Below are 65,734 nucleotides of genomic sequence, written 5' to 3' on the forward strand. Positions count from 1 at the left end.
AAATTAGTTAGCTAGTCAATAGTTTAAGTATAGTTAAATTAGTTAAATTTTTCATTTTGAATTGAAATTTTGATTTTTTTTTAACACTCTAATTGTAATTAGGAACGATTAGCTCCTTGAATTGGCCAATATTACACCAATAACCGGTCTAATGTGGCTAATATTACACCTATTTGATTTTATATCATATATTTCTAATTGTAATTAGGAAAATTTTGATTTTATTATAGTTAAATTAGTTAGCTAGTCAATAGTTTTAGTATTGTTAAATTAGTTAAATTTTTCATTTTGAATTGAAATTTTGATTTTTTAACACTCTAATTGTAATTAGGAACGATTAGTTCCTTGAATTGGCCAATATTACACTAATAACCGGTCTAGTGTGGCTAATATTACACCTATTTGATTTTATATCATATATTTCTAATTGTAATTAGGAACGATTAGTTCTTTGAATTGGCCAATATTACACCAATAACCAGTCTAATGTGGCTCCATGCAATCACCAACAAATGAAGAATAGTTATTGGCACCACCGTAACCAAAGGGCCCTCAGATTGGTGTAAATTACTGCAACAACCCACTAAGACACCCTAACCAAAGGCCCCTCAAATTGATGAAAATTACTGCAATAACCGGACCACAATTGCTACAGTAACTTGAGCTTGGTACTTTTATATCTTGTAAGATATATATATATATATATCCCAACAATATATTTATATCCCCAAATGGATGCTTTTCTTCTGCCCCAATTCTTTAATCTTGGTAGTCCTTGATGTATAACTGGCTGCTAATATAGCAAGTATTTGAATGACATCATATGGTAAGGACATAAATGCATCCACTTAATACAGTCCATATTTGCATGCATGTTACATGACAACGTAGACATTCAAGAGACCAAAAGTGAACTAAGAATATGTCTAGTTGCATATCATTGTGTTGAAACCTTGAAAGCCCTTTTAACTGATAGTTGTACCTGTACCCCAAAGTTCCTGATCGATCGCCAGCCCTGAGTTCGTTATGTGGAGAATTGTCTGTCAACATCTATAACTACAAGAAGCGAAGGTTGGTTTTTCATGATAGTTTCTCACTTGCAATCCAATATCCTGATCATATTTTTCCAAGCTTTGGAAAAAGACGTGAATTTCACGGGGGATTTAGATGGAAAGCAAAAGGAGTATGGTAGTAATGATCTCAAAAAGAAGACAAGGATCTTCCTTGTCCCATCGACCTTGGCTGAGAGTTTAGTTGATTTCGTCCATATATATGCAGGCCATGTAGGCTATGTATGTTACATGTTATAGGCCTCAAATAATCTTTTCCAGGCCTTGGTTTGGAGAAGCACATAAATCGCACGAGGAATATTACAGGAGGAGAATGGTAGTGACAATTAAAAAAGACCAAGGAAACCCTCTCAAACACTTGCTTTCGATTAACATTTGCTCAGCATCTGAGATTAGTTGATGACGGAAACACTCATCAACTGTTTGCCATCCATAACCTTTGCGTGCATGTACGAGTATGCTAGATGGCTGAAGCTTCAAACATACAGCTGAATTTGAGTTTTTTTTTTTTTTTTTTGAGGTTTTAGACGGTGGATTTTGGGATTAATTTCTCAATCAAGTGCAAGAATGTTGACCAAAATATGGATTTACAACTTTATGCTACTTGTCAACTTTGGCTGATAATTAAAAAAAATGTTGCGTTTGCAACTACCTGCCAACTCTTTGCTCTCATTTTCTACGTTTATGCTTGAGATTCTGAAATTTTAAGGGGTTTGAATCAATAGTTTTATGGTTAAATTCACTGAAGTGTGACAAATGGACTCAAATTGAAAAAAAAAAAAAACAAAAGTAATTTAAGCAAGGTATCATAAGAGGGAGAATGAAGAAGAAAAGAGGGGAGAAATCAATCCAGAGAATGAACAGTACCACGACAGAAACTGTTATAAAGGATAAAAGAGTTGCAACAATGATGAGGGATGTGAGAGTGGTCTTAAGATACATAGGTCTTACCATTTCCGAATCTAATCTGTGTAATCAATATATTTTTAATGCTTTCTTTTTCTTTCAACAATTTTTTTCTTGTAATAAATTTAAATTATTCATTTATTTTTCTAGAGTAACTTTACTTAATCAGGCTTTAATTTATTAATTTTTTCTTAGAAACTAAGTATTTGTTTCATGAGAAAATGGATTACTGCATCTTTTATATTTAATTGAAAAGGTTACGTAGCCTTAGGTGTATAATTATTGTAAAAAATTTAATTGCTATCTCAAAAACCTTTTTTTTTTTTTGGTTTATGCATCCTATTATGACATATTTATGTATAAAAGTTATTAAAAATTGGTATGGTTGTCGACTAATTAATATGTAATAATTTTCTGGAATAAACATCATAAAACATATAAGAATATCATTCATATTTCTTTTCTTTTTCGGTTATTTATTCCTTGGACATGTTCGTAAATAATTAACAAAAATACGTGCATTAGCACGGCTGAAATACTAATTATTATTACTTCAATGAAATCCACGATGGTTGTACGTACTCTTTTATTTGAAATTTATATTTGTCGACTTGAAAATGACCAAGAACAATGCAACACCATTTACGTGGCTTAAATTAATACGACATGATTACTACAACTAGGAATAATCTATTTCTCATGTAGATCGACTATGGAAAAAACTATTTGGACACAAAAACTGCATCGTCTTCTAATTCTTTAGTTGTCCAAATTGCTTCATGAACTTCAAAATTGTCCTTAAACTTTAGATTGGGATATCTTATTCCTAAAATGCAAAAGCTTCTGCCATTTTAATTAGCCCTTCTCATAAGATAATCATTGCATTAAAAACTTACTTAAACAAGCAAACTATGATTGAAAATAATAGAAATGCTATTCTCTTTATCGTGAAAGGACCTTATGCTACAAGTGAACTACAACGTGATAAAGTCATGACAATAGATAGGGAAGCTTGGATAAGTACCAAAATGTTGCCTAATCTTGTGATCTCTTGGCCTAAAATTTAATGTCGGTGTTACAATAACAAGTTAAATATTTAGTTAATGGTCATAGTAAAAGCAAATAATCTTCAATCAGTCAAATGAGTCCCATCGTGAATTAATAGACATACATCAACTTAATTATCTAATTTTTTTTTTTTTTTTTTGGAACGACACCATTTACACATCTAAAAAATAAGCAACCATATTCTTTAGGGTATGATCTCAACTGTATATGGATATAGAAGTCACAAGTTCACGCCTCACTTAATTATTTGAGGTCGATTTGGTTTTGCAAAGACATATATTTACTAGTCATAAATAATATATATATTAACTAGGTAATTTTTGGAGCCAAAATTATTCTCTTTCCCAGGTTGCAGTAAACAACTTAAAGAACCTAATTCCAGCTTACCTGCGGATTGATATATAAATTGGGATTTTGAATCTTGAATCTTCTTCAAATTATCTGTCGTGAATTAGATTGAAAGACATATTCATTTTCTTAAAAGAAAAAAGCAGTAAACTGAACTTATAACCCGTCATGGGTCTATCACATCACAGGGAAGGAATGTTGCAACACCAAACAGTGAAAATGTCTCCAATGAAACATCATAATAAAAAATTCCCAGCAACTCTACAAAAATTTTGACACAAACTTTCAAATATAGAAGTACTGCGACACTTTCTTGAAACCTTTCTGTGTTTTGCACAAACTCAATAGCCATGCCAAGAAACATCATGATTTGCACGCACCATGTTTCAAGTTTGAGATCCCTCCTATCCTGGAACCCAAACTCAGCAACTACTTGAATTCCTCTTAAGTAGCCATCTTGTCTTGTCAGGGGATCCCTTGTAGATCCATCATCTTTCAATGTCACCAAACCATCAAGCATGACCAGCGCAGAGGCATATAGAGTTGTGAACGGATGAACAGTCAAGTAATAACTATACGATTTGAGCTCCTCAAATCGAGAGTAACGTTGTCTTTGCGATCCCTTGACGTATATACAAGATGAAACCGAATCTTCTGAATCTAAATACATTGAATTTTGGTCTACAATGCTTGGGGAATGACCAAATTCTCCACACTTGAGATCAAAACGAGAATTGGACGAGAAGTTTAGGAGGAATTAAGTAACTAGAGAATAGTAAAGCTGGTCTGCAACATAAAACAGGGATTTTGCCACATCCTCTGATATTGCATCAGACTTGAACTTTGCATCTTTCGTTGTCTATATGGCCCCAATCAATTAAATGGATGCAAATCATGCAATGATGTGGAGGCCAGTGTATAGTGTATAATCCGTTATAATCTTACATGTATGCATAAACGGATGTATAGCATGAATCTTTCACACATAAACACCTGTTTATGCACACTGGTGTGATTAATTAGCCTTCTCAAGTGGGAAAACTAATTAACATAATACATAGGGCTCTGAAATCCTTGCCAACTTAGAGTAGGAGTACGCCTAGACTGCTAGTGATGCTTAAATGCAATTAGATGACGGGTTTTATTTAATCAGATTTTCAAACGATTGTAGTTATTCTTGGTGCTTTATGCATAAATGGAGAAACCTCATTCATTGCTTTTGGATATCTTATCACTCATAGAAAAGTATACATGATAGAGTAGAAAAACAAAATTCTCTGCTTAATTAGCGATGATTTGATTTATTAAACCAATTGAACATGTACACTGGGGTCAATTTCGAAAGATTTTGCACTTCACACTTGTAAACGATATTAGATTCTCAAATAATCACACAAATTAAGGCGTTTGATACTTGGCACGCTACTAGTCAGCTAGTTATAGGCTAGAATATGACGGTTTATCATATTTTCATTTTGCCACTTAAAATGATCAAAGCGATTGTGATGATGATGAGGGTTGAGGGAAGTGAAAGTGAAAGTGACATTAATTATCATTTTGATTGAAAGCTGTGTCCTTCCAAGCTTGAGATATATAACGATCTAAGGGGTAGGAAGCATTTTCTTTTCTGCGGAAAGAAGGGTGGAAGTGACTGAAACAGGAGCAATATAAAGATTTGGACATCCAGGGAATGCAGCACAGGAGAAGGGAATTAAAGGGAGTGGTGACTGAGAATCTTGTTGATCCTCCTGATATATGCATGCTCTTACCTCAGAATCCTCTAGCTCTGAAGAGGGTAATGATGATTCTGATGATAACTACGACAATAACTAGGAAGAACCAGGGAGCTCTATTATCACTTTTATGGGCCCATAAATATCAAACAACAAAAATAATTTATCAAGCAAGAAAGCACAAAACAAAAAATGGAGTCTATCAAAATGCAGCGGCTACAACTTACTAAAGAAATGGAGACAGTGCCTTTAGTCACTATTTCGACATTTTGATGAATGGCTGACCGTGTATTTCCTAATTGTAGAATTACGTAGGTAATTTGTGGAGCCAAGATATTGTTTTCACAATTTGCAGTGCATATAGAGGATTAATTTGCAGTACAACTCAAAAAATGGAATTCCACACATACACACGCACACACATATAGAGGATTAATTCTTCTTACATCGTCACACTGTATATGCTGATAGGATTGAATGAATGTCATATTATTTGAATTTGAATTTAAACATTAAATTTTGTATATGTGATATGCATTAATTTAAACCCGTTAGTGTATACGCTATTAATGCATAAAAGATTTACTCATTTATATATATATATATATATTTGGAAAAACACGTGACTTGCACGAGAATATTAAGACCAAGATGAATATGAAAAATTTCTATCCTATAAAGTTTTTTGGGTTTCGATTGCATGTACAAGGGTAGACTTGCCAACAAGCCAAACACCAAAGTGCAACAGAGAAGTGGCCCTAACTAACCTCCTTCGATTTCTCCATCCACGAAAAATTATAGCGCAAATGATTCTTGCGTCCCTATAGATTATGTTTTAGGAAGCACCAATCCTGGTTAAACAATTTGTGAAACAAGGCTTTAATATGAGTATAGATTATGAGTATATATAAATTAACAAAGGCAATTTCTAGAGGGTATACAACTTGTTTAATTCAGAGAATTAGAATATCGTACATGGTATGCTTGTCTTGTGGATGTTTTTTGAATTTATTATCTCTCTGTATATTCTTTTTTTTTTTTTACAAGTCTTGAAAATATATTGTTCTATGTCTTTTTCCAAAATAAATTGTATTTTTCTTTTCAATTTGTCATTTTATGGGGATAAAAAGTTCCAAATTCATAATGGTCTCTTTTTTCTTTTTTTCTTTTTTTATAAGCCCTAACGGTCTTGTTTTGATTTGGTTCAGAATTTGGGAACCTACTATCTTTTTATAGTTAAAAAAGAGTATAAAACTAAGTCACTTTATGAGCCTTGACAGTAGATATTAACATTTGTTGGAAAAAACATATGAGTCTTGATAGTATTATGCTTCTTTTAAATTAAAAAAAAAAAGGGAAAAACAATGGCACAAAGTTGGGCACACTTTTGTTCTTAGTTTTACACAAATGAATTATTAGATTTTTAAACTTATGTTGTAAAAAAAAAAAGGACAACTAAACAAAAAAAAAAAAAAAGAGGAAATGAAAAGAATAGAGATGAAGCTGAAACACAAATAGTCAAACTCTCATTCCACATTTGTTGATCTATTTGAAATGGTCTTTTTTATCATTTGCAAAATTCTTTTCTTACCAGAAGTTTTCCAAAACTAAAGACACCACCTTTTAAATACCAAAATTCATTAATTATAGTAACGTTATTCACATTAACGAGTGCCCATTGAACATCCGTGGACCAATTAACAAATATGTGAAATGAGGCTTTAATAGATTTAATGACAATAATAGTTTTCTCGACTGTACTTCTCGGATGAGTAGCTCACCCTCAAGTATTTTTATCTCTCTTTTTCGAGAAGAAAATATTAAAAAGATAGGTTTTCTTGAGCAAACATTAATCTTCTATCAATCACAGATAAACTTGTACGCACAAAAAAAAGAAAAAGAAAAATAGAAAATGATACAAGTAGTACAACTAGTCAACCCAAAGGAAAACTTAGAATCCATTTGGATTGCATTTTTTTTTTTTTTTTTTTGAGAGTTTTGTAGAAGAATTCATGTGACGATTTTTTTTTTAGGTGTGATGTATATAAGGTAAAAAGGTAATTGAAAAATGTGAAAATGAATAATTTGATGGAAACTCAAAAAAATTTTCCACTGAAAGTACAACCCAAACAAGGCCAAATTATTTACCTTCGGAATGCTAGAGGCTTTGAGAAGTTCTGTATAGTGCAAACAAAGCAGTATTGGTTTACTTTAGAGAATTGAAATTATCTTCCTCAATCAGTACATCGAAATGCAAAAGAAAACAAATCCATCCAGCCTAAACTTATTTTCAATTGAAGTATGAAATTATCCTGAATTAATGCCTTTACATAGATAGCTCTCATTACCCTTACTCCTTCTACTCATCATGTTCAACTTTTGGTCTGTAATCTGCTGAGGTGCACAGATGTTGCACCTTGCCTGAGCTATATTAATGGTATTTGCATTTAGTTGCCACTTAGACATGAGGTAATATGCATTTGTCTTCTTAACATCTATATATATATGTGTGTGTGTCTGTCACAGAAGGAGCACCTGTAGTACATTTTAAGTTGTACCCAATTTAAGCTTAAATGTGTAATTAAGTGACACACCTACTGCAATTGTAACTCATAAATAAATATGCTTAATTACCCAAAAAATAAAATAAAATAAAAAACTCACAATACATACCAAGAATCTTTATAAATGTATTTTTGAGCATTTTAATTAATCTTTATAAATCTTAATTTAAGAATATAGAGATGCTTTAATTACGTAGTTGTCAATTCTAATTCTTGAACAATTTTGTTAAGCCTGTTGTTACATCAGTTTCCCTCATTTTCTAAGACATTTCCATATCAGAAACTGAAAAAAAAAAAAAAACATGTTTTTTAGCTACCCAAATATATATATATATATACATGTTTTTTTTTTAATGAATTCTGCGTATTTGATGCCTACTGTTGAGTGTTATCCAATACTGCTACTAAATATTCATACATCAATATATGCATATCTCTAATTACAACTAGTACTTTGATATAATTAAGCATATAACTATGAAGAAAATTGATTATATATTTGTAAGGTCTGCTGCTTCTGTTGGCCGACTTAATTGGTGGCCACGAGAACTCTCATTTTCATCCAAGTCTGGCGACGTACCCCATTTTGCATGGGGGCAATCCGCCATCTCCATTGATGGAAGTTGTTGTTTTAGCCAGTAGATCGAGGACGGACCATATTGGGCTCCTCGCCAGGAGCTGAACCCAGCTGGACCAGAGCCATCGGTGTTCAATCAGGGCATAGACTGCACTACTTCTGCTGATCGTGTGGAGCTTAACATAGAGCAGCTGCCGCATCTTTTTCCCTCTATATTACCGGCGACTGCAATGCATTAATACTTCATCATGAAACTTCAGACAGCAGCGAACCAGAAAATTTTTCTTCATCTTAATTTCTCTACACTTTGAACCTAGCTAGTTCGTTTTAGTATGCAGAACTGTTGTTTAGTTGTAATATATTTGGTTTCAATTTCTCTCAACAAGAAATTCTAGCCGATTAAGGGCCGAGAGTAGATGAATTTAGTTCAAGATCTGAAGTGAATGCTCTCTTAGAATTCAAGCTCCATTATTGAAAACTGAATATTCAAGATTGTGCTGTCTAAACATCTCACTTTCATTCGAATTGCAATAACACATATTTGAAACAATTGGACCAACATACTTTAATAGCTCGTGTGAAACAATTTAGGGCACTTCTAAGCTCTAGATGATGAAATGTGCAACCTTCGTGAAAAATATAGATTTAATTTAATTATTCTAAAAGAAAAAGTATAAAAAAAAAAAAAAATCCATGGCCTAGTTATTTCCAAAACAGAAATTAAAAATTTTTACTTAAGACTATAGACTAGTGCATTCACAATACCACCCCAAAATGGATGTTTAACTAGCTAGCTAATATGGCATGTATTTCAATATATGATATGTTAAGAAAATAAATACACCATTAAAGTCCATATTTGCATGTACATTTTTATGTGACAATGTAAACATTACACACTCAAGAGTCCAAGTAGGACTAATGTCCAGCTGAATACATCCCATCCCAGAAGGTCCTTGTCTGAAACCTTGAGAGCTGATAGTAGTAGCATCAGTACCTAAAAATTCCAGCCACCCCAGAAGCTAGCAGAACCACCAGGTAATTAATTACATATACAAGAGCAAAAGGTACAAAACTAGTCCCAATTTCATACTTTGGAACATGAGTAGTGAAGTTAATAACTTTTTTTTTCTTGATTTTTTGGACTTGCTTGGTTTAGATTATGAAAGTCTAGACTGAACTGTTGTCCAATTGGGCTATAAATGCTGTGATCAATGTCTTTTTGGATTTCACTAAATTCCTTTTTTGCACTATCTATGACATCAAATTCAACTTCTACAAGAGAAGAACTTGCGAACAATGGTTTTTAGGTTTGTAATCCTGGGTGCACACATGTTGCACCATGCCTGCGCTATACTGGTATAGCATTGAGTTTTCACTTTGGCATAAGGTAATATGTGCATTAATCTTCTTACCATCTATATCCGTCGAAAAGATCATCTAACCTGGATTTTACTGCTTTTAGATGAACTCTTAATTATGAATATCGTGTTAAGAATCTAGGCCAAAGTTCAATGTCTGATTAAATTCTTTTTTGGCAACTGATATCATCTAAGAAAACATCATTATATTTATAGAGTGATTTTGCCATTAGACGAATATTTGGAAAAATAAAAAAATTAGGATGAGACTGCTCTATCAAGGGTTTTAATCTGTAGGTCTAACATTTTGTTCTACTAAAGGTTGATTGGTGTGAGTAATGTATCAACTCTAAACAAATTATTGGGAATCCATTACAAGTAATATCTGCTACTTCTAGGTAGATTGAAGATTGAAGTATAGTGGCAATTAAGCAAATTTTGTTGTGAAAATCTAGACTGGACTCTTGTCCACTTGGCCATAATTTTTGCAATCTTTAAGTGCCTAAGAAACTAGCTTAATAGAAGTGCATGAAGCGTTACAACTATTATGATCCCATGAAGCTAGTAACAAGGCTGCTAGGCCAATCTCTTCCTTTGTTCTATGAACCCTACAACCACCAGAGACTTTGTTCTGTGGTCGGGCAGAAATTGTACGCATGAATGGAGCCCCATCCACCCACAAATCCACCACCAAAAGAAAAAGGCGGAAGAGCAACAGATGATGTGATTTCCCAATACTATCACATAAGATCAGCTTTCCCTCCTCCTCTTGCCCGGGCTTGGGACCGGCTGTCTGTGGAGACAGGCGGAGTTACAAAGCCATCCTACCAAACAAAACAGCACAAGCATACAAGCCAGCCACATTCAAGAACAATAGAGAAGAAAGTTATCCCCACCAAAAGGCAAGCTACAAACGTCTCAGCAATCTCACAAATAGCGAAATAGACTTGCAACAATCCATACCAGAGTACAAGAGAACTCTACGAATAGCACAGCACACCTTTCCTTAATAATATACCTTTTTTTTTTTTTTTGGGGGGGGGGGGGGGGGGGGCCGCGGGGAGGAGGGTTTTTAAGTGTCCACACGGAGGGGGGGCCTTCAAACCCATTAGACAGCCTTGAATTTACCAATTAGATCACAAATTACCACACATTCCTTCAAGTGACTAAAAAAAATAAAAATAAAAATTTTAAAAATTGATGCTAAAAATTTTACATAATGCTAAAGGCTGATAAAAGATCAAAAATTACATAGTGCAATCATCCAACAACAAATAGACCCTACTTATGGGACTTAAAAAGTCAACACACATCACAGGGGCTTAAGCTACACAGGTAAATCATACAGAGAATGACAAGTTGCCCTGGAAAACGGGAACTCTTTCATTTCTTGAATCCACCGAAATCAACCTCAAAAGTTGTACGCACTTCAAATAAATTAATGATTTTCAAGACTTGTACACAAGGGCATTTGGATTCCTCTCAATCTGTCAATCATTTATGATTGGTTATATGAACACAATACACCTGTGCCAGGGCCTGTTAAGATGCAACCACCTTCCCAAAACCACAACGCATACAACTATTGCAGATCTTAGATTGGACCTCTTGATGCCACACCATAACTGTTAAAGGCCACAAGCAAATATTGTCCAATAAACCCAAGGATAACAAAATTCAGTTGCACTTTAAAGTTGCATACTAAACCTATGTACCAGAGGATCACAAAATTCAAGTATGAAATGAAATTCACAAACAGTACCAGTACCAGTGGTATGTAAGTTGATGACTACGAAGACAGATATTGCACGCATCTGTTCTTACATGACTTAACAATACCAGTACTGATACCAGTTGTATGCAAGTCGACGACTCTGAAAACAGATATTGCATGCATCTGTTCTAACAAGATTGAACCGGCATCTGCTTATGAAGTGAGAATAACCACCTGACACTGCTCTCTTCCACTCAATTGTAGATAATGAACGCCAGCAGCGAGTACTCAATGGTGATGGAGAAACAGTTGAAGTTATTGTGCATAGTAACGGACAAACCAGTTAAAACATACAAAAAACCCAAGAAAGGATAGGAGGCAAGAAATACACCCCCAACTTGACCATGACCATGAACTTGATAATCCATACTGAGTTGCATCTTAGGCCACACCCCATAGTATATCAGAAGTTTCCACATTCAAAGTCGTCAAATCAAATTCCATGCAGACTAGAAAGCACTTCATCTTTTCCATCCATATGACTTAAAAGGAGAAACAGAAATAGAAATCCCAATTTCTGGACATTGAACTCAAGAACTGGCTGAGGTAAAGATATCTTAAATTCACTGGAATAAGCATGCTTGCTACAGAATATACAATACTCTGCTAAATACCACCATAACTCCAGATAACGCTCATACTATCAAAGCAGATTCTGCAAACTTCCCAGTATATTAACACCACCATCATGAATAAACCTGGACAAACAAAATGACACTACGGCTAAGCTCAGACATATCCATTACAAATGATCAGGATAAGAAACCTCTACATCTGTTTTGATTTCATGTTGATCGGTAGTATGCAATTAGGATAACTGTGCAGAAGCTAGGTAGAATGGGTTAGTAATGCAGAAATTCAGGCTTGAAAACACAGATCTGACTTCAACTCCCAGCCCTTCCTGAAATTGAATGCCGTAATTTAATTTTAAAAACTACGTAGTACTGTACAAAGAGAACCAAACACAACCACAAGAGAGAAGAAACTCCTTTGGAATCATGCAGACCACAATACCCGGTGACAAAATGACCAGAGATTCTTGAATTCAAGCTCCCTCAAATGAAGACCAGATAAAGCCAAGTTAATAACAACTCAGCAAATGCAACAGACCAAGTAGGGATATCAGAGAGAGAGAGAAACTCCTCTGAAATCATACAGACCACAAAATCAGATGAGACAAGAAATTCTTGAATTCAAGCTCCCTAAATGGAAACCAAATAAGACTCAAGTTAATAATGAGCCCAACAATCATCACATTCAGCATATGACAGACCAGGTAGGGATGAGAGAGAAATCAATCCGGATCATGGTGAACCATAAATTTTCTCATCCCTCCAATAAAGTTCTTTGCATCTCCTAATAATTCACCCCATCTGTTATTCTATAACAAAAACGTCAAATAGTGACAGAGAGAGTTTTGACATATCAAGAAGCTAATTGAGGTCAAAATTTTCCAAAAACTTATAATAGACCCTGAAAAACATGACAAACCAAATATTCCTATTCCCCCTCTTTTTTCTTTCGATACTCGCTAATGAACTCAATAATAAAAACGCTGAAAACACAGCATATCTGGAGAACCATCATGACTAATTCAGAATTCATCCATCAAAAGCTAATGAATTGATGTAATATATGTGAAACATCCCACCGTACAACTCAATTCCATAAGGCCTAAACCATTACCTTGACCCTATTACTTGAAAAACCTAACCATGATCAAAACTCCTGAATCCAATCTGCAGAATTAAACAAATTATAAAGCCTGAATAATGCGCCAGTGATGTTCTCAACAAACACAATAACAGAATGACATGAAGAGAGATTCCATGATTCAAACCACAGTACCATGGATATCTGAAAAAGAATTATCATCCAAGAGACCTCTATTTCTTCACAGTCCTCTCGCTAGGACTAGAGTTCTGCAAGGGAGTACCAGGACATCAGAACCCAACTTAAACTCGACACCAAGATGAAAACCAATATCAGAGCTGTCCATTAGTTCCAACTACCCAGAAATTTAAATTATATTACATACCATCAGAACTGATTAAAATACGAAGCCTAACGATAATTCTCTTTAGATCATGATGAGTTATCAAAACACCAGGAACCGCCTATACATACAAGTTCAATGGCAGAATTAGATAAATTTACAATAAAACAATCCCCAAAGAAAGAAAAAGCCTGGGATTAAGCTAATTGTAAATTAATGAAGAAGAAAGTAAAATAGGTGCAAGTGAATTAAATGGGCAGGTCGCAGGTGACCAATAATTAACAGTTGGGATTAAGCAGTCATACACAATTGCTATTCTCTTCCTTGATGCATAAGGTATTTCCAAAAACAAGAAAATTTTTAATTAAATTTAAATTATATAATAGCCTACACACATCAGAAGGACCAAAGCCCAAAAAATCCTCAAGGAGGAAGGAATGGTAAGACTAGGTAAGAAGACAAACGCCCTCCAAAATAATGTACTAGCCTTTGATCTGAGGATAGAGACCTTAAAGTTTTCACCACACCTCCAAATCACTGGAATCCTAGACTTAACACAAAATAATATACCAAATTAAGAACAAGTAGAGAAAATCATTTTTCAAGAAAATGAACCCAAAAAAAAATTAAAAGAGAGTAGGGAAAGAGAGAGCAAATCAAAATCTTATCACAACCGAGTAGCAGGATGATACTCTCGCAGTTCAAGCTTCCCTAAAATCAAGACAACAGATAGAAGCCATCACCAAATATCCCCAGTGAATTTTTCAAGGAAAGAGAACAAAGAAAGACCATGTTGCCAAGAAAAGCCCCCGATTTAATTCACATCTATGCAAAAGAAAGCTCTTCTCGCCTCCACACACCAGAAGTCCACTATTCTTGAAAGACGGCATCAAAAGAACCAGAGAAGAAACACAGATCTTGAAACATCACCATGATCGAAACAAACAGCAATGCAACAGTGATACAGAAAGCAAAACTCCAGATAACGGATTACGTTCACAGCCATCCAATAAGTCTAAGAATCATCACATCCAAAAGCCCATATTCAGTCACCACCCTCAGGAGGATTCTGCAAGCGAGTGAAAACATAAACAGCCAACAGAGACTGAACTTGGCACAAAACTGAAATAAAAATTGTAGATCATCTACCATATTATCAAAACCAATATATGTAGCATTTATTCTTCTTCAGACCATGATGAATCAGCGACACCAAAATCCCTACCTATACAAACATGTTAGATAAAAGAATTTAATTACCGTTAGATACCAAGCACCGCAGAGCCATCACCCAAAGAGAGGTCCTGGACTAAGCTAATCCATCAAGAGCCAAGTAAAGAACAATTGGGTACGATAACTTTAGCTTAATTGACTGGGCAGATTGAAAGTGATTCATACAGTCCAGAAATAAACAAAGTTGAGAATAAGCAGAGAGATACGCTTGATTATACCCCCATCTATTTCTCATGAATCAGGAAAGTCAACTCTGCCGAAATTACTGCCAGACCAAATAACGGACACAATAAGAAAATAAGAAATATTACAAATAAGGTGTCAAAACCCCTAAATTCCTCATGCACAAACAATACAGACAGAGCAAATCTACCATCCAGAGATCTCTCATTGATTCGAAGGAAAAAACAGAACAAGTAGGGGAGGAGCTTTCTCCAAAATCTTGTAGACCAGAATAGCAGGGTAACAAACATGACGAGAATGCTTTGTGATCCAAGCTATCCTAAAATGAAGACAACATCGAGATGCCATTACCAACAAACACCAGTGATTTTTAGGCAAAAAGGAACGAACAAGAGAACTCCTGATCTACCACGTCAATCCATAGCTCTTTTTGCCACCATATGTAGAACTCCACCATTCTAAGACAACCACACCAAAAGAACCAGAGGGGAAAAGACAATCTTGAAAAATCAACAAGGAACATTCAAGAAGTACTCAACATACTACAAAACCGCAAAGTGTAGGCCTTCATGATCAATTCTCAACACCACAGAGAAACTTCTGAAACCCAGAGCCACCACCTATAGCAACTCCAGCTAGACAACAAAAAAAAAAAAAACCACCCATAGGTCCAAATAAAAGCTCCAGATTTTACATTACATTCAGACCCATCCAATTAATTCACACACAGTCACATCCCAGAGACCTCCCCCTGACTATTGAGTTCGGCAAGCAACACGAAACCAACAAAAATTTGAAATTTGATGCAAAGATAACTGACAATGGAACGAACCAACAATACCAACTTTTTACAAATTTAGATCATCTATCATAACACCAAACCTATTCATAAAACAAGCATAAACTTGATTCTTGTTCAGATCATCACGAACCACCAAAACACCAGGAACGACCTGAAAAAACAGGTTTAATGGCAGAATTTGAACACTAAGAAATACTTCAGAACATCAAAATCGCCATACTGGTAAGATCCTAAGCATCTGAGAACCGCTCCCCACACGTAGAGAAGCCATGGGATTAAGCAAGCCAGAAATTAATGGAGAAGCCACAAAATAGGTGCATGTGAATTGAATGGGCTGGTTGGAGGTGTCCAACAATTAATGATTGGGATTAAGCAGTGATACATTTTCTTCGAGGATCAAGAACAGACTTCTAAGCAATTACTGACATAACAAATAATGCATGAGGTATTTCTACAAACATGGTGACTATGGAAGAACAGATTCACAAAAAATTTAGATTATTTAATACTGCACGGACATCCAAAAGTACCAAAACCAGCACAATGCTCAAGCAAAAAGGAACCATAAGCATAGGTAAGAAGATAAACCCTCCAAAATAATATAGCAGCCTTTGATCTGAGGACAGAGACCTAAGTTTCAACCACACCTCCGAATCACTGAAACCCTAGATTCAACACAAAATAATATAGCAAATTAGATAACAAGTAAAGAAAATCATTTTTGAAGAAAACAGCCAACAAAACAAAAGAGTAGGGAAAGAGAGAGCTCATCCAAAATCTTGTTAAAAAACTGATTTGCAGGGTACCAAACACACCAACGCTCCTGGAACAAGCTTCCCTAAAATCAAGACAACAGACAGAAGCCATCACCATCCATCCCCAGTGATTTTTTCAGGCAAAGAGAACAAAGAAAAACCAGGTTGAAAAGAAAATCTCCCAATTTTATTCACATCCATCCAAGAGAGCTCTTCTCGCCTCCACACCAGAAATCCACTATTCTTGAAAGAGGACATCAAAAGAACCAGAGAAGAAAAGACAAATCTTGCAAAATCACCAAGAACAACACACACAGCAATTAACGTGAAGTCCTTTTTACCAATGAACTCTATAGGGAAACTGCTGAAAAACCAGAGCAACTGCCACCAGCAATGCAAAAACAAAGCATCACATCCATTCCACAATTCTAGAAGGGAATCCCATAATTCTAAAGAAGAATCGCATCCAAAAGCCCATGTTCTATCACCACCCTCAGTAGAGTTCTGCAAGGGAGTATGAAAACATGAATGACCAACAAAGACTTGGCACAAAGATCGAGAATAATCCTAAAATAAAATTTGTCAATAATTTACCATACCATCAAACCAATATGCATAGCCTTAATTCTTCTTCAAATCAAGCATAATGAGCAAAATACCAGGAACCCACCTATACAAAATGCTTGGTGACGGAATTTAATTCCTCTTAGATACTAAGCAGTGCAGAACCATCCCCAAAGAGAAGCCCTGAATTAAGCTATTCCATCAAATCCAAAAGCCAAAAGAAAGCGAACCTTAGGCAAATTGAATGCATAGGTTGAAAGCATTCATAGACAGTTTTTCCAGAAATAAACTGTTGAACAAGCAGAGACATGCACTTGGTTATAACCCGTTCTATTCCTCGTGGATCAAGAAAGTTGGCTCTGCAAAACATGCTGCCAGACCAAAAAGATACATGGGAAACTTAAATTATAAATAAGGTGTCGAAACCCCTAAATTCCCCGAACACAAAAAGAACAATTAGTGTAGGTGAGAAAATAACTCCCTCCAAAAGATTTTACTAGCCCTTAATCTGAGGATGAAAAGGCAAGTTTGAATCACGAATCACTTCACTGAAACCCTAAGTTGCAACATCCTAGTAATATAGAAAATTAGAGAATAAGCAGAGCAAATCCACAAATTTCCCAATCAATATCAAGGAAACAGCAGAAAACAAGTAGGGAAAGAGAGAGCTCATCCAAAATCTTGTAAACCAGAATAGCAGGGTAACAAGCATGACGAGAGCGCTCCGATCCAAGCTTCCCTAAAATGAAGACAATGGACAAGCCATTACCAACGAACACCAGTGATTTTTAGGCAAAGAACACAAAGAAAGAATTGGTTGGCAGAAGAGAACTCCCGATTTATCACATTCATCCTTCCAAGAAGAGCTCTTTTTGATTGGGTGGTAGTATCCCACTTAGCAGCAGGTCCCCCCTATAGGTACATTTGTCCCACATCGGGGTTGGGGTTGGGTTTGGGTTGGGATATAAGTCCCTGGGATTGCCTCAAGAGTTGCCGGCTTTTGAGGTTAATTCTGGGATTAGGTTTATAAAACAACAAAAGTCTGATTCAGGCTGTTGAAAAAAGAAGAGCTCTTTTTGCTTCCATCCATCCAAGAAGAGCTCTCTTTGCTTGCATACGCAGAACTCCATCATTCTAAAGCCACGTTAAAAGAACCAGAGAAGAAAAGACAGCCTTGAAACATCATCAAGAACCATTCAAGAATGACTAGATCAATGAACTGCAAAACCTCAAGATCAAATCTCAATCAACACCACAGAGAAATTGCTGAAACCCAGAGCCACGACCTATATTAACACCACCTAAAGCAATGACAAAAACACCAACGTTGAGCCCAAAATAAGAGATTATGTTCAAATCCGTCCAATTAATACAGAGTCTCGCATACAAGAGACCTCCCTCTCACTAGAGTTCTGCAAGCGACACAAAAAACCAACAAAAACTGAAATTTGACGCAAAGATGGGAACTGACAAATGAAACTATTCAATAATACCAATTTTTGACAAATTCAGTTCATCGTTCATCTACAATAAACCTATTCACATAACAAGCATAAACTTGATTCTTGTTCGGATCATGAAGAACCACCATAACACTGGGAAATACCTAGAAAAAACATGTTTGATGGCAGAATTTAAAACCTAAAAAATACTTGCCAACATCAATATTGCCATATTGATACGATCCTAAGCATCTGAGAACCATTCCCAAAGATAGAGAAGGCATGGAACTAAAATAAATTCAAAAGCCTAAAGAGAACAAATAGGCAAAGATAACTTTGATAAAGAACAAGCAAAAAAGGTGCAGGCAAATTGAATGGAGAGGTTGAAAGCTATTTCAACGGTGTTTGTCCTGGACTTTAAAAAAAAAAAAAAAAAAAAAACTCGGTAAAACAGTCATATCAAAAGGTGCCAAAAGCATAAATTCCTCAAGAACGAGATTGTTCGTAAGAAGATAACTCCCTCCAAAACAGTTTACCATCCGAGGAAGGAAGGCTCAGTTGTCACCACAATTCCGAATCCCTGGAACCCTATCTTGCACAACACAAAAGTAATGCAGGAAATCAGAAAACGAACACAGCTGTCTCACAGAGCAAATCAGCATCTATAGCCACAAAACTCCCAGTCAATCAACAGAAAACAAGTAAGGACAGAGAAAACTTCTCTGGAATCTCGTAAACCAGTATAGCAGGGTAACAAACATGACCAGACCCTCCTGCATCCAAGATCCCCTATATCAATACAACAGATAGGGCCAGTTACTAATTGAATCCCCGGTTAATTTTTTTCAGGAAATAAAAAAGGAGACCAAAAAGAGGGACGAGGGAAAAACTCCCGATATCGTATGATATTCGCATCCAGGAAGAGTCTTTTTTAGCCCCACCGAAGACTAGGATTCTGCCACGCCACAACGAGGACATCAAAAGAACCAGAAAAAGGAAAGACGAGAAAAAGAAAAGGCGAAAAATCTAGATAACAAAGAACGATCGAGAAATTACTAATCAACAAACCCAACAATAGTAAAAACTCAATCTTTCTGATCAATCCTCCATCGACACCACACCAAAACTACTGAAAGTCCAGAGCACCGCCTACAGCAATCACAACAATAATAACAACCACAAATATGGACGAAATAAAAACTCCAGATTCAGATTACGCTCACATCCATCCAAGAGAGAGTTCCTTCCCACTCCATTTGCCCGAAATCCATGATTCTACAAGAAGCACAGCAAGAAAACCAGAAAGAAGAACCAGAACAGGGCTAATTTTGAAGGAAATTTGATGTCAAGTTTGTCCGATAATTGGAATGATCCAGAAATTACCACATAAACAAACCCAAAATAGCGCAAAAACTCGTATCCTTCCCGTCCAATCCTTCGAAATACAACCATGATTAAACCTCAAAAATCGCCATCAAAAAAATTAGCGATAATAAGCTTCAAAATAATCAAATCATCAAACCATAGACGCAACGATCGAACCCAGCGACGATCATCAATTGAAGATCCTAACCTTCTACTGAGACAAAAAAAAGACACAACTGAATTAATTTTTACGCTATAATTTCTTACCACACACACAGACGCGGGCAAAGGCGGTTAATACGGACGGGATTGGGGGGGTATTTATCGATGCTTGGGAAGGGAATGAACGGCTGGGATGAGGCGGTCATCCGTGATCTGGACGGTTGAAAAGAGGTCTTAGCCTTGTTGGACTCGGACTAAGATTCCCTTACGCGTATTACCCAATAGTCAGTTGTTTATTTAATTTAGGAAAATTGGCCACCACCCGATTTATGGCACCCGAAGGCGGTCAAAGCTCGTAGGCTTAGGAACTTTCTCAACGCTTCCCTGTTGAATAGTTGACTGCTGGTCTTCATAACAGGTGACAGCACTTATGGAAAAAATAGATAGTTCTGATTTTTTTCCGTACAATTTAAAAAAAATAGTTAATTTTTTTGAAATAATCAATTTAAATAATTATTTTTCTAAAATATCCTCACATTAATTAGAATACAATTTTATGAAAACTTAAATTGATAGTAAAAAAAAATCAACTCTCATTAAATGGGGTAGGTTTATAGTAACAACAACTTACATTAAATAAGGGTATTTTAGGAAAATTAAAATATAACTACATCCTTCAATTGGAAAGTGGACTACAATTTGAGATAGATGAAAATGGAAAACAGGACTATCAAAGTGGGACGGAGAGAGTATTTCAAATATCATATTTTTAAAAATATAAAATTAATTAAAGAAAATAAGAAAATATAAGGGAAGGTGGATGTTTTTGAAGATGTTTTGGAATGTATTTTGAAGTATTTTTAAAATTTTAAGATATTTTTAAAAATTAGTATTATCACCCATAACCATTACCGACCACCGCCACAACCCCCTCCCACTTCCTTCTCCTCCTCCTCCTCCCTCCCTTTCTTCCTATTTCTCCCTCTCTCTCCTCCTTCCCTTCCCTTACCTTACCCTCCTGCACTTCTCTTTCCCGTCACACCACGCCTCTCCCCTCTTCTAATACATGGCCTCGATGGGGTGTGGTAGGAGTGGAAAGATGAAGGGAAATAGAGAAGGGGAGAAGAAAAGGAGAGGAGATGAAAAAGGGGGAGGAGGAAAGGGGAGGGAGATAAAAGAGGAGGAAGAAGGGGATGGTGGTGGTGACTGTGGTGGGTAGTGGTGATAGATGGAAAAAAAAAAGAAGATGATGTAAATTTTTTGTATATTTTTTAATTTTTTTGTATATTTAGAGTTCCTTTTGATATATTATATGAGTGTAGTATTTTTGAAGTTATTTTTGTTTATATATATATATATATATATATGCTGTAGTATTATATATTAAAAACTTGTTGTTTGAAAAAACGGAGAATCCAAATAAAAAGGATAGTAATTGTTAGTACGTATACATATATATGGTATATTAGGTGAATATAAATGCACCCGTTAGAAAAACTATTTAATGAAATAGCCTATTCGAATTTTTTAAAAATTTTTGCAGGAAAATGCACGACAAAGATTTAATGTATGTAGAATAATAAGATAACCGAGAAATATATTTATGAAAAAATAATTTTTTTTTTGAAAAAAAATGACAATCCAAACAAAGTCTAATTTGGTAAATAAATTGATTTGTTTTGGATAGGTTATTATTTTTAAAAAACTTTAATTCCATCAGAAACACTCTGTGCTTTACATCATAAATACATTGTTGGTATATCTATGTTCATTAATGTAATCCCCTTGATTTTTTTAATTTGTGAAAATAAATAAAAATACTTATACTTTTAATTTCAGTTACAATCTCACCAAAAAAAAATAGTGGTTGAAATGTAATAACAGATAGCAACATTGAGTGGAGACTGGGCATCAGCCTTCAAAGTTTGAGCTTGTGGGCAGTCAACTGTTTCCAGAAAGAGATATTCTCTCAGGGTGGAATTTTCCTCAACTTGGCATAGTGTAGCCAGGGGTGGGGCATTCTGCAAAAGGATCAAGGACGTTGGCTAATTGGTTTTGCTTGCTGTTAAGCACAGGGTATGCATCCGGCTTGGCAATTGAATACTTCAACATAGAACATCATCCAGCTTGCTCATCATAAGCTTTCAAGCTGATGTAAAATTGGGAACTTTTTAGTCGCGAGTGGCAATGCAAGCGGTCGCAATGTTGGCGGAAAGGCAATACACATGTTGATCTCCTAGAAAAGATGAGTTTAAATTTGCACTTTATTCGGGGCGCTTTATTTCATAAGCCTCTATTATCAATAAATTTTATGAATGTTTCCTTGGTTGATTGTGCTATTATTATGTAATTGGCAGTTAGGCCTCCGATTGACACCCCCAAAAAAGATTTAGCGTTTAAAATTTTTATCTATTTATTATTCTTTTTGGTAAAAATTTTCATCATAAATTTATGATCTAGATGTTGGATATACTCCCTCCGTTCCACTTTGATAGTTTTGTTTTCCTTTTTCGTCTGTCCCAAATTATAGTCCAATTTCTCATTAAGAAATGTAGTAATCTTTCAAATTGTCTAAAATATCCTTATTAAATATCTTGTTATTAATACATTGTTATTAACTACTAACCCACTACATTGAATACATTGAGCTTTTTCAATACTAACCCTGTAACTGATATTAATTAGCACTCTTCGTGATTAGCATAAGAGTATTTTAGGAAATTATTAATCTAAATTTATGTTTCCAACCAAATTAATTATACTTTCTTAATTTGTGTGAAAAAAAAAAAAATCAAAACTAACAAAACGGGACGGAGGAGGGAGTATTACATTTGTGTCAGCATCTATGGATTCTCTCTCTCTCTCTCTCTCTCTCTCTCTCTCGTTTTTGGAGCGTCTTACATTCATGATAGCTACATTAATTGATAAGCTATTAATCACCAATTCTTTTCACTTAAAATCTTTTGTGGGCGCGCGTGGTAGTGTAATCACACACACATATATAATCACAACTTTTTGAAAACTCGACAAATCATTGTACACGCATTATACACTCTGGATTCACTTTAACTTGAACTCCCAATCTCCTATCATCTGATTTTCCTTTCTCCCATTATCCCGTTTTCCTTCCTTATCCAAGTAATGAAACAATTTTGTTGATATAATTGACTAGAACTTCGATCCCAATTAAATTCTTTTACTCCAACAACTTTTCCTCTCCAAGTATATATGGACTAAGTACTAATTCTACGGATCCCCATTGAATTATCTTAAAAATATATTAATGGACAAAATTGAATTGGATAATAAACTTTGGTCAATATATCCCAAAGAGATAACTGCTACAGAATTGGAAACCTACATTTTTTTTCTTATTGAAAAGAACTATGATGGTAAGAAAAAAAAAAACTCACAAGGACCAACAAAAACACAAAAGATCATAAATCAGTAGTGAATTACATTAAATTCAATCTTTATTGCAATTTGAATAAATAATTCCCAACAAATTTTTTTTTTTTTTTTTGGCTATCCACCATGGACAAAAAGTCAAGCTCATCTGAATCAAGTTTAACTGTGACAGTTTTAATCTCTTGACTTCGAAAGCTATAAAGACGAAAGCCTTGATTTTCCCCTTTAAACATAATTTGGTCATTCCCCTATAAATTGTCCCTCCAACTTCGACACTAAATACTTTACTCCATGATTCAACCACTCCATACTCCTTCATCTCCCACAGAGAGCAAAGTTCAGTTGTTTCTTGAGGATAAATGACCACAAAACCAAGAGCTTCCTTATGAACAATACTCTCTACATATTCAGCTACATCGTCCTCATAATGAGGCACTGTAATTTTCTCAAGATCAAAGGCCAAAATCATCGATTCATCCTCGTTGACGCGCCTATAGAACACCATCCAATGGACACAATTGTTAACGAATGCTCTGGTAAAGTAATCACACAAGAACCACGGAAAAGACTGGATTTCAACTTTTCTCCAAGAATCTCTGGTCAATCAATAAACTTCAACCTCTGTAGTTCTATCGTCATTAATTACTACTTGACTCAGCCTTACTAGCACTAATATCTTCATCAATCTCCATTTCAATTATCTCATTGCCATCACCACCAACATCATCATGATCATCACCATCCATATAGTCATTGTCCTCATCCAAGAAATGATCATCATCTTTTTCAATGTACACAATTCTTACGATCTTATAGTCATTTGCTTGGTTGAGATAACCAAATCCAACAGCCAAGGAACTACCTAGCCTATTTGACTCCTTTATGTCAATGTATGAAGAGGAAATGCACTTGTATTTTCCAATACAAGGATTCCATAAATACAAGGTCTTCCCAAAATTATATGCGCCACTCATAAGTACTAAACCATAGGATGAAGAAACATGGAGGCAATGACGAGAATCAAATGTAGATGGAACTCCCATTTTATAGGCAAAATTGGGGTCTTTAGCACAAAGCACATCAGATTTGGCAGGGCTAAAAACCTTGATTGGACCACATAAAATGTACTCATTACCCTCTTCTAGTGGTCAACCCGAATTCAAGCCAAACTGTTGACCGAGCTACTCGAGCGTACATCCCTAGTCGCACCAAATATGAAATATAATAGCATAAAATCTAAACTGACTCTATAAGGTTGCTATAAGGTTTGGAACAAGCAGGCTGAATTTGTCACTGATGCAATTACTTTCAAAACTCACTCTATATCGCTTTCTCTTTCACTCTTAATCTGTCTCTAGAGCTACTGTTTAAATGCCTGGAACGGCCTTAAGCTGCTGAAGGGTGAGTTCTAGAGCAAGACAGTTGCCTCGTAGATGCTAAAATTTCAACTGAAAATTAATAAAGTGTTAGGCTTCGTTATAAATGATGTAATGCCTTGAAAAGTTTGAGACGGTGGGATTGAGTTGCGAAGGTGAATTCTTGTCTTGTTGCGAGTCTGCTTAATGGTGTTTGAGTCGGAAATCACAATTTTCTTTTATTGGCTGTTTTGTCTTGATTCGATGGTGCTTACCAACAGTCATATTGTTTTGTTAATTTAAGATGATATAGAGTTCGATAATATTACATTACATCACATATGTAAATGTAAGTTTAAGGAATTAGATTTCATCACATATATTTCATGTGATTTACCATTCATATATAAAATTTTATTTTTGCCATATATACATTATGAAAATGTGCGTTGATTACTTATCCAGTAGGCCACAAATCAGTTAATGAATGCTATAATGGCCTTAATTACATACTCCTTTTTCCACAATGGTCATATCATATTCAATTTTTTGAAGAAAATAACTTACAAACGTCATTTCTGGTTTGTATTTTTCAGATCATGATGTGCACCAAGCGTGAACCGTAATAGCACAAAATCTAACTGGTTTTGTGCATCTATCTTCTTACCATCTATATTAGCTCATTCAAGAGTACTATAGGATTTTCATTTTTCCTTATCAGACCATGAAAATCTAGATTGAATACTTATCAAACTTGGCTATAAATCATTTAATGAATGCTTGGATTGGGAAATCAAAAGGGTTTTAGTGATCTTATCATTTAATAAATTGGTTTGCTATCTATGACAAACTTCAGACGTTTTTAGGTGTGTTCAGATAATGCCTCTCTCTTTTTGTTTACTGCCCTATAGAAGATAATCAGAGGGCTCAACATATACTGTGAATTTTTAGTATGACATGTTTCAGCGCATTAGAAGGATAAGGGTTTCATAAATGCTGTTTTGCATTTCTGTTGACTGAGAGAACAGATCGCCTAGATTTCAAAACTACTTGAATTTTATGCTATTTCAGGGTCGTTTTGTTTCCAACTTAAGAACATTTTTATTGTACTTTTTGTTCTTTATGTCAGTTCTGTTAGCCTAATTATACTGCTATGAGTAAGATCTCCTGTGGTATGGTCGAACAAAGATTTTCGATTATGTTCAGAATAACAAAATGGTCGCTCCTTGCTTTCACCCAAACCAAATTGCTGTTCTCTTCTACCAAAAACCAAACTGCTACTCTCTTCCTTCTTAACTACACAAAGTATTTGAGAATGAGAGGAATCTCAATTTGTTGAAGTTCCTTCCAGTTTGTACGAGTTTCATATAATTTGCAGGTGGCAATGATGCCATGCGAGCATATTTCGACTCTAATTCCTAGCAGGCGCAATCACGGATCTATGGTCACCAGTTCATGTATATCATCAACCTGTCTCTTCTTTTCCTCAGTTTCTTGATTCTTACTTTCACCAAGTTGAGAAACAAAACTGCTCACATGAGTGACCAAATAAAATAGTAACATTTGAAGAATAATCTCATCCTAATTACAGAAATGGTATACATGGTAGGGTACGAGCAAAAAGTAGAAAAGAAAAGGCTCAGCCAAAGTGCACAACTTTGTAGATCAGAGCTTGAAAGACAAATTGAACTCTCCAGGCCGGGCTTCAAAATCTTGCCTAAAAATGAACCTTAGACAGTAACAACATAAATTTGTACTAGCAGAAAATATTGCTTCTGTGTTTATTTTTCAGCTGTTATATGTCCTAGCCTCCTGGGGTGCCATTAATTGCCACTCTCAAATGTACGCCCAAAACATATTCTCTACTTCAAATCACACAAACACAACCACACACACCATGCACAAAAATGCTTTTGTCTACTCTTCACTGCGGGTACATACTAATCGACTGGGAATCTGAGAAAGAAGTGGAAAAAAATTTATGATCGACAATACATTCTTCACTAATGGTGGCTTAGCTAGTCTGTAACTCATAAACTGATGCGTTTGAATACACATCCTATACCAGTATCATCAACCTGTACCAAACTTCTTCTTTTTTTAATTATTATTTCTAACTAACTCTGCATTCACCAGTGATATAACTAAGGTCACTTTACACAAGAAAATGAAAAGGAAACTACAAAGAAAGAATAACAAAACTTGATCATGATGAGAGATGGAGAAGGAAGTTAAAGCCGATCCATGGGTGTGAAGGGGATGGCTTTATTAATAGAAACGCGGTATCCGACAAAAATTGAAATGCAGAAGGAAACAACAGAGAGGAGAAGAGCAAAGCCACTGGCAGCACCCCAAGCGCTTCCTGATTTTCCTTTAACTGGCGAAGAAGAGCCTGGGGACACATCTAAGGGTACCCAGTCACAGCTGATGGAATAATGAGCTGATCCATGCCATGGATTTCCATCACTGGGGTACCAAAAAGCAGCTGAAAACTTGCCTGATTGACCGATGGTGAATTGTACATCCTACATGCAAAATTAAAAAAAATAAAAAAAAAAATTTAACACAAAATACAGATCCTACATACAAAATCGAGAATTTCATTATGCAAAATTCATTTTTCGCATGCCAAGCAATACTAAAAGCCTTCCAAGGTAGGTAAGCCAGAATATTGTTATTAGTTATCTATTAGAAAAAGTGAAAACATTATTAAATAAACCAACCATCAAGCATAAGACAATCATCAGAAAAGTAACATTATAGCATTCTTCTTCAACTTGGAGAACCATGCAATCAATAATTATTATATGTATATTTGAGCCTCTAATTCAACAGTTTAACTAAAGTCTCTTATGCTAGACGTAACAACAACAAATATTTGACAATTACTGATATGAAATCTGCAGGCATCAAACCCAAGAAAATAAAAGTCCAAGGGCAGCATTACTCTTTAGTCCCATGCATACTGAAATACTGTGGTTTGTGATTCTTCTTCCACAAAATTAGACAACACAAAAGCTAAAAAGCAGGCACAACCTGCTGTAGACTATCCCTGCTTCGGAGAGGCCTGGAAAATTCAAAGTAGTATGTGCCTTTCTGACCGGAAGATGCGTAAGGACTATCTTCTGCAACAAAACCTGTCATGCAAAGGGTAAATTTTATTCAGAAGAAACTGAAAATTCGGTGATAACATCGAAATCAACTGCAACACATATGGCAACAGAACTGGAAACTTATAATTAATTTGAAAACAATGCGACGTAAATTTGAAAATGTTAAATAGCTATCACTGCATCAACTGCCCACGTATGAAGTAATAGCTGCTTCAGCTAACAGCCAACGATGACAGTTTTGATTTCTTTGATAACCGCATAGCTTAAACTGTCACCTAATACTGAGACATTGACTCCTATAAAATTCAAGCATCAGCCTTTTGTCAATTCTAGGCTGACTTTTCCTTGTTTATTTCCTAAATGGAACACATTCCAAACATAAACACATTCACCTGTATGGGTTGTGAAACTGCTATGCCACCATGCACCTCTCCAATCATTCTGTGCAGTGGAGTCATTTCCTGACAAAAGTGAAAATGAGAGAAAGGTAAATGCTTTGCTAGCTTATAGCGATAGAAGCATTTAGATTTGCACAATCCCTTATTGAGGCTATGTAAGATAACAATATTCTCATGCCATGAAGTGAAATAAATGCATCCACAAAGTCCATCAGGGCATTCAGAAATCCTGACATTGTGTAAGAAGAGAATGACAGACAAACATCATATACATGAAAGTTACAGCATTCCCTGTGATTATCCAACTAGTTTATGACGCATAAAAGCATTTCTACTCAGCTAGCAAGCAGTTTCAGGAAAATACTAGAATTTTACATTCAAAATTGTCTTTTATGAAAGTCTTGGAAGTTGTCTAAACACATTGTAAACTTATGCTGCATAGTTCCAACCCATAAGGTAAGCAAAACGTTGATTTTATAAAGTACATGGTGCACTGAAGGGATTCTCCTGGTATTAAAAGATTAAAGACAGAATTCGTCATGCATTACTGATGTCAGAAGAAAGAGATAATGGACTGTCCAATCTCATGATTACCTGATGGACCAATACCATCAAGGTTTCTGCAATGTGGATTCCAGGCATAGGTATCAACTAAATGACCAAATCTGTTTTAGACAAATGAGATTCTTATTAAGGACCAGTCATAGGAATGTCGACTGAATACACCAAAAGGTCAACACAAATCCCGTTTGACATCTACCTGTCACCTCCATTACCCTCTCTGCTGTCTATTGGGTTCCCACCATACAAGCGTCCTGGAACAGCATTTCCAATGGAGAAATGCATGATGTCAACTTCATAGCCACGGCAGCTTGTTTTGTTGCACGTATTTGGTGATTCTTTACATCCACCCATCTTGTTGCATGAAGAAAAATTAACCATTTAGGGAAACAAGATACTAATTAGGTTGGATAAGAGAAAAATAATAAAAAGGGTAAATAATAGTATTAATTGAAATTATAGCCTAAACAAAGTACCAAATAAAGGATAACAACAGAATATATAATATAAGTCACTCAAGTGATCCCACTTTGCTACTTACTCTGTGGTAGGTAGCACTCTCACCAACTTGAAACATAAGTGCCACAGATGGGCATCCATGATTATCTCTGCATCATTAGAAATTCAGAGCCATTTTCAGGAATGAAAATTGAAAACCACATATCATATAGTGTGCCTGCAACTAAAATCATAATACCAGTGAAACAGCTTATACATAACTGCAAGCTAATAGTGCTTCAGATGACAATAGTTCACACCCATTTTCTAAGAGATCAAGATTGACTTCACTAATACATTTGCTCTCATCCTATAATTCCTTATTCTGAACTGCTGCTCCATTGCTTACATATCAACGGCCTCCCAAGAAAAGACATCACAAAATATTGAACCCACAGCAGAATTGGTCTGATTTTACATTAGACTATCTAACTGATATTACAGCTTACTTAGTTGTCCCAGGGATAATAACTGAGACTCAATAAATGGCAGATACCATTTATTTCTCAGTAGTCATCCTAGCTGACATAATAGCACCAAGAAATTTGATCTTAGATAGCATTAGTGTAGCTCATCGTATCAGATATTAGAAAAGATCCATTAAATGGGTTTAATTCTTTCTTCTGGCTCAAAAGCTTTAATCTAATTAACTGCTCTAGAAAGCCTACTAACCTCTTCTATAGAACACCTTAGCAACTTACTATAGAGTGGATATGCAAAAAAAACCATCAGAGGAGATGCAAAACACCCATGTCAAAAGTATGTAAAACTACTAGGTATGATTGAATGTCTGACTAGTCAAACATAGTTCCAAGTTAAAATATACATCTATTCCCAAGCTTAGAATTGAGACTTTGAAACATTAACCAAGGCATACAACATAACCTCAGTCAGTGAGGTTGCAATACTAAAGCAAAACATGCAAAAGACACCTTAAGTTGACCAGGAAAAATAAAGAAATAAATGCAGGATGTCATGGTTAATACTTCCAAAGCCAAAACATGACAACGTTAGAATGTAAGCCAATTCTCATACCATTTGGCAGCTAGCAATTTATGATGAATAGAATTCTTGAATTGGAGCTTAGATTGCTTAGATTTCATAAAATGTGTCTAAAGTTCTATTGTTGGTGAATAGGAGAAATCTTAAATGCTTCTTTGGATACCATATTCTCCTTTATATGAACCAAACAGCCCTGCCAAAATCATGATGTATGAATACAGCTGCAGCAGCAGTGTCCATAAGATTTCAAACACAGATACATGCATTCGTATCGCCAGAAAAGCCAAGGCATCAACAGGATAAGTTTTACTACAAGTACTTGACATGCATTCAGATAACAGCAAGCTCTTTGATTGTTTATTTGGATGGGTACACTTTTTTTAATATTACTTATATACTAAGTGATAAAAAAGGCACAACCACAAAACAGCAAGCTCTTTTAGCCTTTTTGGAAGGGTATACTTATGAAATACAGCCTTACATCAAAACTGAAGGAGGTCACTGTTTCATTATTTAATATGTAAGCAATTAAAATTTAATCTTTAGGCAAAACTGAAACTGCCACCTTGTCAACCAGAATTTGAGCAAAATGTATGAGAAAAGCAAGCATCTTTACTGCACCACAACTTTGACTATATCAGGAGATTTTTTCACGAGTTCAGATTTCTAAACTTAACACAAGGCACCAAAAACAAAAACAAAAAAAAAAAGCATCTCTTGATCTTTTCTAGGTTCTATTCTAATTTATTTTCATACAATCCATTTGAGGTGATTTTATCATTTGTCCAAGTACCTTGTAACAATAGAATTAAGCCACAGTACAGGAGATTCCAAATTTGTCAGACAGACTAGATGCTGTTCTTGCCCGGAGCAACTATTTTTCTGCTCTCCTCCTTTAAGATGAGATAGGCTGCTCCTCTAATTTCTTCATCTCTCTTTGTTTTTATCTCTTTCTGATTTCTCTGTACTCTCCTCCTCCCTCCTAGTGCAATAGAACCATTCCTTTTAGTTTCTTGTTCTCCCTCCTCTTCCTCACTTCTTCGTTTCTTGGCTCAATTTCTACATTCCCCTGTTAGCCTTCTCATGCTTCCTTTTTCTCATGTACTATTAACATATGCTTTTCCAATTCAAATTTCTATTTCTGCACTTTGTTTTTTTGGTTGCTCTGCTTCCCTATCCTAGCCATTTCCAAACTTGGCAGTTACCAGCTCTTTTTCCCCATTTTCCCTTTAAAAGTATCAATGCATCTTGCTTTTCCTCTTATCTGTTTTCATTAGCAGTTTCCATTTGTCATTATGTCCTTAAAATTACTAACGCTTTCACTAGTAATTCTTGTCAGACTAACTCTCATTCATATCTTCTCAAGACTTGACTACATCATAATTAGAAAGGTCAGACCTAACTGACCTTAGCTTTTCATTTCGCGAGTAATGAACCTCAAACCAATTATTCAAAATCCAGCAACATTAGATTTTGCTGCACACCTATTAAAACAAGCTAAATTCTTTGAAGTTAACATTAACAGAACAATCTCAGCTGAACTCGACAACAGAACAAACAGTAGATCACAACAGAAAAGGAATACTAAAAAAATGCCAGAAATCCACCAGCTTAAAATAAAAACAAACCCTTTTGAGTAGATATAGTTCCCATCCACTTGCAACAAGAAGTACATATCCTTCCCATCATGCAAGGCCTACATTCACAATCAATAATCATACTCAAGAAAGAAAAAACACATCCTTTAATCTATATAATTGTTCGTACTATAATTTTACTAATGCCCATCGCTTTCCTTCTCAAAAAAAAAACGAAAGAAAAATAAAAAAGAAAAAACTTTAAGTCGATCCAATCCAAGAAAGTTGAAGAAACGGTTCTTGAAATCGTTTGCGTGTAAAAAGAAGTCAAAGTCAACGGGCACCACCTTAACAGTCATCTTTCCACCTTTGTAGGCATTTTCTTCGTCCGGGTCTAGTGCCGGGAGGAGGGAGAATTCAAACCCATATACATCCTCCCAATCGTCGGCATGGCCATCGAGAGTTACGACTCCGGGCCTGAACTGGGCAGGGACACGGGCCTCCGAGTCGGGCTTGCAGTCCCACTCGCCGGACTCTTCATGGGAGGTCACCAGTTGAAGAACTCCTGTGAAAGCCAAGACGGCGAGGCAGAAGATGAAAAGACAAAGACGCGGACAGAGAAGCGACATCCTAGGAAACGGCGACGTTTTACTGTTTTAGGAGAAAGGAGCTGTTGAGATGATTTTGGTTGGTCTGAACCCGGACCAACAAGTAGCTGCCCATTTAGGACTTGTGTTTTAAATTGACCATACACACAAAGTACAACTGTTTTTATAAAGGATGTTTCGGTTTGTACTTCGTACTACATCAGTTCGTTTATCTAGTAGTATAAGTACATCTGTTTTGGGTCATAATTACATGACACAGTTGGGATTGATTTTTTATGATTTGCCTCATTATGCAATCATTGTGATCTTTCTTTTTGGTTTCAAAGGTTAGTGATTGTAGTGTATCTAAGTATTGGTTTAGGAGCACAAGTTGCACCTACTATAACATGTAATATGGCCCAACTCAAGTCATTGGATTAACATGAATGGACTAGTCATGGTTGATGTCTTAGCTTTGGTGAAAATCTTTCTAATGGGTGTCTCAATTGTGCACTTGTTAACACAAATAATTCACATATAATCTATTGTGCAATGCGGCTTTGTTTGGATTGTGAATTATTTACCAAATTATATCTGCTTACATCATCATTACAATTTCCAACGTACCTTTTTATCTTCCCAATTACCTTTTTATCTCACATACATCACATCACAAAAAGTGCTACAGTAAAAATATCTCAAATAATTCACAATCCAAACAAACCTATATTTATTAACTTTTCTTATATTTATAAATTTTTTCTAATTAATTTTACTTTTCTTTAAAAATTTAACACCTGAACTTCTTCTTAACGAGGCACTAGGTACTCTCATGGAATATTTAAAAACAGAGATTTCGTGGGATGATAAGAGTAGAGATGGAATGATAGGAGTAGAGTAGATCTTTTTCCCTTGTCTTCTTTGGATAAACTTTAGTATGATTAGTAACATACAAGGATAAATAATGTAAAACTCTCTACTACACAATGAAGTTTTTAAACTTTTGGTATAGACAAACTATGTCAATTAAATATATTACTAAATTTACCCTTATTTTACCTGTCAAAATCTATCACTTTTTGTCTTGCATGTTTCTAAAAAAGGGAACTACATCGTTCAACTAGTTTTTTTTTTTTTTTACAATTGTTGAATTCTCTCAAACTATTACTTCCGTGAAACATTTAATTACCTCTTTTTAACTGTTAAACTCTCTTAAATTATTACTTTTCTGCAACAATGGAATGCTTTCAAACTACTTGCATGAATAGTTTTAATCTCTTCAATATATTTTCACATAATATATAGTCTCAAATTCACATTGAAGTTTTTTTGCTTGGTAAATCGGCATTAGCTACGTAGACAATATCAATGTTGAAGTAACTTGCTTTTGCCATAATACTTCAATTTCCAAGAAAAATACCTGGTACTAAAAAATAAGCATTATTTTTGTATAAATATGCGCAAGTTTACCCTACATCTCTTGAACAAAATCAAGAAATGAGTAGAAAAGAAGAAGAAAAACATTACATCTACGACTTTTTTCTTTTAGAACCCAAAATTTTATTACAAGCTACAAAAAGGTGTCGTGTACTCTAGGAAGCTGTTTAAAAACTTGACTCCGACTCGGGTTGACTGAATTTGAATCGAGTTCGAGTGCTTTGATAAGCCAAGCAATTCGAATTCGAGTATCTAGAAACAATACTCGAAAGCCTGCTAAGTCTTATCGAGTTTTTAAATTTTAATTCTTGAGTATATTATTACTATTATAAAATTATCATTATGCCCAAAAGAGTGATTGAATTTACAAAATGGTTCAAGTCGTATGAAAAATTTTAAAGGGGAATAATATCTTTTCACTCAAAATTTATCAAGAAAGTAAAATTTTTTAACTTGAACTCGATCGAGTTCGATAAGGCTCGCATTAACTTGAGCCCTTGACTTGAACCTATGCGAATCGAGCTTGAGTTCTATGAGCAAACATTGAACTTGAGCTCAAGCTCTAATAATACTACTCGCTCGAGCTCGAGTATCCTTCTTGCATGTCAAGTATACTCAAACTTGATTCGACTCGATTATATCCCTAGTGTATTTTGGTAGTCTAAACCGGCTTGCTTCAAAAGGTGTTTGAGCCATATGGACATCAATCCATGAACTACTCAGATTACAAAGATCATGTTCTTGAAGAAATAATATAGCCTTCAGATGAATCACAATTTTCTTGCTTTTTCATATTTTTTATTTATAATTAATTTCTTTTTTGTTTGAAAGATAATTAATTTCTTCTATCATAGGATTTCCTAACAAGAGATTCTCCGCTTCTAGGTTTTCCCTGTCAAGAGTTTCTTTTTTTTTTATCCCCTTGCTAAAAATGGGCTTTCAAAGCCGGGAGCATGTTCATTGTAAAGCCCGTCGGAAAAGAAATAACGTAAGAAGTCCAATTTGAATTTCTAACTTCGTACTGTGGAATTGGGCTGACCTATTCCAATTTCCCTGTAAAAGAGACTAATATTTCCAATTAGGTCCCATTGGACAAATGCACCACTGGACCCCAACTAAAAGAAACAATGTAGAGAAATGGACTAAGCAAATTACAACTAGCCTCTTTTAGTAGTTTTCTTCAAAAGGGCACTGCATTCATGAGCCCACATTGGAAGAACCAAATAACGAACGATAGCACATTCAAGCTATGGGCTGCTAGCCTGCTAAGCACTTTAGGTCATTTGTTAGCTTAAAATAAATTTGTTTTTGAATTGAATCAATTTTCCTGCGAAAGTATAAAAAGTAAAAGAGGTTGTCAATCCCATCTGCAAATGCAAAACTCAGACTTTAAAAAATACTTTATTTTATATTATGCCCTTTGCAACAAAATATACAGCGTGATGAAGATGTAAAAATATACCAACGAGACATTTAGGTGAGAGGGTTGAGTTGAGTGATAGGGTCGGAGGAATTGTAAGTCGAAGGTTATGAATTCAAGGTCTTTCACTTAAATTTAAAAGAAAAAGAAAAAGAAAAAGCGAGACATTTAGGGAAAATTTAGAAGGAATACAAGGATAGAAACAATTATGCTACATTTTAAAGGAATATCATAGCTTAAATTTGCTAATTGGTTTTCAAAAAGTTTCTTGAAAAATGGAGACAAGTTCAAGGGGGGGGGGTGAAGGGACTACTATCCTAGTCATATCAATATTGCATGAAAACAAATTTGTTATGCAATATAAATGTATTATGAGCAAGAGGAAGATCTTTGTAAATTTACAAAAATAAATATTTAAAAAAAACCAAAAGGAAAGTGATATTATCAAATTTTTAATGGTTTCCCCTTTCTCTTTTTAGATTTAGAAGGCTTTTTACTTCAACAAGTCCACATGGTCCTCAAACCGAATGCCTTTCCTTTTTTATCTTTTGCTTTTGCCCTTTTCTCTCCTTTTTCTTTTCTTATGTTCCCCTCCACTTAGAAATATTCCCAGAGAGATATCATGCTAGTTCTTCTGGTGAATCACATATCCAAATTTTTGTATCCAGCCTAATAGTAATACTTAATAATTTTCAATTTCCTACAAAGAAAAATATAAAATCCGATCTAAAATAAACAAACGTATCAGTCACACATGTAGCCCCCAGGCAGCTCAGTCGGTCACGCTTTCCTCTTTAGGGACGTTGTCCGATCTTGGGTAACCAAGGTTCGAATCTGCCTGGAGTTACTATGTTCGGAGTGGAGTGGGGCCTCCTCTCCCGGACCGCAGGGGATTAGTCGGGCCCCGTAAAAATTGATCCGGACACCTCTGTGTCGATAAAAAAAAAAATCAATCACACATGTAGAGCAATGCAATAAGGGCTCGCACAGTATCAGTCATACATGTAGAGCAATGCAAATGGTACAATTAAATTATTTCAAACGGCTTGTTAATCCACAGTAACCCCAAATCCAATCGAGGCAAGCATTCCTTAGGTTCCAAATCCCAACTCCAGGACCATGATTAGAGCGTCCTAACTTCTAGGGGCATACCAATATATCATCATCTACCGAGAAATCAATAAGGCTCGCAAATATAGAGCTACTAATGTACTTCCTCCGTTCCACTGAAATTATCATACTTTCCTTTTTTGGCTATCCAAAAATGTTTGTCATATTTGATATTTCTAATTACTTTATACTCTGAAATTTCCCTTATGTCCTTCATGAATGATGCATAAAGACAAATATGATGGGATTACTTTCTACTTTTTATTTTGATCAGCACGTCATTAAGAGTAAAAGTGGAACAAAAGAATTTTTTTTTTGGTGAAGCATGTAATATATAAAAAGTATATACTCCCAAACATGACTAAATATATGGGACAGAGAGAATATTAACAACATAGCGATTGGATAGTTTTGCTCGAGTAAAAGTGAAATGGAGTAAAATAATTGGACTTGAACTGATCAGACTCGAGTTTGAACTCGGGTAAAGTAGAATAAATTTCAATTCAACAAATTCAGAACATGAATTGTTTGAACTCGAACTCGAACTGGAACTACTGAGTGCTGCTTCATGGAAGGTGAAACAGAAACAGTAGTACTAGGCGGAGGAGAGATGAATGAAATGAAATTGCAGCAAAGATAGAAATAAACTAATAATATATGAAAAAAAGAAGTACGTGGGTGACGTGATGAATCAGAAGGGGCGGTCAAATCATGGCAAATTGGGGACAAGACGTTTGATGGGTTGCATTTGTTTACGTTATATAATCGACAAAGGGCAGTAGATGACGTGGGTGACAGATTGGACAGCTGAATTTGACCCCACAGCCTCACTCCCACGACAGCATCCCGCGGGTTGCACGGGAGCCTTCTTTTTTTCCTTTCTCTTCTTTCCTTCCTTCCTTGATTATGGCTTTTTGCTCAGCCAACGTCACACTACTGTCTCTCTCTCTCTCTCACACACACTCACGCAGTACGAAGATTTCTGTGTTCGTCTCTGTGTGATTTGTTTTTTTTTTTTTTTCTTTTATTGTGGGGGTGGGATTTTGTTGTGACAGGGGAATCTAATCCAGCTCTTTTGTGCCGAGGGTGCGCCCTTAGCAGTTGACTGCCCTACAGTTGTTTTTTCTTTCGAATTGTTGTTGCTTTCACGATTTATCTAGTACGTAAACGTAAATTTTTTTTTTTTAAAAAATTCCTCATCTATCAAATGATTTAAAAAACTAAAGAAAAGAAAAGCAAAAGGCTTTTGATTACTAGTACAAATTTTGCAAGAGTTTTTCTTAAAATCGATACAACATTCTCTCTCTCTCTCTCTCTCTTTTTTTTTTTTTTATTTTATAATAAGGGAACCCGCAGCTGATATCCAAAAGTGTGCATTAAACAAATTCCACTCCGTGCAATAACTTGCCAATTACACGAAGGAGAAAGATGTACTAAACAAATCCCGTCAGACGGATGTCGCAAGATAAGTTAAAATTCCCGTTAGCAAGAAGGCATGACATGACGCAAACTCTATCATTTCGACCAACTCAAGGGATATTCTTTTTTTTTTTTAAAACTTCATTCTTGAATTTTAACTGCATTCATTAAGTCAAATTTTAACTTCTTGTAATTGCTAGACCTGGGATTGATTTCGAAAGTTTGGAACATGATACAGAGAAGTATGTGCATGAATTCGTATGGACATTTGACTCTTAGTTATCGTGCATAATAAAATGATCAGTGTGGTTCATAGTATGCATGAATTGTGCTTCTGCCTACTTGTTATTAGCACTAACAGAATCATGTGAAATGTGAACTTATGGCATGAGAAAAAATTTCATACTGCAACCATATCCGATTCCAACAGACAAATGTTATTGCGTCGATTGCAGATTTGTATGCCATGAAAATAGCCAGAATAAAATAAACCGCACTGCAAGGTAAGGCAAATAAGGTGATTCACAGAATCATGGGGAACAATACAAGAACAAGCAACAAATTAGCTAGCAGTGTATTCCTGTCTACAGCAAAGCTCTCGTTTGGATTGCTATTTTCTAGAGTTTTTATATGAAAATATATTGCAGCGATTTAATGTCTATAAGGTAAAAAGTTAGCTAAAAAATATAATACTCGGGAAAAACGAAAAAATCTTTTGATAGAAAACTACAACCCATGCATGCAAAGAAAACAATGAACACAGTTCAGCTGATATTATGCCTTTTCTCGTGTGAGGTTGCCCACTAACACGAATTTGCAAGCACAATTTATGCAATGATATTAAGCATGATATGAATAACTTCTGTTTTAGGGGTGCACCAGTTGAATTTTTGATCATACAAACAAAACCAACCACAAGAACAAAGTTTTTTTTTTTTTTTTTTTGGCTTTTGCAGCATATTATATCCAGGGTCACAGAAGTCGAAACGAAGGCTCAGTTACATGTCTTCCCAAACGAAGGAACATAATACTATAATAGTTAGACTGAGCCATGTCTTCTCAAAACAAGGAGTTTGTGATGCGATGAACAAAATCACAGATGATGAAAGACTAGCTCTAAGTCTAACTAGGTGAAAAACTAACCACCTACACAGCTCTCAGAACCTATAAACAAGAAAGAGAAAGGGTTGCAGATAAACTACTTTGAACGTACAAAGACATCAGACGCGAGCGGAAATTGGCAAGAAAAATTCCGTCATTCCTGTCAGCACCATTTCCCCACTCTCCTCCTTTACAGTGAATCTACAATTTGCCATTGCCGCTTCCTGGACCTCCCAGTGATAGAACAACCCCTTGAAGTTCACTCTTGAGGTTTGGCTCTGTATTGGAGGATGGAGGCGATCTAACGGCTGAAATTGGTCTTCTAACTTCGGCTAGTTGAAATTCTGGAGCATATTGCTTTGTCGGCTGCTGAGATTGCCTTAATGCACCAAGACTTGAATGACTTGCACTAGAATTTACTTGGTTTCTGAGTGATGAAGGCCTCTGACCAAGATTTACCCCTCTTGGCACAAGATAAGGTCCCTTTACCATGAAATGGAGGATCACCTTGAGGTTCAGACACTTATGAACAAGAACCGAAAGAGAGAGAGAGAGAGAGTTACCGCAGAATTAAACTCCGGAAACTTACCGGGGCAAACAGGACTCCTCTGAAAGTCCTACCATTAACCGTGGCAGTCATCAGATAACCAGAATCAAATTCACCATCAACATTGCCACGAACTTCAGCTCCAATCTAGAGGGCATTATTTTGCCAGTGCATAAGTTCATGAACTAAAAGGTATTCAAACAGTACCTAGACTAGTTTTTCTAAAAGCAGATTACAATGCACTTAACTCATCTGAGAGTATGGAAGGAAATATGAAATAAGAACCCATGTAGAGATTAATCAGTCTAATGATACTCCAACTATTGGAGATCATAACCTCAACATACCAAGTTTTGAAACTGTCCTGGCTCCAGGGATCTCTGCCCATCTGCTGAAAAATGCAACTCATGTTTACGAAAATTAACAGCTTGTAGATTGTGCAGTTTCGACTGATCTGGATGCTCTCCAAAAACATGCAACTCTTGTCTAGTCCGTGGGGTGATGATTCTGGGGTTTGGCTGGTTCAGAGGAACATGATTTGACTGCAAACTCGCTGGAGTTGCACAGTACTGCTTAAATATCGGAAGCACCTGAGGACTGACTTCTGTGCATTTCTTGATAGGAGTCTGTTCCTGATCAGATTGAGAAGGAGATGAACTTTGGGAGAGTGAAAGTGAATGCTCTTCAGCGTCTGACGCGATACCATACATCTTTAAGTTGTTTGTCCTCCTTTTTTTCATTTGAAAAGCATCTTAAACAAAGGATAAAAGTTTCTGTTAGGCATGCTTTTACAATATCCTCGCATGTTGAGCTAAATAATATTCCCACAACAAGCCAACCTGTATCCATGCAGAAAGACTTCTTTGGCAATGGTTTCAATTCTTCGGCATCCTTTATGAACAAAGTTTCACTGGTGGCCATCAGCAGTGTTCTTTTCTGCTGACAAATAATAGAAATCTATTATTTAGCAGAGATTACATAAGAAAATTGGAAATGGAGTAAAAAGTATTGATTTTGTAGCTGTCCCCTACCAAACCATTCTCTGCTTCTCTGAGAAACCTCTTACGTTCTTGATTACATTGGTTGCCAGAAGTTTTATAGAACGGCATCTTATACAGTCCATTGGCATAGTCAACTCCAAGCTGCAGGATGAGTAGCTCATTGAGCGGATGCTCATCCTCACCACAACTGCAGGATTGAATCAAATGCATATCAGTAACACATTATAAGCATTCACAATTGGGAGAAGGGCTTGTACATGATTTTTTTTTAAATCTATAGCATCACCCTCCAAAAACTGTTACTGTGTCCAAATTGGTCACAACAGCTGTATGGGAAAATCTTCCTCGTGGTTTTTGGCCACATATGTCCAGTTGACTCCATGAGCAGGAAACTATATCAAGAATCCAGACATCATTGTAGTATTGCTTGTGCGCTACCCCGCCAATCACATACACCTGAAAAGCAGAATACGATCACCACCAGTTTTTTGTTTGGAATGGTGATTCAGCTAGCTTAAAGAAAAAATGCTTGCACTGCATTCCAGTTTCCATAGAAACAACAACATTTACTAGTAAACCATCGGATAATGAATTGTTTTCCTCCTCAGATACCACTATTTATTTCAAGATCAATTAAAGGACTTGCCTTTGTTTCTATATTTACAGAAGAATGACCTGCTCGAGCACCAGGTGAAGACCCCTGAATATCCATCTGGTATAGCCACGAACAAAACCATTAGCTTATATTCAAATGTGATGCAAGCTTTTCAATTTCATTAGCGTTCAGCTTGACTTCAAGCTAACAATAGAGCAAGTAAAATGAAGAAGGATAGAATCTGTACCCTTGACCAAGTTAATGTATCCATATCAAGCATATCGACATCACCTTGGTATCGATCACCAGAGTCTCCACCATACAAGATAAGCCTGTTACTGATGGCAACAGCACTGTGACTATCCCTAGGGACAGGAACATTTCCCTTTACCTCTGGGGAAGCCCACCTCATAGTTTTAAGATCTAGAACATGCAAGTCATTCAAATAGTTCGCTTCCCCCTCTCCACTTCCCCCAAATATCAGCAATTTTTCATCACCAACAAGTGTAGCTGTATGGCTTTCACGTGGGGAAGGCGGAGTTCCTTTGCATTCAGGATATGTCCACTCTTTAGACCTGAGATCTAGTACATACAGATCATTAACTTTTTTCGAACCATTTGTACCCCCAAAGACAATCATCTTGTACCCAACTATTACAGCACTGTGGCTGTCTCTTGGTCCCGGACCCTGTCCCTTGGTCACCAGGGTGCTCCAATCCATTGTCTCCAGATTTAGTACAAGAACATCGCTAAAATGCATCCCGCCACAACATCCCTGAGATGAAGGGAATTAGAATATTTAGAATGCAGCACAATCAGGAAGATGTTTGCTCATGCATCCTTTGAAATAGAACAGTCCCTAGACTAATTTGAAGATAACATGTCTCAATTGGCTGGACTTAGCAAGTACAGCAAACTACTTAAGAAATGGACTAATCCCATAGGCCAACCATGGTTACTAGTTTGACTTTCAAATCCTTTTTGCTGACAGCATAATTAGTAAAATAACACCACCTTACAAGAAAATGAAAGTAGGCATCCTGATCTAACTTTCTTTATTCCAAAAGAACATAATTCTTTTGAAGTGTGGATAGGTGACATGAAGTGTGGAAGAAAGAAATGGTCATTCTTTCAGAAGCATAATTGTGCATTGGGTGAGAACGCCACAAAGTAACAAGGATAAACGAATACCAGATTTATGATAAAAAAAGAGGTAAAGAACATACCAAAACATAACATGATCAAGAAGATAATTATAAAGGAGGAAAGAAAAAGCTAGAAATAGAGCAAAAGAAATCAGCATAACTCCTCCTAATCAGGGTTGAAGATGTTATTGAGTCAAAGCTGGAAAGAAAGTAGCGATCGTTGAATGCTACGTTAACAATAAATAAATAGGCACGTATTACGTGGATACAACAAAACCGCACATTGATAGAAGACCAGATTAGTTGAACTGAATTCGTATTGCCTCAGATTGAAGAGAATGTAGGCACAAAACCAATCATGAGAATTCAGATTGAAGAGATTGCCTCAGGATGGCTGGACTAATTTCGAAGAAAAAACGAAATTAAAATGCAAGAGCAAAAGGAACACATGCCATAAACGATAGTTCAACTTGAAGAGAGCCTAACACGTTACTTTCAGCTTTCAAGTCATACAAGGAGCTGAATTTGAAGCTCCACCAAATGCAGACTACAGTATACCAAACAAAGATGATAAAAGAGGAAAGTATAAAACCGTTGGAGAAAGTGCATCCACTGCTTACCCGAAGAAAACCCAAGTCCCAAAAGAGAAAAGGGACAGCTAGAACAAACTTAAACCAGGAAAAAAAGAAAAAAAACCTTGAAACAAACAACAAATAGAAAACACTGCTTAATTTAGCATGGCAAACATTGTCAGAATGATTCAAGAAGCATAAAAAAAGCAAACCAAGTACATATTTCTACCAGAAATCACAGAGCCAAGCATACATGAACAAAGAAATGAGCACCAAATATAGCATAACCATCACAGAGAAATCAGAAAGTAATGTGGTTTGCTAGTATTAAACATCATACGTACCCCAAAGATGTAGACTAAACCATTGGAATAGCAAGCAGAATGCCCCCATCTTTCAGAAGGACTGACACCAATAACCTTTGGAGATAACCACATTGCCTTCTTCCTTGCAATTTCACCTCCTAGAGACCCCATATTCTCTTTTCCTCACTTTGATCAGATTAGTTCAAGAAAACTGAAAGCCAGAACAGCACATGGGTTGGGTTGACAAGATGAAGATACAAATAAGTAGTAAGAACTAGAAACAAAAAAAGAAAAAGAGAAATACAATGCCACTAATAAAGAGTCAAAAGAGGACATGAACAAGCCAAGTGACATATCAACTATCAGTGTCAATAGACATGAAAAGATGGGCGCTTTCAAGTCCAAATCACTGTGGCACCAATAAAAAAACACAAGGACCTCGGGTGACCAGGACACATGCATTTACACTTTCTCTTATCATCACCTGCTCAGAATTACATCAATCTTCTTTTCTTTTCTTACTGTTGATTGAGTAGTAATCAATAGGCGAATGAATGCATGTACTACTACTATTGGAATCAGTTTCAAAACAATGCTGATAAAGTAAAGCAAGTGTTCCGAGGGAGTAAAAGAGATAGTAAATGTGATGGGCTGATGATCCTTATCTTTTGCTTTGTAGCTAGTTTGTCAAGTCTATTGTTTGTTTATTAATATCTCTACTTTACCAACTTTGTCTAACTGAAAATGATGAAGTTTGGGAGCATTGGGTTGTGGGAAATGACGGGAAGGTGTTATCCCTTACCAGTTATGTTTGAGTTTTTTGCCACCATCGGTCTACCACTCGAACACACATGACAAACATGTAGGTGTCTATATTCTATACACAGACTTAGTCTCCAGACCACTCGTGATTACAATTGCATAACCTCCATCAGATGCACTTTATTAAGGTTCAGATAAAGAAGTTTTAGAATCTGCAAGTGCATGGTTATAGTTTAGTAATAGTATAGTATAGTATAATGGAGTCATCCAAATAGACTTTTCCGATTTTATCTTTCTTTGTTTTCAAACTATTGCTTTTTAATAGTCGTAAAGCATGTGTTTTTGGATAGAAAATTATTTGAAATAAATACATAATGTATATATATATAAACATTTTTTGTGGTATAATATGTATGCAATATAAAAGTGCTTGAGAGTATGAAAGGTAATTACAAAACATATCTATAATGCTAGTTTTTTTTCTTTCAAGAAATAGACTGTCCAAACAAACTTATATAACTTCAAGAACTTTTCTTTTGACAATTTTTTCCATGATTAATGTGTTTGGATTGTCATGTTTTTCCAAAAAAAATTTATGTTTTTGTAAATCCATTTCTTAATCATCATTTTATCTCATATATACCAAATCACTATATTATTTTTTATATAAAAATTTTAAAAAAATTAGCAATTCAAACGGGCTTAGTCAACATTTTATATTCCAACAAAGAATTACAAATCACCTTCCATACGGAACAGAAACCAGGGGAAAATAAATTGCCTTCACTCCATGGTACTTATGATTCTTAATTACTTACTTCTCCATTTCTCCTTTCTATGTGAGGTAATCTAGGGATTGATGGATGGAAGTTTATGCATCCATCCAACTCAAATTTCTAGGTGGTCTAGAGATGTGCATTTCGAAATATGTCTATTCTCAAGGTCTTTGGTGGGACTATGTGCTTTGTGCAATAATCAAAATTCATTCGAGTTTTGGGAACTGAAATACTGCTGTTTCATCTTCTTTTTTAAAATGAACTGCCGCTTTCTTCAAAAAGCTTGGAAGTTTTCCTCCACGAATCCTTGCATCTTTGCTGGGTGACGAGGTTTTCCTCGACCATCTTCCTTTTCTATGTTCGTTTGGTGAAGAACCAAACCATGGAAATGTTTAGAGCGGGTTAATAACACATTGCTCCCCTGAGAATAGGGGTAAAGACACTTTGCCCCCTCAATAGAAATAGTAGGCACTTTATCACTTGAAATATTTTATTTGATATTTGTGTGGCAAGTATTGTGTTTGGACTGCTTAACTATTGTTTGGACAGTAAATTGTTTGGCCAAATATATTTACTGACATCACCATTACAATTTTTAATATAATTTTTTATTTTTTCAACTATCTTTTTATCTCACATACATCACATCATAAAAAGTGTTACAGTAATTATTTCAAATAATATTTCAAATAATACCCTATCCAAACAATTATTGATAAATAACGTACCCTTATGCGGTTGATAAATAATAGTAATTTATAAAGGACATTTATTAATGCAAATTTACTGCTTAAATATGTTGCTAATTTTACCCTTGTGAATTTGATAAATAACGTATTTTTATGATGTTAATAAATAGTAATAATTTATAAATAATATTTATTGAGGAATATAAGCCATACCTAGTATCAAATGTTTTCTTTAGAGATAACACACATTTAGAGGTGTTCAAATTTCAAATTTCAGAAAAAATTTGAAAAAATAGGTTGATCCAATCTAGATCGGATATCGGTCAAACGAAATTTGATAAAACCAATTGAAATACCAATTTTAAAATTTGGCAAAACAATTTGGAAATAGCCATTCAAATTTGATTACTGAATTCCCGATTAAATTTTGGCAAAATAATTTGAAAATATATATTAAAAATTGAGTATCGAATTCGTAACTACTGACTGAATTATCAAATTTTATATGAATATTTATTATGTTTATAGTACCTACTAATATATATCATAGACTAATCTAATATGTAAGATGTTATAAATAATAACTTATGCTTCCATAGGATTAATCTTATTAGAGACAAAATTGCTAATATTTTTAGGCAGTTTATTTTTCTACTTTTTCAAATGGAATACTTAACACACACACTAAAGAAGAATATTTTCAAGTGAATAAAGTGCCTATTATTTTCATTGAGGGGCTTAATGTGTTGTTACCTCCCACTTTCAGAGTGGGCAAAGTGTTATTCAATCCAATGTTTAGCCAACTAAAACTTTGTAAGGAAAATTTTTACCATGTCAATAATACATCGGTTCGGCTGCACACATTTTGAGGCAACATAAATAGGCCCCTGGATTTAGAGGTTATTATTTTCTAGTCCTCTAGATTCATTTCTGGACCTTGTGTTTTGGTCCTTCACATGTTCCAACGATTTATTCAGGTACTCTCATTTCGAGCCATATTCTGGGCGGGTAAATTTAATATTTACAATGATGAGAAATTCAACAAATATTTACACACCTTATTCATGTCCAAACAATCAGCATTTGTAAAATTACGTGTTAAGTCCTATTTTGTAAGCATATTACTCCCTCGGTTCCTATTTAAATGATTTGAATAATTGAATCTTTTAGATTAAGAAAGTTAGTTTCTAAAATTCAATAAAAATTTTACTTCACTTTCCAAACCATCCTTTATATCTTTCAACTACTTTTATGTTTAATGCTACAAACACTGCATTTAATTTCTCATAATCCCAACTCAAGAAAGTTGAGAGTATAAATAAGGGTAAATTTGAAAAAAAAAAAAAACTTCATAAATGCTTTCTTGATATAGTAAAAGGACAGATAAACTAGAACACTGGATTGGGATCATTTAAATAGGAATGGAGGGTGTAACTAATTGCTACTTTTCAACAAATATCTTTTTTGGGTTTTGGGAGTATTTAATACAATTTCCAATCACACAATTTTATTTTACATGCACCATATCTTTGAAAAAAAAATGTTAAATTGTTACTCTGTCACAAAAATCTCCCAAAAAATGCAATTTAAACAGGAAAGCTTTCGATAACAAAGTGTTTTCATTATCCAATCAATACATGCACTTTGATGATGACAATAAAATAGCTTTGTTAATATATAGAGAAGTGACAATTAGCATGTGGTTGACACATAATTAGAATATGGGCTAGAACAATCTTTATGCCCATTCTATTCATAAAATTACGAATGATTTTTAAATATACTATCAGTGTATAATTTTTTTTTATAGTGACACGTTTAAATCATATCATATAACATGAATTGTAGTTTGAAATTCACATAATACACATGTAACATAAATTCAAAACTATTAATGTAAAAAAATTACTATACTGTCTGTGTATAAAAATTTAATCATTAAATTACCCGTATCGCGAGGGTAGCACGTGATGGTTTCAGGGCAAAATAAGGTTGAGAATGAGCGTCGTGACAAAATTAAGAGCCCATTTGAATTGTGAGTAAGTTTTTAATATTTTTTAACATTTATCTTATATACATTATATTGTAACACCGTGTTCTTCTGCAAAAATTTTCAAAAACTCCAATTAAAACTCCAATTCAATAATCCTTTGAAATATGTAGGTGACGATAATGAATCATTTTAAATGTAAAAACTAGAAAGAAAATATCCTCAAAATTGAAGCAAATATTTGCAGGAATTTCCCCGGCCGAGAGAATAAGTAGTGATATAGAAATTGTGACTACTTGCTAATAGATCGACTCAATTGAAGTGCCTAGGCGACAAAAACAGGAGGGAGAGTGGAGGGATAGGAGGGAGCATAAGGATGGCGGTAGTAGTGCATTTTATTGCTTTGATTCACGTGAATGTGACTGACGACTGACTGCCTTCCTTTGTAACTTGAAATTTTTGCTCTCTCTTCTCTTCTTTTCTTTTGTTTGACAGACAAGAAATGAAATGATAGGAAACCGAAAGAAAAGAAAATTTTGAAAGACATCTATCTAATCAAAGAGGGATACCATCAAATAGATTGATGGGCATGGCCTAGGCTAGCTTGCATAATCATAGTAGGAGTCCTTCAACGTACCACTGCAGCCACTGACTAGGATTAAGTTTGTGGCTCATATTACGGATTAAAGCTTATATCTTAAAAATCTACTGAAAATCTATATAATTAAAATTAAGAGAATGGGCGTTATTTAATTTAATTTGTATCTATCGTATGAATCAGATGTCGTTTAGGTAGGGCTTTCCTATGTATTGTACACACAACATACACTAAAGAATTTTTCTTGTGCTTTGAAATCAGCCAAGGCTATTCATAATGTCACAGTTTTTAAGGGAAATTTGAATTGCATTTTGTAGTATTACTCTAGTAATTTTTTGAGATACGATGTTTGTGAGATAAAATAGTGATTCAAAAATATGTTAAGAGAACATTTTTCAAACCGTTCAAAAAGTATTACAGTAATATTTGTTCAAGAAATTATTCCAAATAATCTACTATTTAAACACTTTAACCAAAACACGTCTACAGGACTAAACAGATGCTATGAAAATGACATTTGCTATCAGCCAAGATTTTATTTAATATCGTGGTATAGATAAGCCTGTAAAAGTTATTTGATTGCATTATAAATATGCTTTTCAGCAATCTTTTTATTTTTATAATTATTTTTTTATCTCACATATATCACATTATTAAAAAAATACTGCAGTATATTTTCAAAAAAAAAATCCGAATATTCAATGGTATCTGTCTATATAAGATGTATTGATGCTAAAATGTTTATTAAAGAGAGTGTTTAGGACTTGTCCCGCTGACTACTAGGTCCTAAGCCATCAAAATGACACGAAAACCACTATGCAATAGCAGTTCCGTACTACAGCATAATAGTAATGTTGTTGTTGTTGTAATTGTTCAATGGAAGCGTCGATACGAAATTTGAAGCGTGTGTTGGGTCATCGATGACTGGCTTGGGAGCAGTGACATTTGGTAAATTTCTGGCTTTCTTTCTTGGAATCTTTGCTCAGGCACACAACAGCGTGACGGGTACGTGTGGTTGGCTTCTCTGTTCAAAATCCCACAGGAGGAAGGAATACTTGAACGTTTTAGTTTACAAGAAATTGCACGATTAACCACCATTCTCTTTGCAAAACTAGGTAATCTTGGGCTTCTGCAACAGCTTAGTCAAGATTGAGGAGCCTTGCAATAACGGCCAGCTCTGTATTTTGTCGTCCTATAAGAGTTCCTGAGTCTGTTTTGTCTACTTTCTTCATCTCTTGTAGCACAAGGAAAAACGCATAATCGTCAATGGAATCCTTGCAATAATGGCCAGCTCTGTTTTCCACCCCCATGGAATCCTCGAAATCGTCAAGTAACACATATCCTTCTGCCGAGTAACATTAATGAACTGAAATCTGAGATGGGCTTTGACAAGATAACGACTTTGAATGCACAATACTCAGTGATTTTGAGCTAATCAAATATACCAAAACAGGTTCCTCCCCCTCCCCGGCATATTTTGTGGATGCGTCTAAACAACATGAAGTTTGCGAATAAATGGTTGTCTCATGACAAGTAACAAAGATTCGCCTTTTACAGCTATGCTCTGGGACAGGTTTTAATCAGTCGGAGGATCTGAGAGGCGATAGTTTACACTGCGATGGATCAAGATATTCTAAACCGTGAAATGAAAATTCCCATAAATGTTGGCTAATCGTATATTTCGTTACAGTTCTATGATTTAATTGTTATATAAAAAATTCTACCCACCTATAAAATAGGTTGGTACAATAGAAAGTGGGAATATGTGGTTCAGAGCAATGCCTGTTGTCCCCTCTTCATATTCAACTAATTCGCCCAATGAAAATTAAAATTGTAATTATTGCCGAACCCGACGCCTATACTGCATTTGCAGCCATAAGAATATCAAGAAGTCTTGGACCTCTGGACCCTCAAGAACCGAAGAATTTTGTTGAGTGCACAACTGGACATAGATAGAAGCCAGCAAAAGTTGGAGTATGCTCTACGTCTTTCCTGTTATGCTATTTCAACTATTCATTGCTTGTATGCATAAAGTCTCAAAGAGCCAAAAAGCTTAAAGGAAGCACCGTAACATTAGGGCTTCACTTTTTCCAGCACTTCTATTGCCAGACGTGATGTAACTATTTCAATGAGAATTTCCGTATTGTGTTATAGGACAACTTTTGGGACACATTTAGCACTACTTGAGTTGTTCTTCTAACTTTTGTGGACTGCTTCAAAATTCTTTTTATTTTAAAGAACCGTGCAAACGACTTGTAGAGAGACGCATGGATCCATCTTTTATTCATTGTATGGTTTTTTAGGTTAAAGAAAACAAAATCTTCAGCATGCTGGAATTTTTTTTATCTCGTTTACAAGTGCAGTTCTTTGACCGTAATAGAAATGAGTGCATGCAATAGCAATACACCTCATGCAGACGCAGGAGGACCCATGCAAAAACGCAGTCAATACTTCTCGTGGAAACATGTGCAGGTTACAACTACTGTTAAATCATGTGGCAGACTGTGAAGATGATAAACTACTGGTCCTTATAACAAACATGGACCGTCACAGGAAGTGCTGTGCCAACTGCCAGCTAAAGTTGTAGTAGTCGCAGTTTTGTTTCAGCACCAGTAATCCGTACTGAATTGGGCCGAACTGGATTTGGCTAGTTTCAATTTAACACTAACAGATTTGACAAAACCCTATTGACGTTCATCATGTTTTGCAGCAGTGATTTGAAACCCCCTTCTCTTCTCCTCCACAGCTTCAAGGCCTCTAGTTCTAGCTTGAATAATGCTACTGTCTATCTAGGATCGACCATTAGAAAGAATCTTGGTATAGTTGCATCACTGCTGCTTACATCTTCCCTGACGAAATGCACAGTGGCATGCAAAGTTTGATTTGAGATCGATTTTCCATCTGCAAAATTTACCGTGAGGCCGACAGCTTCATGGCTTCATCATGCATGCTCCATTCATTAATCCCTTGGCTCTTTTTAGCGAGTTGTTTCCAGAGACTTGATGATAATTGCACTTACTTGCACATCAACATGAAGAACAAACGTCTTTTTGTCTAAAATTTCTTGTCTGCTTATCTCTTGCTGTTCTAAAATGATCCTTGGTGACATCTGAAGCGAAGCTTGTAATGGGAACTGACAGTAGATCAATATTTACTGCAGTAAGCTCCTCACACGGAGAGGACTCGCAAAGTTGCAGGCTTTTCAGGGATGATAAAGTATTGCAGGTGCACGTCTAGGAATGCGAGGAAAAGCACCATTGCCACAAATATTTTCATTTCTGGAAATGAACCAAAACATCACCCCCATTTCAAAAATCATCGCCTTTCGACAGCCTCGGCAATAGAAAGGGGATGTTGACAGAAAGAATATGTTTGGCCATGAATATTGAGAGAGACTGTCTGGATGCAGGGCTTCTAGGTTTATAGCTAGCTTGCTGTACGAGGGAATGCTTAGGATCTTTTCTTTGGTTCTCTATTTTGGGTCAATCAACAGGTATTACAGAAGATTTCATCTGTTTCTTCTTGACATGGATTGCAGAGAGACAAGGTGAACCAAATTAGCATATTACTCTTATGTCACACATAACAATGTTGTACAACTTCTGGCAATTACATTCTCTAGTTAGTGGATGGAGGATCCTCCATTCTAAAACAAGTTATAACACCAACTCCACTTGATTTTATCTTTCAGAACTATTTTGAACAAGCTTCCAGCAAGAAAGTCATCCAAAGGGCACACACAACTTTAATTATTAGTTCAAAAGCATGTCCCTGCCTGACGTAGGAACAAGCTGATTTAACAAGATACCTTAGCACGAGTAGCTAGGCCACTCCTACTTCAAAAAGCTTCCTTACCAACCTCTCTTGATAACCTCAATTGGGTTTCTCACACCAATAATAGCCAACTATAAAACTATTAAATGTAATTTAACTTCAAAATTCAAAAGCATAGCTTAAGAAGTAAACAACCAATCTCCAACTGAGCTGGAAAAGTTGCATCAAGAGTGCAAAAATGTTGCTGAACTGTAAAACGTATCATCACACATGCACTCATTTCAGAAGTCGCCATATACGAGCACACATGGCACAAAGTTAAACAGCCGAGTTATATATGGAGTTTAACGCAACCACAGATTGCCTACACTAATTTTTCCTTAAATTCAATTTCATAAATTCTGATATTTCAGTTCAAAAGGAAGCCCTGTAAGCATTAAGAAACAACAAAATACCCATAGAAACATTGCACGAGGAGATAATGCTCACTTTTTATCATTTAGAATCACATGCAGTGGATATTACAGGAATCGAGAGCAAGAATTAGTTATCAGAAGTGTCAATGAAACACTATCTAATACATGAATATTTACAAAGTGTTAGGTCTATGTACAACTCAAGTCATCTTTGTTTGAAATCCATATTTCTTCTTGATATGGGGGAAAGGAGGTATGGATGGTTGAATGTCAGAGTTGATATCTCAAGTATACAGTACAAAAATTTATCATCAACTCTACATGAACAGTATACTATTTTACCAAAACTGCCAAGTTCTTTGGGAAGGTATACCTTGTGCATGCCTCAATAAAGATTCCATCCCCCAAAATAGGGTATTTAAGGTTGGATTTCAGTCAACATGTTGCTATAGTATTGTACCTGTTGAATATGGAAAAAAACTACAAGTTACAAAATGATGACATTGCAAGTAATCCAATCCTCAACTGTTCTTTTTTTTTTTGTGGTGGTGGTGGTTGGGGGGGGGGGGGAGAGGGTTGGCACAAACACAGAGGATTTGCACTAGTAATATGGCAAGACAAGTTTTCTAGTGGTGATGTGTCAAGCAGCAGTAGAGCTACATATGTTTCAGGTTGGCCAGCTGCTATACTCGAACTCAGGAGAGTTCTAAACTGGCCTAAAAGAAATGTAGCTTTTTTCTAAACGTTATCCTCAACTTTGAATTCTCTACTACTCTCACATTGTCAAAAACACGATGCCCCAGTAGACTCGGCTTTCATGCAATAAAACTAAAAAATTTGACTGTAAATCAACCTCTAGTAAGAGGCTTAACACACAAATTTACAGTAAATGTATGCCAAGGAAATAAACAGAAATCATACTCTACTCCTATGTCATGTAACCTTAAAACCTCTTTTCAATGCTTGTTTCAACTTCTAAAAAGTGATGGTCCTTATCAGCAACTAGTGTATTATACACAGAAGTTAGGATTGTTTAAATAAAAAGTGCAGACTTCACGCAGATTATCAAGTATGAACAATAAAAAGGATTAAGAAATTAAAGAAAATAAAAACATGCTACTAGATCATTATGGCAATTTGTTGGTACTTACATGTCAAAACTTTAGGTCATATGAGAGAAGGCTCCTTTGCGTATCAGTAGGATTTACCAACCATTTACAAAACAACCATGCGGCCCCGACCACTGATAGAAATGAAAGTGTTGCTAGGAACCCAAAATGTGAAGCATCATTTGCAATTATAGCTACCCCTAACATTACAGACTCTGCCAAACTTGCAACAGAAACCTCTGTCGTCCCAATAAGATTTGCTTTGGATTCTGGAATTCCAGTTTGCAGAATTTGTTGGCCAACAATATCATATGACATATGCCCCAATCTTGAAAGTATCTGTACAGTGAATGTGCATGGTTGACCAAAATGTTGAAGAAACATTGATTGATGACAAGAATATGTCTATAATAAAGTTTTCAATTGTTCCACAACATTTTGAAGAACAAAGACTTCTAGATCACAAAAAATATAAAAGGACAATTAAGGTCATTTTCTCATTAAGAACTTGCAATTAGAAACATGTGACATAATAAAATAAATCAACTTACAATCATAAATAAGAAGAAAAGAAGTGGTGTCTGCTGAGAAATAGATCCAGTCCAATAAGCAGCAATAGCTATGGTAAGAAGACAAGCTTGAAAAATCAGTCCAGCAGCTCCAGCCTGGTTAAAGGTCATGAGACTTAGGCCAAGAATTTGAAGAATATATTTAGAATGAATAAAAGCATTGCATCTCTTAAAAAGGAAACCTTCAAAATGCCCAATCGCTTGACCAGGCTTGCTGAAACAAAAGTTGCTGCTACCCCCATAAAAGCACATAACCCACTGAAGCCTCCAATAATAGATGGATTTAAACCTGAGACAATTTCAAGAACACCCAGATCTTAATTTGCACAAAACCAGCCTAGAGGTTGAACAAGAAAAGGACATAGCATTGTGATAGAGACACAAAAAGCTACTCATATGTGATTTTTTAAGCTATCCTCTAGCTGTGCCCCACAAGCCATGACAACTCTAAGATTGAAGTCCAGAAAATACCTTGCTGAGTTAAGAATGCTGTCATTAATTCACTGGGAGCAAGAACACCATTGAAGCAGAGTAGCACATATGCTAGGCTAGCTGGAAGAACAGGTTGCTTCAAGTATTCAACCAATCCATGCTTGATAGCTTGCAAACTCTTGTACACTGATAACAGGAAAGATTAGATTCAGCGCACCTTAGCAAGACTTGGCACACAAATAACAGGTCCTTACTCTCCAAACAGTGGATAACAATATTGTTCACCTATATTCTCATCATCTGTCAAAGATTCAATACTAGAATTTCGGCCACAACTTGGAGGTTTAGGGCGTTCAAGAACACCAGCAGATAGCTTGTTGGTTAACCATGTGAGGAACACCTAAATTGGACAGGAAAAATATCAATAGAATGGCACAAGGCACAGCAGAGAGCATACAAAATAGAGCCAAGTAAATTGCTACCGTAATTGGCAGAGCAGATATAATCAAACCAGCAGCAAGCTTTAAGCAGGCAACCAAAGGATATTTAGACAGAAGAATACCAAATACTGAAGCTCCTGCAATCTGCAAAAATGTAAGACCGAATAGTTTATCAGACACCAGTTCTCTTAAACATTCAAATCATCACTAACTAAATCAAATGCTGATCCAAATAATATGATTTAGGGGGCACTCATTCAACTCGAGGACTAGTATATCTTTTCTTAGATGTAGCAGAAATTAATGCTAAATTATCAGTTATATGCAAAGAATATTACCAGAACCCCAAAAAGAAGCAACAAAGAAGAGTAATGACTAGATCAAAGGAAAGGGTAAAAGAAGGCTTTCCAGAACGAATTGAGAATGTATTACAACAATCACCTCGCAAAGGAGATCAATTCGGCTAATGATAGCATTAGCTTGCGCAAGAGCAATTGGCCGATTAGTTCCTGCTAACTGAAAAATTAAAAATGCTAATCAATACACCACTCACACACTTTACTGGAGTTGAAAAGGTGTATTCACCATGCAAGAAGACACCAAGAGGGAGTTGAATTAGTAGTACCAGAACAACCCAGTCACGCTCCATTGCAACTCCCAAGGCCAATCCAGATAATCTCTCTGCTGCCCCAGCCGTGACAAGTATGACAAACCAAGGCCGGAGAAGAATAGATGATGTTGATGTGGGACAAATAGTGTGAGCAAAAATAATCATTCCTATAGACAACAACTGAGCAGCTGCCTGACAGAAACGAAGTATTAGGAAAGGGAAGATCAGAAAAGGTTTTTCATCCCAACTTATTACGGAAAGTAAACAAAAAGTACCTGAGCAATTGTCAAATAGTTATATGCAGGTATTCTGGGAAAATGATCCATGAGCTTTCCTACTAACGGACCTCCAACAATCACTGCAAGCTGTTGAACATCGAACATGTAAAAAAAAAATGATGTACAATTTTCTTTTATATAGTTTTGCTCTTTTCTCTCATTGTTTTCTTACTGTAAACACAGATTATAAATACCTTACTGAAAAAACCAATCATAGCAACAGGAAGAAGACTTGGATGGAGCAAAGCAATGGAAGCAGGCCAGGCAAAACTCCAGAGCTGTTCCACCACATTCCCAGCCAAGCAATTAGCATACAGAGCTGGTATGATTTCACAGTCAGTGACAAGCTCAACTGATGTACCAATATAGGAAATTTAATGAAAGCAAGCATTTTAATTGACCATATCTTTCCATCTTACCACCTAGACAATGCACATAAATTAGCATAAAAAATTTAAAATCTAATTAGTTTTCCATCGGAGAGCATCCTGAAATAAAATGAGATTTTTCCAGCAAAAGCATAGTCCGTTCTCTGATTTTGATTTTCTTCACTTAAAAGTAGAGCAAAGTTTCTGCATTCCCAGAAAGTTGACTTGCTTATTTTAAGCTTATAGTGCCAACAGTCATTAGCACGAACCCAGCCTAGAATTCTCAATCATAACTTATAACGAACTAACCATACAATCCTGCAGGATGAGCTGGAGTTGCAGCTATGATATTTTGCTCTTCCTCTGACAAAACCTATGAAGTGACAAAGAGGAGGCAAGTTAAGCACACAAAACACCACAAAGAAAAAGAGCTTGAAGCAACAATTTGCATGGTAAGAGGATGCTTGACGAGATCACAATATAAAGAAATCTTTAAATGGAACACATACAGGCAATGCTGTCAAAAGCATGTCTACAAAAGTGCCCTCAGCCAATAAATTGAGCGCTTCAGTCTCCAAGACATCAGATTTGAGATGGACAATTTGAACAGAACAGTTTGACTCAGAAGCTGTGAGATCTTCTGAAATTTCTTCCTCAGTGGCAAGCTGATTAAAAACGTCAGTTTCTGTTGCTGAACACTTTGGATGAAAATGCTCAAGCCTGCAGTAAATCAATATATAGCACATGGTCAACAATGATTCATCCCGGGTTATGAATTCAATTAGCTTGGAATTACAATTCCCAGGTTAAATATGAGCAAGTAACTGAGGCCATTTTGTGACAATCTCCTGTGCAATCAGTGCTTTGCAAACATTCACCCCAAGGTGAAGAATCAAGTTATTCATTTCACAAATATACTGATTTACCTTAAGAATAGACCAGTCACTAATTTATTATCTGCAACCTATTTCAGACAAAAAAAATTGAGATGAAATCTTCCTCGTCAATGAAATCCACCGGAAGACCTATCATAATCTTACTTCTGAAAATGCTGAAAGACAGAACAAGTGTATGAAAAACCAGAGGAGGTTCTGACTTGAAGGTGAACTAGAACTACTGCTGCCTGGTCCCTTGTGCTATCGTCCAGCATGCCTGAGACATGCCTCACTATATTGTGAACCAAAAGCTTAGTACAAAATGCAATGCACAAGGCTTCCCCCAATAAAGTCCTAAAACCCAAAACCCCAAGTTCGTTTAAAAGGTGTCTGGGCAATGAAGTAAAGTCCTGTTTGAATCCCTTTTATTTGAACTCTTTGGACTCAAATCTCAAGGTTATTATACAAACTACCATTAACCATTTTTTTTATTAGAGATTAAGCCTTAAACGTAGCATCAGCCATGGCATAATTTTGAAGCTTTCCTTTACATAGAAAAGCAATTCTTTTGGGACTCATTACACTCCCAAGTCCTAATCATCTACTCATAACTTGTGCAAAAGTCATTCTTTCCCCTCCTACCAACTCTTGACTATGCACTGATATATTAGCATCTGAAATTTGGTACCTTTTCGCTTAAAACAGAAAAAAAAAAAAAAAAGAACCTTTGACATATTTCGTCTACCATTTGCACCAAAATGTTTCCAGAATTAACCAATTATAAACACAAAAAGAGAGTAGTATTACAAAATCTAAGATAAACCCAGAAAAATACACACCTAGACGGGATTAATCTGGGGCAGTTCAACCATCGACGAGAAGAGAAGCCAGGGCGTATTCTAAGACAAGACGACTTCGGATGAGGAGCTTGGCGAATACTGAAGCTGAAAGTCGAACATGAAAAATGAGGCTGAGGATTGGCAATGACAACCACACCCATGATTGTTCCACTCTTTCTTGATTACTGAAGATAGTCTGAGTCTCCAAGAACACTGCCTTGAAGCACCTCTGCTTTTGCTCTTGATGACTACTCATGCAGCCTTCTCAGCAGCTGAATGTTTTAGTATTATCAATGCTGCAAACAATAATCTTTTCTCGAGGATTACAATGTTGTTCGCCTTTTTTTATTTTTTATTTTTTAGGGGAATGTTCTGTGTTTAGGGTTTTTGAGAGTTCTAAGATTTCAAGAATCAAGAATCTGGAGGGGTCAAAAATTTTTGAGGGCTGGCATTTCTGATTCCTCCTTATCCTGCAAAAGGGGAAAATTTTTGATAGGAAGACACGAAGGTAATGGACGGACAATTCTAAAGTCCAACAACTGGATTGTCTAAAGGCCGTTAATTTATTGTTGACGTGTGTATATATCGGTCTCCAGGCTTCTGTCCGGCCAAGCTATTTTCCTTTTTAATTTTCAGTTGACTTACTTCTATTTCCTTCGTGTTTGTTCGATGCTTTGATCAGGCATAAAACTTGATTTCCAAAACTGTTTGCTTTTTGTAGTCAATTTTGAACTCCTATCAAAAAAATTTTATATTTTTAGTAAACGCATTTTTCAATTTTTTTTTAATCTTACATACATCGAATTGTTATAATGTAATTTTTTTATAAAGACTCTAAAAAATAGCAATCAAAACAGAGTGAAAAATAGATAGAAACACGTTTTACTAACGTAATTGCACTATCGTCGTACTCTATAGTGCTACTAGTTACTTAATTCTATTGACGTAAGACCTTAGTAATATTTTGAACAAATTGCACGAAATGTCACTAAACTACTGCCAGGGGCGATGGAACTCTTCCAGTAATGTTGGGTTCATTCGAACAAGTTCCAAGATTGAAAAGACCAATGAATCACAGACTATACCAAGGCAGAGAATGTTCTCAACATTCTGTTGGAATGATATGAGAAGACCAATGAATTCACTTCTCTCATAAGACATCTCTTCCCATTCACTCGTCAAGTGATGCTCCCAGCGCTACTGCAAATATCTCATTCTGGATTCCGAAAGGAGTTGCACCATCTCAAGACATCGGGTCTGTTGCCTAAAATTCTTCAAAAAATCTCCAAAAATGGAGGCTGCTGCAATTGAGTCGAAGCTGGACATTGCCTGATCTAATTCAGAAGAAAAGTAAAGCCTCCCCCTATTTCCATGAACAAAATCTACAAGTCCTTTAAAAGAATTCTCCAATTTCCTTGCAGCCAGAAAAAATTTTCTCACTACTTCTAATTCCCCCTTCAACTTGTCGAAATGATCCTCCTCCGTGAAGAAATTACACTCAAAATCTTCAACCCTTCATTTACCAGACGAAATTTTTCCGACAAAAGCTGTGTAGATGAAATTGCCCCTCAAAAAGTTACTTTCGTCTCTCCTAACGGCATAAGATCACGGAGTGATCAAAACGATACAGATTTATTAGTTCAGTGACATTTTCGGCAATTAAAAAATTTTGGTGACCAAAACCAGCACCTCGCAATAATTTAGTGACATTTCGCACCCTCATATTTTTCTTTGGAAGACCTAAATGAACATTTGAAATCTATATAAAAAAAAAGCTCAAAACAAATAAGAAAAAGTATAGATTGCAAATGTTCGATTGGGAGCATTTTTAAGAAAAAATCATATCCTCATAATCAAATAAATAATCATACTATTGATATATATATATATATATATATATATATATATATATATATATATATATATATATATATATATACGGTGAAATTTACATTAATGGATTATGTTTTTGTCTGTTTACAACATCAAGCACACGGGGAATAAGTAAAGATTTTTTAAAGTTACAGTATGGTATATTAAAGAGCACTTAACTATAGGATGTATGTGAAATTTGCACAAGTAAAAAGTCATTTGATTCTACCTTTGGGGTAGGATATAATGATATATTAGCCCTAAGATGTGCGTGGACATTTTTTGGTGTATAAGGTGAAATCCCCACTAATGGTTAAATAGTCGTATAATTAGAGCACGTTGGTGAATTTTCCATTAATGGAGTACCTCCTCCTTTCCAATTAAACCTAGAACACAATAACTACATAATAATAGGAGATTTTTTAATCCACAAAAGGGTATTTTAAAAAGTGCCTAACCACTGAAAATGCGTGTGAAATTAGCGCAAATAAAAAGTCATTCGATTCTACCTACTAAGTAGAATGTGGTGCCCTTCGCATTGTGTAGAATGCAGTGGCTTTAGTTTTTTTTTTTTTTTTTTTTGTCAACACAGGAGTATCCGGATCAATTCTTACGGGGATCAATTCTTACGGGGCCCGACTAATTCCACTGCGACTCGGAAGCAGAGGCTCCTTACTTCCGAACGCGTCAACTACGCGACTCGAACTCTGGCCAAATCCAGGAGCCATGCGAGTGGTGACCATCCGAGCTACCCTGCGAGGGCAATGCAGTGGCTTTAGTTGGTAACGGCTTTTTCTCGTAAAAGGTTGTGTTTAGAATTCACTATCGATACTCTGATTCTGTGAAATGTGATGCTGTTGATGTTAGATAGAATGCACAGTCGATAGAATCTCTTTTTCGTAAAATGTTGTATTCAAATCTCACCACTGTTACTTTAACTTGTGATAGTAATCAGTATCGAAATCACATAAACATTTTCCTTAAAAAAAAAAAAGGTGAAAAAGGATTGTAGCGCCCTTCTCCCGACTAAGACCGGAAGTAGTGATGAGAATCACGGCTAGCACTTTAACAGCCATGACTACAACCATTTCAAAGAAACTGCATAAATTCATCCTATATCCCCAGTCATATCAACCCCCTACCAAAGGAACATGAACAAGGATCACATGCTATGGCGATGTTAGCTAAACAAGGATCATCTAACCTCTTGAATGTGTATGAAGAAGTAAAAGAGTATGCAAGAAATATGAAGATATAAAAATGAACTCATTACAAAAAAGAAAAAAAAAAATCAAAGACCCTATTGTAAATGCGGAATGTTGCACCCATAACATAGCAGAATGATCAAATTGGAACCTATTTTCATTAATTTTGCAACAAAATTTCTCCTATTTAACATGGAAGTTATTGCAAACAGTAGAAGTCTATTGGTAAGTTATGCTTTAATGGCGATGCATTAGCCAGTGATAAATGTCATATCTCGAAAAATTATACCCCTTAGAAGCTGAATAAAGAAAATACTTTTCCAACTGTATAATCCAAAAACAAAGAAATGGCCAAGAACTCCGACGTAGGAAAAGAATTTTTCCACATTCTACCTGGCATGTTTTTCATGCATGAACCATTAAGTGGTGTCCACTTTCTCCAAGAATGTGCTTATACATTAGTTTTCTAACACGCAATTCCTAGACAAATTCATCGAAAGAAACAATACGCTGAGATTCCACAGTAATGTGTTGTAAACCTTGGAAACCAAAATCCCACAAAGAAATGGCCTCCATTCCACTACCAACGGTGGATATGTTGTCTACTTGGGACCTAATGTCTGATGCATGCACGCCACCTGTTCGAGCATTTGCTAACAAAGAATTAAATTATGAACAGTTGTGGTATTCTGGTGCCCACTTTCAGTACGATGGTGGTTTTAATTTCCCAAGGTTCAAGCAGCCATCCACTCAACCGAACAGGAAATGCGCTTTCAGCCCACAATTGATTAGGGGGTTGCAAGAAAATGGGTAGAAATAAGAGGAATGCTTGTGCAAGGATGAAGAAAATCAAGGAATGTGATGAGCATGATCAGAATCAGGATCACTCAGCTCAACGGTCTGATGATAAAAATGCTTGTGAGGAAGGGGTTTCGGAGAAGGCCATCACTGATCAGCAGAGTTTGGAAGAAAAATCTGCTATTGATAATTTCTATGAAAAGCTTATCAAGTTGAATGAGTCCTCAGGGCTCAGTTTAGTGTAAGTCTCTTATGTTCCAATCTTTTAGTTTAACACTCTGTAGAAATGAGTGTGTCCATGCATCCACGCCTCAGCATGTATAAAGACTATAGAGCAACTTGCTAAGTTCCTGAATTGTGCTTTTAAACTTAAAGATGTTTTTTGTTCTAAGTTTTCCTTTGGATTATTAAAATGCTGAAAAAACACTACAATGTATGTTAATTCATGTAATGAGTAATGATCTCTTATTTTTATCGAAATATACTTATGTTTGAGCTCTGTTTTCTTAGAATTAGAAGGTCTAACTCTAACGATATGTGTTGAAAAATAATTATAACTTTCTTATTGTACTTTGTACCTTTTTTCGTCAAGGAGAGGAAAAGCGATTTTGATCTTTAGCTTTTGAGTCTTACCAGAGACAATCCAGTTGAAAGAGAAGAATGAGATTTATAAATTCCAGAATGGAAACCGTCGACTTTGTTACAGATTTTCATTTGCAAAACATCAATGACTATGTTTAGTAATGAGGGCTCTGCCTGTTATGTTTAGTTAGTTCGGGAAGTTTGCTGTGATTCAAGTCATTGTAAAGCAATGCTCTACACTGGAAGAGAGAGAGCTCATGTTGTGATACATGACAAAATGAGTCCTAACTAGATTTAAATTCATTGGTTGTTAGAATGATCTTTTCTAGAGCTACTTCGATGTGCATACTTGGTTAGGGTTACGTTGGTTTGACTCATTTTTCTTACCGAAAGTAATTTGATTGAATAAAAATGGCAGCTTTAACTTCCGGGAAGCAAAAATGGACTTGCATCTTGTTTTCAAGGAAGTGACCGAGAGAGGGGGATCTTATCAGGTATATCATGGCTTTTCAATTTGAAGTAACTTATGACTTATTCTTTCCATAGCGCTATCAAAGTCATCACTGTCTTTTTAATTCTCGATGGGCACATCTATCCTTCACTCTTTCTCCAATTCAATCATTTTTCACTTTAACTAACAGTTTTGCGCACACTCGTAGTTTGTAGTACATGTGGGAGTCAATCGGTATACTTTTATAGCTGAATTTGAAAATAAAAGTCGATTCCTTTTCTGAAAGAAACTCTGAGAGACAAAAGAAACTTTGGTTAATTTTTCAACTAAAGGACTTCAGACATTCTTATTCACAGGCGATTTTTCAACTAGGTTTTCTGTTTGTATAAAGCAATGGATGCTAATTGTGCATTTATGGCTTAGGGCTGAGTTGTTTCTCCATAACATCTCCCTGATATTTTTGGGTTTTTGCTGACAGTTCAATAAATAGTTAGCTTTACTTGATACATCTTTTTCAGTTTTGTGAAGGGGATCAAACTTATTAAAAGGATTTTAAAGTTGAACACGTGTCAGAATCATTTTAGTCCCTGATGTTTATATTACCAGGCTGTCTGTGTACCATGGTAGTGTTTGGCCATGATTTTGTTTATCTAGGGTTACCTTTATTAATTAAATAAACAATGTGATTCGAATAATGAGCCTTAGAAAAAGATGGAGACTACGAAAAATATAATTTGACAAGAACAAGTAATTCCTCCTACAAGATAAATATGTCAGACAGCCCCTTGCTGTATATAAACTGAAATTCCATCCCTAAATTTTGTTGATTAGGCAATTGTTCCATCTCTGGAATTATATAAGCTTTCAAATAAATTTCAGGTATCAAAAGATGGGAAATGGAATGAAGTTGCATCCGCATTGAGTGTCAAAAATCATGCCCCCATCTTACCAAGTCAAATTCAAAAGGTTTATGAAAATCTCCTTTGCCAATATGAGCAAATACACTACTACAGGACTCCTGCAAAAGTGTCCAAACTGACAGGTAAACAAGCTACTAAAATTGCTTTATTCATTTAGTTTAGAGCCCTTCCGTCATTATGAGTTTGATTGAGAAATTTGTATATATGGTTTCAACCATGCAGCTGTATGTTTTTCCTATTTATTTAGCTTTGGAGATAAAAGAATACTGTCTCCTTATTTTCTGAGCAGCATAGGCATAATTTGCAGGTGGTGATAGTTATGATTCCTTGCTGGGGAAGCGAAAATCCTGTGAATGCTGCTCTCAAGATTATGAAGCAGGAAAAAGGAAATGCATTCTTGATATTTATCAAGGATCATCAGGTTCATAACTTTATCTTTCCTTAAAAGTTGAAATCATGCATAGATTAAATATACATGAAACCTTTTGGAAATGTTCTGGAGGTGCCAGAAGGGTAAAAGTATCAAGTCAATGTAGTGCTATACAGTCTGAGCCAGCAGGGGTTGGATTTTTTTTTTTTAAAACATTTTTTCATAGAGGTTTAATCTATTTTGATTGATGAGTCACTTAAGGGCTACTCAGATTTCATACATTCATGTTGCTACGAGTACTTATCAGTAACTCATTAGTGTGTCAGTGCTTTCGATCCTTGAGTTGTGCCACAATGACTTGGATTTTGAATTAAATGCACAGTACTACAAGCCCTTGGATCCCTGTTAGATTGTGCCACAAGCACTTGAACTTTGAATTAATGCTTTGGTCTTATAACTTGGATTTTGGATTTCTTCAATTCGTGCTGATTATTTTAAGATGCTGTTATTCTCAGCTCTGAGAAATCAGCATGAAAACTTTGATCTATTACATGGTGCACTAAAACTGGAAGATTTTGTTAGTGACTTGAATGTACCTATCCTTTTTGTGGTAATCAATCTTGAAGTTCGAGCAGGGCCTGGAACACCAGAGCAGAAAACCACCTTCCAGACATCTTTGGATGAGGAAACAGTGATGAGAGATCTTTGTGCTCCACAAAAAGCAAGAAATTCATATCAGCTGTTTCTTAAGATGGAATGTCAGAGATTAAGGAAGATACACGGGGATGCCTCTGGTAGCCGTAGCATAAGAGATATGGCAATTGACGCATGGAGGCACCTTTCTGAAGATGATCGGCTGGTATAGTTCCTTCGATCTTTTCATCATTTTTTGTCGTAGCAGTAAGCTGTACAGATTGAAATATGTTGATATGATATGTCTTCTGCTGCATGCTGAAACCACAACTTCTTTAATTTAGCTGTTATTAGGGAAAACAGTACCGTTTGAAGCTAGAACCTTAACACCAATACTAAATGTGCCCTATCATTAGCTTTAACGTTGTTCATGTGTGTTTGATATTTCCTGCAATTTTCCTAGGCCTATTTTTGCTTCTGTAGCTGCCGTTTTTTGATTGCTGAAGTATTCATTGCACCTCTGCAATGACAAGTTATACAATTAATGTCAGAATATTTGGACCTCTTACAAATTGAATGATGCTTACTTCTGATGATTTGTGCTCTTTCATTTTGCAGCCATATATTGAAGCAAGTAGGAAGGACAGAGAAAGATTTTACAGGGAGATGGCAGTTTACATGCAATATATTGACAAAAAGGTTCTGAAATCTGAGAATACGCTCAAGGATTCAGCTTCATCCCTAATCAACTTTGGCCAGTCTTCACTAATAACTGATGATTATTATGTGACTTTGGAGGCTGATGCTGAAAACTTTTATCTTCCTGACGAGTCATTGGTTGAATCAACCATTCAAATGTTGAAGACTCGACGACCCAGTGACCCCGTGTTTCAGATGACTTGGGACGGGTTTCGTAGCCCTCCAGATACACCCAGTTGAAAGGCTCACAGGAACCCATAAAGGGCAGTTGCTTGGTAATTTTGGCACGGAAGGTGCTTGGGTTAGGTTTTGTTATAGGTGTCTTCAACTCTCATTGTGGATATAAGAGAGTGGTCTATGCGCTTGGGTCCGTGTTCTTAATATGACATATCAGTGGTTTATGTTATCCTCAACTTGTTTGTAACCTAGTATTGGTGCCTTGACTCCCCATTTTTGTCTGCAAAGTATGGTGTCTGTCTATATGCATAGACTGTACAGCACCGTACATGTATAACTGGGGAGTGACTGAGTGCCATTTCGGTGCTGTAGTGTTCTGTAGTTTGTACATATACTGCTAGCTGTGGCCTTCCACTTGATGTATAGTAAGCACAATCTTTTCTAAATT

At 35.7% G+C, this 65,734-nt stretch overlaps 4 protein-coding genes and 3 long non-coding RNA genes across 8 annotated transcripts; 1 reads left to right on the top strand and 6 right to left on the bottom strand.

Moving 5' to 3' along the window:
• Positions 1–10,837: 10,837 nt before the first annotated feature.
• On the bottom strand, positions 10,838–18,817 carry LOC113727805 (uncharacterized). Its single transcript, XR_011839633.1, has 7 exons — positions 17,041–18,817; positions 15,696–16,874; positions 14,658–14,895; positions 14,072–14,466; positions 13,250–13,323; positions 11,396–12,099; positions 10,838–11,252 (listed from the first exon to the last, which is right to left on the bottom strand). It is a non-coding gene; the product is annotated as an uncharacterized lncRNA (long non-coding RNA).
• A 574-nt stretch (positions 18,818–19,391) lies between these two features.
• On the bottom strand, positions 19,392–19,734 carry LOC140035422 (uncharacterized). Its single transcript, XR_011839635.1, has 2 exons — positions 19,600–19,734; positions 19,392–19,525 (listed from the first exon to the last, which is right to left on the bottom strand). It is a non-coding gene; the product is annotated as an uncharacterized lncRNA (long non-coding RNA).
• A 29-nt stretch (positions 19,735–19,763) lies between these two features.
• Positions 19,764–20,147, bottom strand: LOC140035421 (uncharacterized). The gene is made up of 2 exons (XR_011839634.1): positions 20,009–20,147; positions 19,764–19,811 (listed from the first exon to the last, which is right to left on the bottom strand). It is a non-coding gene; the product is annotated as an uncharacterized lncRNA (long non-coding RNA).
• Positions 20,148–26,634: 6,487 nt separating this feature from the next.
• On the bottom strand, positions 26,635–32,565 carry LOC113727806 (uncharacterized). The gene is made up of 8 exons (XM_027252162.2): positions 32,163–32,565; positions 31,867–31,934; positions 29,280–29,346; positions 28,938–29,092; positions 28,772–28,842; positions 28,172–28,240; positions 27,703–27,803; positions 26,635–27,191 (listed from the first exon to the last, which is right to left on the bottom strand). Exons 1-8 carry the CDS (start codon positions 32,442–32,444, stop codon positions 26,898–26,900), a joined length of 1,107 nt encoding a protein of 368 aa, XP_027107963.1. The 5' UTR covers positions 32,445–32,565; the 3' UTR covers positions 26,635–26,897.
• Positions 32,566–38,707: 6,142 nt separating this feature from the next.
• Positions 38,708–43,563, bottom strand: LOC113727807 (uncharacterized). 2 transcript variants are annotated; one of them, XM_027252163.2, is made up of 9 exons: positions 43,094–43,563; positions 41,280–41,807; positions 41,084–41,149; positions 40,724–40,893; positions 40,468–40,624; positions 40,276–40,375; positions 39,784–40,187; positions 39,479–39,583; positions 38,708–39,372 (listed from the first exon to the last, which is right to left on the bottom strand). In XM_027252163.2, exons 1-9 carry the CDS (start codon positions 43,223–43,225, stop codon positions 39,091–39,093), a joined length of 1,944 nt encoding a protein of 647 aa, XP_027107964.2. In that variant the 5' UTR covers positions 43,226–43,563; the 3' UTR covers positions 38,708–39,090. The 2 variants fall into 2 exon arrangements, with proteins under 2 accessions (XP_027107964.2, XP_027107965.2); XM_027252164.2 differs by having other exon boundaries at positions 40,276–40,372; positions 43,094–43,561.
• Positions 43,564–52,116: 8,553 nt separating this feature from the next.
• On the bottom strand, positions 52,117–58,100 carry LOC113727808 (solute carrier family 40 member 3, chloroplastic-like). Its single transcript, XM_027252165.2, has 14 exons — positions 57,580–58,100; positions 56,375–56,585; positions 56,175–56,238; positions 55,692–55,816; positions 55,495–55,584; positions 55,235–55,411; positions 55,051–55,125; positions 54,652–54,753; positions 54,455–54,569; positions 54,209–54,355; positions 53,920–54,026; positions 53,720–53,833; positions 53,211–53,507; positions 52,117–52,519 (listed from the first exon to the last, which is right to left on the bottom strand). The coding sequence occupies exons 1-13, from the start codon at positions 57,738–57,740 to the stop codon at positions 53,214–53,216; spliced, it is 1,782 nt and encodes a 593-aa protein (XP_027107966.1). The 5' UTR covers positions 57,741–58,100; the 3' UTR covers positions 52,117–52,519; positions 53,211–53,213.
• Positions 58,101–60,899: 2,799 nt separating this feature from the next.
• LOC113727809 (putative high mobility group B protein 11) lies at positions 60,900–65,732 on the top strand. The gene is made up of 6 exons (XM_027252167.2): positions 60,900–61,695; positions 62,455–62,530; positions 63,367–63,529; positions 63,715–63,828; positions 64,413–64,636; positions 65,029–65,732. Exons 1-6 carry the CDS (start codon positions 61,463–61,465, stop codon positions 65,347–65,349), a joined length of 1,131 nt encoding a protein of 376 aa, XP_027107968.1. The 5' UTR covers positions 60,900–61,462; the 3' UTR covers positions 65,350–65,732.
• The last annotated feature ends 2 nt before the right edge of the window (positions 65,733–65,734 follow it).

The sequence above is a fragment of the Coffea arabica genome, chromosome 2c, assembly GCF_036785885.1.
Source record: "Coffea arabica cultivar ET-39 chromosome 2c, Coffea Arabica ET-39 HiFi, whole genome shotgun sequence".
Taxonomy (NCBI): Eukaryota; Viridiplantae; Streptophyta; class Magnoliopsida; order Gentianales; family Rubiaceae; genus Coffea; species Coffea arabica.

Bases quoted from the DNA above. Each gene is read 5' to 3' on its own strand.
- LOC113727806 (XM_027252162.2), bottom strand. From the start codon at position 32,444: ATGTCGCTTCTCTGTCCGCGTCTTTGTCTTTTCATCTTCTGCCTCGCC. The intron at 28,843-28,937 runs GTAGATGTCAAA...TGTCTAAAACAG, and splicing joins GAGGGTAATGGAGGTGACAG to ATTTGGTCATTTAGTTGATA. The intron at 28,241-28,771 runs GTAATCATGAGA...CACTTTTGTCAG, and splicing joins TGATGGTATTGGTCCATCAG to GAAATGACTCCACTGCACAG.
- LOC113727807 (XM_027252163.2), bottom strand. From the start codon at position 43,225: ATGGGGTCTCTAGGAGGTGAAATTGCAAGGAAGAAGGCAATGTGGTTA. The intron at 41,150-41,279 runs GTACAGATTCTA...TGGCTATACCAG, and splicing joins ATACATTAACTTGGTCAAGG to ATGGATATTCAGGGGTCTTC. The intron at 40,894-41,083 runs GCAAGTCCTTTA...TCTGCTTTTCAG, and splicing joins CTGTAAATATAGAAACAAAG to GTGTATGTGATTGGCGGGGT.
- LOC113727808 (XM_027252165.2), bottom strand. From the start codon at position 57,740: ATGGGTGTGGTTGTCATTGCCAATCCTCAGCCTCATTTTTCATGTTCG. The intron at 55,585-55,691 runs GTATTTATAATC...GATGTTCAACAG, and splicing joins TGATTGGTTTTTTCAGTAAG to CTTGCAGTGATTGTTGGAGG. The intron at 53,834-53,919 runs GTTTCCTTTTTA...ACCTTTAACCAG, and splicing joins AGCGATTGGGCATTTTGAAG to GCTGGAGCTGCTGGACTGAT.
- LOC113727809 (XM_027252167.2), top strand. From the start codon at position 61,463: ATGGGTAGAAATAAGAGGAATGCTTGTGCAAGGATGAAGAAAATCAAG. The intron at 62,531-63,366 runs GTATATCATGGC...AATAAATTTCAG, and splicing joins AGAGAGGGGGATCTTATCAG to GTATCAAAAGATGGGAAATG. The intron at 63,530-63,714 runs GTAAACAAGCTA...CATAATTTGCAG, and splicing joins AAAAGTGTCCAAACTGACAG to GTGGTGATAGTTATGATTCC.